Below are 60,948 nucleotides of genomic sequence, written 5' to 3'. Positions count from 1 at the left end.
TGTATTTAATATACTATGAGAACTGAGAAATTCTGAGAAAAACTGAAATGTGTTTTAATTATTTGAACCTTGCCAAACAATGACAGTTTCCCGTTTTTCAAACTTGAAGAATTGAATATATTTTTCACATTATTGTTTGCTTTACTTATATTTGTTGTCTTGGTTTCCTCAATACCATAAGGTAAATATATGCTTACTATCCTGGCTGTGGGCCACCTGACCCCGAACGTTTGCTCTCTTCTCTCTCTCCACACATCTAGCCAAATTCTCTTCGTTTTTTTCCCCCCATATTTTGTCCAGAGCACCTAATAAAGAATAATTAACAAATCAAATAGCACACCGGCAGACTCCTCATTGGACAAGCAGGTCATGTCGTCTGCAAATAATGCAGCCGTTATAATTGCTTCCCCCTAGAATGGTAAATTCAGAAATATCCTTATTATCTTTGACGGATACTGGTTATGTTTCCAACACCAGGATGAAGAGCATATGCGACAACGTGTCACCCTTTGACAGTACACTTTGTATTTGTGAAAAGTGTAAAAAAAAAAAAAAAAAATTTTGGGAAAAGCAATATTCTTTTCATAAAACGGGATCTTAATTTAGATAAAGTATCAACAATCTTATTGTGACAACATATTTAAATAAGCTACATCTTGAGTAGTCTGACTTGTAGACTTAGTAGCGCCCTTGCCGGCCGAACGGCATCAGACCTCACTGTGATAGGCTCGGAGCAACTCACGCAGGCTACATATTGAATTTGCGAAATTAAACGTTAGCTACAATTCCTAAAATAACAAGCTTGTTAGAAAGACACGTTTTACAGTGTATAAAAAAGGTAACATACATCCGGGCATTTTCTGTGGTTTATTTTTCCTATATCTATATATATGTTTTTAATTCTGCTGGTGCATATAGTAACAATATAGGGATTATTCAGCGGCATCGACAAACCATCTCCAATATCACAGACGACCACTCTCTAGATCCAGGGTCACCTGTAAGTTATCTATCTCATTGTATATGTTATCATGATAGTTTAGAGCAATGTATTCGTCAAAGAGCCGTTGGGGGGTATTTTTCTATAGCATTGCAGTTGTATTACGCTGTCATACATCTTTTGCAACGGATTTGGGTCTTTTAGAATATAGAGGATCGATCGGCAAATGGTATTTTCGTAAGCTGTAATCAATTGTAATTTAAATAAATAAAAAAACGTAAATTCGGACAAGGTGTAAAATGTAATCAGCTATTTTATTCATCCGTAATTTGTACAAAGATCTTAATTTTTTGTAAGCATATAGCATTTTCCACATTAAATATTAAATTCGTATGCAATTTCCAATTGTGATTCTTAAACACAAATCAAATCAAATCAAATATAATTTAAAAAGTAAAATGTAATTAGGAATTTGCTTTATCATTTTCTGTAAAAAACGTAAAATGACGATTTTATTTTTATTATTTATATTGTTTTATTTTAGATCTGCAAATTTATTGAATTATATTCTATATATTATAGTAAACACGTCATATCCGTTAACCATCATGCATCTGTGACAATATGTGCATCTCATGAAAACCATTCGGAGAAACAGATGAATATGTTTAGAATGTCCATCTCGTTTTTAATTCTTTTCCAATAATTTCTAATTTGCTTTTTTTTCTAATGATGGCTTTTGGTCATCGAAAATAAATGAAACAAACCTCAGATTGGAAAACTTGAGTACAAAATATTTGTTATTCTGATGGACGTTGACGATAATCTTTAACCATGATGCGTGTTATTCGCGTTTGGGCCTACTTCTAAACACAAACGAATACAAAACGCGTTATATCGTATATTTAACCACGGCTTGCATAATTGAAAGCGCGTTCTCTACTCTAATCAGAACGACGATATGCTGGTATAATACATTTGATGTTAAACATACTATGTAATTTTGTTGGGTGGGTAAATTGAACATGATGGGTACGAGGCGACTTTATTTTCATTTTATTAGGGCTCAAAAACGAACAGAACTGTGTTCATGAACTGTGTTCAAACATCCAGAATTCCGAGTCGAATAGAGAGTGATGGTAATACCATATGCCCGTGTTTTCTGTTGATATACTGTAAAACATGTTGAAAAAGCGGCATGCAATTTTAGCGAATTGTGGTAAAATGACGTAATAGCGAAATGTTGATTTAGCGAATCTCTCTTGTCATTGTTGATTTCTTTGTTTGGCGGCCATTTTGAATGTATAATAAAGTCATTAGCGACATCTTGAATTAGCGAATCAGTTCTCTCGCTAAATTCGCGAAAAAGACATGCTCACGAAAAAGACATGTTTTACAGTAATTCATTTTAAATGAACCATTTATTGTTTAGCGTTTTGTTAACGAAATATGCTCTATTAAAATCTTGTTAGTGTTAGCTATTCTGTATTTCAGTTGAATATAGTCAAAGGAAAATGTTCCTCGTTCACTGTAAATGGCTAATTTGGGGGTATTTTTGGAGGTATTTCAGTAGGAATCGATAATATGCAAGATGCATGTAATATATCCAAAATCTGAGGACATTTTTTTCGGTCTCCTTAATAAAAAATAACCGTTCACGATTTTCAACTAACATACACCAACAATTGGTTATACATGTAGATGTTAAAATTGACATGAATTTTTAAACATTATGAATTTATGCAGTTAACTGTTATATGAATCAAGTTACAAAACATGTAGACATTAAACAAATGCAAAATTTGCGTTGCCCGTAATTCGAAGTTCGGTTAACATTTGGGCGTACTTTGGTAAAAGTAGGCGTGGTTTCTAAAATATGTTTCGATGATTTCGTAACTTGACAACTTCAAACAATCTCGCGGTAATCCACAAAGTGAACGCCCCACAATGCAGGCAGGTACCTTCCATGGTGTGTCGAACGAACTTGTTTCGTAAATCAGTGAACTGGTTATCAGCAAGTTCATCAATCGTCTCCTGGCAACTGTTCGCGATTTCCCTACATCGGTGAGTAGAACTAATGAAAGTCTCCGTGAATGTCCATGAGCAGAAATCTACACTAACTGAATGGATGTACATTACGTGTTGTAAGTTTCCTAGGTTCTTCTAGTAACTGTGATTCTGACCTTTGTGTAAACTGATAATACAAGCATAAGTGTATTCTCGAGGGCGGAAGTACGTCACAGAACTTATAAATAAGCTAATAAGACGCGCACCACTGTACCATGTATTTATAAGGGCTCTTTGCGGGCTGCTGCGGAAAGCCAGTCGAAAAACCGTTAAAGGGGAACCTTCCAAGCCCAGGGATTGCACCAAAGAACCATGGGCACTATTGTTTATGTTGTTTACAAAGTTAATCTATCTTTTGTTATCCATTGTAGTTTTAATCCAGAAAGTAAATTTGTTGTGAGATTAGGCTTAACTGGAAGTGTCTCTTCAAAAACGGCTAAAGTAAAGGATATAGACACAGTCCCTCTATCCCCGGTCTGGAAACGCTTCGCAGTCTATTGTCCCAGGGCTGGTTGCGGGTAAATAAACCGGTCACACACAAAGCTGAGCGTACACTGCAACACAGTCCCTCAACAGTCCCAGTGTTGAAGGCAAACACCAACTTAAAAAGAACTGAAAATATTACCGTGATTTATCAAAATACGAACATCCGAGAGAAAAAAATCCACATCACCAAAAAGTAAATGTACATATCTATTTAGATTAAAACAATATTATGGTCGAATGCAGTTTTCTTACTATGAATAAATCGATCGTTTCAACGGAATGCTCTGCTATCAAGAGACTATGCTTCGCGGAAAGCCATACCCAGCGCAGTCCGAGCACAACGGGTACGCGGGTGATTCACACCGTAGACCGGGTGTTGAGGGACGGTGGCTAGAACCATGGAAGATACTAACGTTAGGACCTTCCATGCTAGAACCAACCACAGTTCCTCTATAGACTATAGAGGGACTGTGAGCCAACTAAGAATTAAGTTTTTTTGTTTTTATTTCACAGCATCCAATTTGGTGAGAACATGAACACACGTGAAATTTACACTTTATATAGTAGACTTGAAGGCCGCCACATAGTGGTAACATCTCATTAATTTATTCCCATACACTTTTAATTTGTCCGATTAATATACAATTAGATCCTATATATAAGGTAAGTATACAATATGTGTCGACCACCGCACATGTATAGGAACTATGTAACGCGTGAAAGCGAGTAATAAAAAGGACGTTGTGATATACCTCCAAGGATATACTGAGAAAAATACCACATACATATATTTCACAGAAATTCTGCATCAAGTCTCGGTGAAATGAATTGATAGGACAGTTATTTACAGCATTGAAGCCTATATATATATACATGAGCCTGTAATTCATCACGTCAAGATGTCTCACATAGATATTAATAATTTTGCCACTGCGTCCTTTGCTGAAGCGTACCAAAAATTCAGACCGACGTTCCCCCGGGAGGTACCTGAGAAGATTATAGCTTTCATGGATGCAAAGGTATGTTTGTTAGACGTCTGTGTATTCTCGGGCATTTTCACTGTCGGGCAACTATCGCGGTGAAAACAAAAGCCGAAAACTCACAGAAAACCGTGCTTTGATATACTAGTAGCTTCTGAGACTCCCCTGAACAGTGTAAATTACCACCTACATGTATATGCAACCACAGTCCCTCTAGAGGGACTGTGCATTGACCTTAGAAAGAGATAAGGTCTATGGTGGTTCATACAGCGGTAGTACTTCCATGCATAACATTACCCAGGGTAAAAAGAACATAATTCGCTAGAATATAGAATAATTAATGTGCGCATGTTCTCGGAGTACTAATGAGAATCCTTTAATTCAAAGTAAAATGGCATTGGAATCATTTTGTTGGTTAAAAATATCCAACCGCCATAATTAATCGTATTAAAAACACATGAAGAATCTTCACTCTGCTGTAATTTAAATGTTATAATTTACAGAAAACTGGACCATACACACTAGCTGTGGACATTGGGTGCGGAAATGGACATAGCACCACCCACTTTGCTCAATACTTTGAACACATAATTGGATTTGACGCGAGTCAAGAACAAGTTAAAGCAGCCAATGACAGCAATGAGTTTTCAAATATTCAGTATAAGTACGTACCTGAAATTTGTAAGGTGGAACAGAACATGACTGACATATGTTATTTGTAATTAAAGGGCGGTGGTCGTCGCGCAGCGCGTGTTCGAATTTCATGTAAATAAACAATGTATTTTACACGCGTTGTATACGTCGCTATGAGTCCCATATCGAACAGGACGCGGCGCGACGACTACCGCCCTTTAATGCATGTGTATGCATATATTTGTTTCGTTTCACACAGATTTGGAAGAGCGGAAAACATTCCGATTGAAAGCCAGACGGTTGATCTAGTGAGTGTGGCAAATTGTGCTCATTGGTTCGAGAATATCGATATTTTCTACAAAGAAGTTGAGAGAGTGTTGAAACCTGGAGGATGTCTTGCTATATATGGGTATGGTGATCTGAAATTACACCACGAGACAAAGAGTGAAGCATTACAGGCGATTTACGATGAGGTAAAATACACACACCGATACCATGGTCCACTGAAAAACAGCTCCTCCAATATGGCTACAGAAACAGCATTTTCTTTGGCAGATACTATGGGTCTTTTATCAATAAGCTAGGTAGTCGCCAGGGAACCTCCCACTAGTCCCTGTCACAGGCTAATATAATATAAGGTCTAGGTCTATGGTATAACTAGTTGCGGCTCTCTGCGGCTCCTTAGGCCAGGTCATAAGCTCGAAGACTCTGCAAAGGAAGTCGAAAATATCACTTCTTACCAAAAAAGACAACAATATTCACCAATATTAGAGAATTGAAGATATCATCGCAAAATGAAGAAATCTGAGAGAGGTCCACATGTAGTTCCTATATATGTAATATCAAAGTAATCGGACTTGCAGTTTTCTACAAGAATTCGAAAATATCACTTTTTACCAAACAAGCAGCCTGTCGGCTGAGATAACTCCGCTGTTAGCAATGCACATTTCAATTAAAGAACAGAAGACATCATTAGAAAATGAACAATATGTATAGTATCAAAGCAATCGGACTTACAGTTTTTAAGTCGAAAATATCACTTTCTACCAAAAATGACAAAAATATTCACCAAAATTAGAGAATTGAAGATATCATCACGAAATGAACAAATCTGAGAAAGGTCTACATGTAGTATCTATATATGTAATATCAAAGCAATTGAACTTTTGGTTTTAAACAAGAAGTCGAAAATATCACTTTTTACCAAAAATTACAAAAATATTCACCAAAATTAGACAATTGAAGATATCATCACAAAATGAACAAATCTGAGAGAGGTCCACATGTAGTACCTATATATGTAATATCAAAGCAATCGGACTTACAGTTTTTAACAAGAAGTCGAAAATATCACTTTTTACCAAAAATGACAAAAATATTCACCAAAATTAGAGAATTGAAGATATCATCACAAAATGAACAAATCTGAGAAAGGTCTACATGTAGTATCTATATATGTAATATCAAAGCAATCGGACTTGCGGTTTTTAACAAGAAGTCGAAAATATCACTTTTTACCAAAAATTATAAAAATATTCACCAAAATTAGAGAATTGAAGATATCATCAAAAAATGAACAAATCTGAGGGAGGTTCACATGTAGTACCTATATATGTTATATCAAAGCAATCGGACTTGCGGTTTTTAAGAAGAAGTCGAAAATATCACTTTTACCAAAAATATTCACCAAAATTAGAGAATTGAAGATATCATCACGAAATGAACAAATCTGAGAGAGGTCCACATGTAGTACCTATATATGTGATATCAAAGCAATTGGACTTGCGGTTTTTAACAAGTAGTCAAAAATATCACTTTTTACCAAAAATGACAAAAATATTCACCAAAATTAGAGAATTGAAGATATCAACATGAAATGAACAAACCTAAGAGAGCTCTACCCAAGGTACATATACACCAAGTATCAAAGCATTCAGGCTTGTAGTTTTCAAGAAGAAGTCGAAAAAGTAAAACATTGACACGGACGACGACGGACAATCACTCATATGATAAGCTCCGCTCGACAAAGTCGACAGCGGAGCTAAAAAGACAAAAATATTCACCAAAATTAGAGAATTGAAGATATCATCACAAAATTTACAATTCTGAGAGAGGTCCACATGTAGTACCTACATGTATAATATCAGAATATGCACATATTAGATGTGTAATTAATTAATATATGTGTATTGTTTTCAGTTCAGATACGTGACGTTGAAAGAACATTGGTTTGAAGGGCATAAACATGTGAAGAGAAACCCATATGAATTTTACAACCCGCCTTTTGCTGAGATTGAAACGTAAGAAATACCTGCCGCAATAGGGTACTTTTATTAAGTGCATATTGTTTATAATTATTTAATAAATATATAAATTTGTTGTTGCAAGTCATTGGAAACCTTTTTTTTTCAGGTATGGCTACATAACAATGGAGAGACTGAATACAACAACCGTGTCTGATTTCATTGGTCTTCTTCGTTCATTCTCAGCATACAATAGATACGTACATGTTCACCCTGAGAAACAGGATCTACTGCAGAAGATAGAAGCCATGTGAGCATTTTCTTTCTTTTACATTTCCGCTACGAAAGTTATGCCTGCCTATGCATGGTGGGAGTTTGCATATAGGTAGGGCTTGCATAACAGATGTTGTGAGCATCTTTTGTTCTTTTCGTCTAAAACTTTTTATCATTGTAATATTAAACGTCTTATTCTCTTCAGTTTATCGTGAATCTGTGAGTTCAATAACACATGCATGGTTTAAACTGAATTTCTGTCTCTGTATAGGATAATGCAAGTTCTTGATTTGGAATCCCCACCAGAGAAAACATCCTTGGAATTCAACTATCAACATGTCTTCCTGATCACAGCAAGAAAGAAATAATTCTGGAACGTTGATATAATTTCTGTTCAGAATCTCATTAAAAACCTCAATTCATTGTAGTATTAACCTACGTTACCAATACGAGTCATAGACAGATTACTCATCGCAGTTTGGATTTAGAATAGAATAGAATAGAATAGAATAGAATAGAATAGAATGGATAGGATAGCTTTATTACATCCTTAAAGAAAATTGATATTTCTTCTCTATTTAGCGTAATAAAGCTAATTTATGATATATGCCATTATTACCATGCACATTATAATTATGGCAAGCATAGAGTGCAGATGTTCACAGTAAAGGTGAATTTATAACCAATACTAGTATTGCATGTGGCAGATATGAATTGAATCGCCCTAGATGTATAGTAATTACTGATGATGGTAAAATTGTAGTCACTGGAGGCAAACATGTTAAAATCGTTTCATAATTAAACATCACCATTGACCTTAGAATACCGAGAACTAAAGCTTGGTATGACAGAGATGTACATTTAACTTAGTTTGTCTTTTCTGCATCTGAATTCAAAACGCCATGTTCAGTATAGATGACTGGTGATATATAAAATACATTTGAATATGCACTTAGTGCTCAAGTCAGATTGACATCAACTCTGTTGAGAGCAGCAGGTACAAAAGGAAAGGCAAATTTACATTGCAGTACAAAGTGTTATAGCGAGTGAATATTGATTGAAATAAGAGTCAGAACAAAGACGGGTTTAGAATTATCTTAATTATTTATTTATTAATAATATATTTGCTTGCACTATTTTGTACAATAGCTGTAAATACTGTCATGAAGAAAAAAATAAGATCACATATTTAAAAATAAACATTCCATTGTTCTGCACCAGGACTCAGACTAGTAATACAATTGTATTACTAGTCTGAGACCAGGACAATGTTTTTTGTGTTACTGTAGAATACTTAAAGCGTGGTGGTCGTCGCGCAGCGTGTGTTCGAATTTCATGTAAATAAACAGTGTATTTTACATGCATTGTATACGTTGATATGAGTCCCATATCGAACAAGACGCGGCACTACGACTGCCACGCTTTAATATTAGCTGGAATTAATTTTTGCTGAAAAGACTTTTTGGGTGTTTTAAATGGGATTTATTTTCACAAGTTGAATGTAAAATATATGAAACAAGCAGCCTGTCGGCTGAGATAGCTCCGCTGTTAGGAATGCACATGGCAATTAAAGAACAGAAGATATTAGAAAATGAACAAATCTGAGAGAAGTCCACATGTAGTACCTATATGTATAATATATCAAAGCAATTGGACTTTCGGTTTTCAACAAGAAGTCGAAAATATCACTTTTTATCAAAAATTACAAAAATATTCATCAAAATTAGAGAATTAAAGATATCATTACAAAATGAACAAATCTGAGAGAGGTCCACATGTAGTATTTATATATGTAATATCAACACAATTGGACATTGCGGTTTTTAACAAGAAGTTGAAAATATCACTTTTTACCAAAAATATTCACTAAAATTAGAGAATTGAAGATATCCTCATGAAATGAACAAATCTGAGAGAGGTCTACCCAAGGTACATATACACCAAGTATCAAAGCATTCAGGCTTGCAGTTTTCAAGAAGAAGTCGAAAAAATAAAACATTGACACGGACGACGGACAATGACAGACGACAACGGACAATCACTCATATGATAAGCTCCGCTTGACAAAGTCGACAGCGGAGCTAAAAAGGTATAATCGCTGGATTATATTTTCACCGAATCATCAGCGAAAATAGCAAAAATTAATTCCAAGTAGAAATCAAGTTTTTAACAGTATTTTTATTTGAATAAGGCAAACAAAAAAATGAATTTGTTTTTCATCAGTTTAAAAGGTGTATTGCATTGTTTTTTTTTTTCTCTCAAAATATTAAATTAAAAAAAAAATGATTTATATATGGTATTGCGTACACAATGATCTTTTAATAATCAATAAAAAAATAAGCAAAACATTCCACAAAAAAATTAAATCGTGATTGTTCTTTTTTGGAGACAGTGATTTCAATATGATGTGGTTTTTCTCACTATAATAAGCTGTTATTTTTCCCACATTTCAAATATGCAGAATTTATAGTTCTGATCAATATCCGATCAATATCATTAAAAAAAAAAAAAAGTCTTTAGAAGTTGACATGATGATGTGGAAAAATGAATTTTTGTTATCATGGACATTGTCACATACTGTATACCGGGTTCACTCACCACACATATGTTTAGGAGTCAATACAAACACACACATAAGATTGGACCTGATTGGCTACCAAACCCTTACATCTAACATTCAGACCAATCAGAGAAAAGGTTGTTTGTGGGCAGATCTGCCTTTATAAATGCCCCTTACTGGAGTTTAACACCATTCAATATGATAGTTGCATTCCCACCTTGCAAAACTGTTAGGTTTTTTTATTTTCTCCTGACATATATACCATCAAATTTTAAGATTGCGAATGGGCAATGAAAAATTAGCAGCAAATTGTGACTTGAAATGAGCCTTTTGAAAAATTTAGACGAGAAAGTTTGTTGGTCAAAAGTTAAGCTATAGATTTGTAAACAACAGACACTCATTGAGATAGGAGTTTTGTCAATTGTATTGTAGATATGTTTATCCGTGGGATAGGACCCTCTAGATTTTTTAAAATTAATGGACAGGATTTCTACTTTTAATATATTGTTGAGCTAGAACAGCTTGATTTAAACACACTTATGTTTTTAGATTGCTTTGAGTGATGACTTATTTACAAAGTGCGAAACGAACATTAATACACTAATTAGAATTATTAGAGTATGTTAAAAATAATCTCCATCCCTGCACAAGTTCATACAATGAGTAACTGCCATTTCGGGTTACCTAAGTTTATAAATAGTTTTTTTACGTACATGCTTTTGCTTACTTCAGAGTTCAATGTTGAATTTCAAATTAACCAATTCAGAAATGATATTGTGACATTGTGAGTTCTAATCAACATCATCTGATCAGCAAGTCCTTCATTGTGAATAAGTGGACAGATACAATGTCACTTGAAACATGTAGATATAGACAATGTTGAGTTCTTAAGCCAATCACAATCAAGTATTTGGATTTGAATGAAAGCTGATGATGGGTATTTATTTTTTTCTTAAATACGTTTATAAACCAGGGTGCAGCTTTCTGAATTACAAAGGTATGATCAGTGTGTAGAATACACATCTCAGTATGATCAGTGTGTAGAATACACATCTCAGTATGATCAGTGTGTAGAATACACATCTCAGTATGATCAGTGTGTAGAATACACATCTCAGTATGATCAGTGTGTAGAATACACATCTCAGTATGATCAGTGTGTAGAATACACATCTCAGTATGATCAGTGTGTAGAATACACATCTCAGTATGATCAGTGTGTAGAATACACATCTCTGTGACGTAAATAAGTTAAAAATCAAGATTTGCAGAATTTTTTTATACATATTACATAATAAACACTATTATTATACATCTGTCACCGTAATGCCATAAGTTACAGCGTGTCGTAATTTTGCGGTATTGCACTGGGTATTTTCATCCTACCATATTAGAAAATGCAAATTCCAAATATTGAATGATTTCGCGCATAATAAAAACAAACATGGCAGCCCCAGGGTATGACTGGGCCCTATACAAAGAAGTTCGCTCAATCTGTTCTAAACAATTTCGGATTTCGGCATTCCCATGATGTATCCTTGGCAGGAAAAGATAATAATAGGGTTATTACGAGAATACCGAAAAGTATGCACTCAAACATTCAGACTGCTGCGTGTCAGTCAATACTTCCGCTGTGCAGTCTTCATGCATACTTTTCGGTATCCTCGTAATAACCTTATATTCATTTGAGATTTTCAGCAACACTTAAAAATTGTCAATTAAAAAAACAATAAAAAAAAAAAAACATCATCCACAACACATACAAGCAATTAAATCCATGTGTCCACCAATCAGCTCCTGTCTTGTGATACGGCAACGGTTTTACCGAAATATCTGATGTACCTCAAATAGAAGCCAGACCCATTTTTTGAGCAATTGAGAACAAAATATTCACTATTTCTTATATGTGTAGATGCTCGCTTCCGTTGCATTGTACCATTTTAACAGAAACCACAGCTTCTAATACAAATTTCACAGTACTTAAATCTCCTCCACCGGGTATATAGTTCTGTATGTCAGGTTTACTCGAGGACCCTTGCTATGATATGACTTTGGAATGCTGTGCTGTGAAAAGAAAGATTTATTTGATGATGAATCAACTACAGCAACTAAGATTTTGTCATGGTACCGGTAGATTTTTCCATGGGAATGCAACATAACTGCTTAAAAAGTATAAAAATAATAATTTCACAATTAAACAAACTGAAATCTCATAAAATGCCAGTTTTTAACAAGATCACTGTAGTTTAAATATGGTTTCTATATTGTTTACTGATATTCTCATGAAAAAAACATTTGGAAGAATTTTCCCATCAGCAAAAAAATAGGTTATGATACTTAAACAGGTAACATGTATTTTATTTTTGTATTTTATATTTATTTTCATGGTTCTCCCAGGGGTTTTTCTCGAAAAAAACTGCAACTGCAAAAGGGATCACTGCAATTCAGCTGCGCCACCAAGTGGTGGAGATAGGGTTCTCCCTACCAGGGTGTAGAGTTATTGATAATTCTAGGTTAAAATGAAGCATTCTATGGCTTCCTTGGGGCCAAAATTACTATCAGACAGGTCACAGTTGAAGACTGGCCACATGTGATCCCTGGTCAATCAGAATTTTATGGTTACCAGAGGATCTGCTCCCCAGGGTAAGGGGCGCATGGCCATGGCATGAGGGTGCTGCACCCCTGTTCCCTGGTTGTCCCAATGTTTTCACAACAGGTTGTCCCACGATAAATATGGCTGTCCAGGACAACTTTTGAGCCATGTACCAAGTGCCCACTCAGGAGTATATGTATATGCATTCAGGCTGTAGTAAAATACATAGACCACAAAAATGAGGTAAAGCTGACAGATATTTTTGGTTGTTGTATAGCTGAGTAACAAATACACAAATGCATACATACAAACACTACAAAGTACAGCTATCATTCAATGACAGCTGTGAGTACTGACAATTCTGTGACTGACCTGCCAGTCGGCTTGAGTTGCCCCTTCCATTATCAGTAAACTGCCACTAGGCAGTGGCACCTCGATATGCTGTTGATATGTGTAGTCCCCTTTCTCTTCCTAAAGCAAATAAAAACAAAAGTAAGCTGGACAAGAGTGTGTGAGGGCACTCTCATAAGTGCAAGGAAACGATGCTAGGTTCAGTCCCGCTATTTACGGGTCTGGCAATGGTTTGAAATTCTTTCCAATATTGTCATAGATAAGACATAGATACAAGTCATAGATAAATATTGCTTCACACCTTTTAGACAAAGGTATACCACAGTTTGAATTCCACAGAAGGCCCTGAAAATGGGTGTACATAATAAAAAATGTAATGCTAAATTACACACTAAGAAATTGTATTATATACGTTTATACGGGTCTTGTCTTTTAAAAATGTCATTAGAGCTGAAAATGACTCTTTAAGTAATGTGGATAATTAGAGGTGCTGCGCTATTAAATCTTAAAACTGTATGATTTGAGAGGGTAATAACTAGATTTTATGGGTCTTGGGCTAATAATATGCAAGTGGACTGATAACTCGCCTTAGAAAGTAAGATCTGATTTCTCATATACTTGATGTACAGCTAAAATACAAATCATATGACGTCATATTTCCAGATGTTATTTCTTACCAATGGCGGTTTTTTCCTCATTTTGAATATTCTCATGTCGCCGAACGTAAGAGATGCAATGATTGGGAAGTCACGAAGTCCAGCTTCATCATCACTGTGCCAGTCCACGCTGTCATATTCATTACGATACAAATTTCCTAAGACTGAATTGAAGGTGTACTTGGGTTTTTTTTCTATCCTTTCGCGTAGTTGAAGCACTAATGGATGCCACTAGGAACAAAGATGTATATAAAAAAAGTCATTGTCGATGACATAGTCCCTGTTTGTATTATACATTTGAGATATATATATGTATGATGTATGTGTGAAGTTTAAATATGATTGGTCCAGGCATGTATGAGATATGGCACCATGGAAATGCATTTATTCAACATGTAGATCAGTCAGCCATTTTGGGTTTGATACATGTATGTTTGTTGTATATGACGTCTGATGTATGTGTGAAGTTTAAACTTGATTGGTCCAGGCATGTATGAGATAAGGCGCCATGGAAATGCATTTATTCAACATGTAGATCAGTCAGCCATTTTGGGTTTGATACATGTATGTTTGTTGTATATGACGTCTGATGTATGTGTGAAGTTTAAACTTGATTGGTCCAGGCATGTATGAGATATGGCACCATGGAAATGCATTTATTCAACATGTAGATCAGTCAGCCATTTTGGGTTTGATACATGTATGTTTGTTGTATATGACGTCTGATGTATGTGTGAAGTTTAAACTTGATTGGTCCAGGCATGTAGAAGATATGGCGCCGTGGAAATGTGCATTTGCTTAAACAAGATGACTGCTAGTTAGACATTTTGAATATAATGTCTCATGTATGTGGTATGTTTGTAATTGATTGGCCCAAGCATGTGTGAGATATGACTGGATACGGACGAGTAAATGCATACATGTTTGAATGCATGTACCGTGGTCAATAAGTCCCTCTATCCGGACTTTGTTTTAACAGAGACTAAAAAGAAGGTCTGATAGAGAAGTTTATGTTTCACGCATACATTTTTAGAAAATTAATGATATTCATGAAAATTATGATATGCCTGATTTAAATTTTAAATATGTTATTAAAAATTCAATGACACAAAAATGTATCAATTAAATTTAAATTGATTTCTGGATTGATTGTTTTTTGCTAGTTGGCTAGAATTAAAATAAATGATTAGATTAGATTTTATGTTAGTTTTCACAATCACCAAATTAGAGAAACCACTATTGGCACAGTAAAAAATGGCAGCCATATTGAACCAAATCAGAACTAAATTAAAACAAATCATTACCAATAACATATTTCCTGTTATTCCAATGCATTTGGATTTGAGGACGATAATATCATAGAGAATTCATTTAAAAGAAAAACAAAATTGGCATGTTTATGTTTTGTCGTTGTACCATAAGTGTATCAAAGAAGAAACAAAAGGCTGGTAAGTAAGCGGTTGAAAAGTGTCTTTTCGAGTAAAACTGGCCACCAAATATTGTCCACCACTATCTCTTTTAGTAACCGTGTATTTTCAAAAGCAGAAAATTTCGCGCACCTGTTATGTCTAAGTAGAAAAAGAAGAAAATGAAAATATTTTGAAACCATGAAAGAAAGTGAAGAGTAATATTAAATCCAGAATGACTGAAATTAGTCCAAGCTGTCTGTGAAACCGCTGATGTTTAAAATGTTCTGTTGTTTTATGCAAATCACAAGTGGGTCACATGTGAACAAATATATGTCATGTTACAGTGTTAATGTATTCCATTATGAATTCTCTCCATACCAACTTTGAATAAAATTGGACTAAGCATACTTGAAAATTAGCTGCCAGTCGGTCAAATTTCAATAAAAATGAAACAAAAATCAAACTGCATATGGTACCTAACTCAGAACAAAATCAGTCTTGGAAAACACCATCAGACAGATGGAATCCAAAACATAAACTTTATTTCAGGAAATGCCTAACAAGAACAAATAACACACAGCTAAAACTCAACATGTACCGTCATCAATGAAATTTTAGTGTCTAGAAGAAGATCTTGATTTCTTGAAAACGAAAAAATCATTTTCCTCATAAATAAATCAATACTTATACTCACAGATTCACTCGGTGGTAACACAACGCCAGAGTATGCATACGGCAGATCCCCATACCAAGCTGTCATTCTGGGCTGTTTGTAAGATGTACCTATCAATAAGTATAGGGATAAAACAAAAATCAGTATTTACAGTAATTTGTATTTTCTCGATCATATCATAAAACATCAAAGAATCAATGATTCCATGTGATGATCAGACCTAGTATCAAAGAATCAATGATCTCATGTTATGATCAGACCCAGTATCAAAGAATCAATGATCTCATGTAATGACCAGACCCAGTATCAGAGACTCAATGATCTCATGTAATGATCAGACCCAGTATCAGAGACTCAATGATCTCATGTAATGACCAGACCCAGTTCCAAAGACTCAATGATCTCATGTAATGACAAGACCCAGTATCAAAGAATCAATGATCTCATGTAATGACCAGACCCAGTATCAGAGACTCAATGATCTCATGTAATGACCAGACCCAGTATCAAAGAATCAATTATATCATGTAATGACCAGACCCAGTATCAGAGACTCAATGATCTCATGCAATGATCAGACCCAGTATCAAAGAATCAATGATCTCATGTAATGACCAGACCCAGTATCAAAGAATCAATGATATCATGTAATGACCAGACCCAGTATCAGAGACTCAATGATCTCATGTAATGACCAGACCCAGTATCAAAGACTCAATGATCTCATGTAATGACCAGACCCAGTTCCAAAGAATCAATATCATGTAACGACAAGACCCAGTATCAGAGACTCAATTATCTCATGCAATGATCAGACCCAGTATCAAAGAATCAATGATCTCATGTAATGACCAGACCCAATATCAAAGACTCAATGATCTCATGAAATGACCAGACCCAGTATCAAAGACTCAATGATCTCATGTAATGATCAGACCCAATATCAAAGACTCAATGATCTCATGAAATGATCAGACCCAATATCAAAGACTAAATGATCTCATGTAATGATCAGAAAGTGTAACCCAGATTCAATGATCTTATGTAATGATCAGAAAGTGTAACCCAGAATTCAATGAGCTCATGAAATGATCAGACCCAATATCAAAGACTAAATGATATCATGTAATGATCAGACCCAATATCAAAGACAAAATGATCTCATGTAATGATCAGAAAGTGTAACCCAGACTCAATGATCTCATGTTATGATCAGACCCAGTATCAAAGATTTAATGAGCTCATGTAATGATCAGAAAGAGTAACCCAGACTCAATGATCTCATGTAATGATCAGACCCAGTATCAGAGACTCAATGATCTCATGTTATGATCAGACCCAGTATCGAAGACTTAATGAGCTTATGAAATGATCAGACCCAGTATCAAGGACTCAATGATCTCATGCAATGATCAGACCCAATATCAAAAACTTGATGATCTCATGAAATGATCAGAAAGAGTAACCCAGATTCAATGATCTAATGTAATGATCAGACCCAGTATCAGAGACTCAATGATCTCATGTAATGATCTGACCCAGTATCAGAGATTCAATGATCTCATGTAATGATCAGACCCAGTATCAAACACTCAATGTTCTCATGTACTGACCAGACCCAGTATCAGAGATTCAATGATCTCATGTAATGACCAGACCCAGTATCAAGGACTCAATGATCTCATGCAATGACCAGACCCAGTATCAAAGAATCAATGATCTCATGTAATGACCAGACCCAGTATCAGAGACTCAATGATCACATGTAATGACCAGACCCAGTATCAAGGACTCAATGATCTCATGCAATGACCAGACCCAGTATCAGAGACTCAATGATCTCATGTAATGATCAGATCCAGTATCAAAAACTCAATGATCTCATGTAATGATCAGACCCAGTATGCAAGACCCGAAGATATCATGTAATGACCAGACCCAGTATCAGAGACTCAATGATCTCATGTAATGACCAGACCCAGTTCCAAAGACTCAATGATCTCATGTTTTGACCAGACCCAGTATCAAGGACTCAATGATCTCATGTAATGATCAGACCCAGTTCCAACGACTCAATGATCTCATGTAATGATCAGACCCAATATCAAAGACTCAATGATCTCATGTAATGATCAGAAAGTGTAACCAAGATTCAATGATCTCATGTAATGATCAGAAAGTGTAACCCAGATTCAATGAGCTCATGAAATGATCAGACCCAATATCAAAGACTAAATAATGTCATGCAATGATCAGACCCAATATCAAAGACTAAATGATCTCATGTAATGACCAGAAAGTGTAACCCAGACTCAATGATCTCATGTTATGATCAGATCCAGTATCAAAGACTTAATGAGCTCATGTAATGACCGGACCCAGTATCAGAGACTCAATGATCTCATGCAATGATCATACCCAGTATCAAAGAATCAATGATCTCATGTAATGACCAGACCCAGTATCAGAGACTCAATGATCTCATGTAATGACCAGACCCAGTATCAAGGACTCAATGATCTCATGCAATGACCAGACCCAGTATCAGAGACTCAATGATCTCATGCAATGATCAGATCCAGTATCAAAGAATCAATGATCTCATGTAATGACCAGACCCAGTATCAAGGACTCAATGATCTCATGTAATGATCAGACCCAGTTCCAAAGACTCAATGATCTCATGCAATGACCAGACCCAGTATCAGAGACTCAATGATCTCATGTAATGACCAGACCCAGTATCAAGGACTCAATGATCTCATGTAATGATCAGATCCAGTATCAGAGACTCAATGATCTCATGCAATGATCAGACCCAGTATCAAAGAATCAATGATTTCATGTAATGACCAGACCCAGTATCATAGACTCAATGATCTCATGTTATGATCAGACCCAGTATCGAAGACTTAATGAGCTTATGAAATGATCAGACCCAGTATCAAGGACTCAATGATCTCATGCAATGATCAGACCCAATATCAAAAACTTGATGATCTCATGTAATGATCAGAAAGAGTAACCCAGATTCAATGATCTAATGTAATGATCAGACCCAGTATCAGAGACTCGATGATCTCATGTAATGATCTGACCCAGTATCAGAGATTCAATGATCTCATGTAATGATCAGACTCAATATCAAAAACTCAATGATTTAATGTAATGATCAGACCCAGTATCAAACACTCAATGTTCTCATGTACTGACCAGACCCAGTATCAGAGATTCAATGATCTCATGTAATGACCAGACCCAGTATCAAGGACTCAATGATCTCATGCAATGACCAGACCCAGTATCAAAGAATCAATGATCTCATGTAATGACCAGACCCAGTATCAGAGACTCAATGATCTCATGTAATGACCAGACCCAGTATCAAGGACTCAATGATCTCATGCAATGACCAGACCCAGTATCAGAGACTCAATGATCTCATGTAATGATCAGATCCAGTATCAAAAACTCAATGATCTCATGTAATGATCAGACCCAGTATGCAAGACCCGAAGATATCATGTAATGACCAGACCCAGTATCAGAGACTCAATGATCTCATGTAATGACCAGACCCAGTTCCAAAGACTCAATGATCTCATGTAATGACCAGACCCAGTATCAAGGACTCAATGATCTCATGTAATAATCAGACCCAGTTCCAACGACTCAATGATCTCATGTAATGATCAGACCCAATATCAAAGACTCAATGATCTCATGTAATGATCAGAAAGTGTAACCAAGATTCAATGATCTCATGTAATGATCAGAAAGTGTAACCCAGATTCAATGAGCTCATGAAATGATCAGACCCAATATCAAAGACTAAATAATGTCATGCAATGATCAGACCCATTATCAAAGACTAAATGATCTCATGTAATGACCAGAAAGTGTAACCCAGACTCAATGATCTCATGTTATGATCAGATCCAGTATCAAAGACTTAATGAGCTCATGTAATGACCGGACCCAGTATCAGAGACTCAATGATCTCATGCAATGATCATACCCAGTATCAAAGAATCAATGATCTCATGTAATGACCAGACCCAGTATCAGAGACTCAATGATCTCATGTAATGACCAGACCCAGTATCAAGGACTCAATGATCTCATGCAATGACCAGACCCAGTATCAGATACTCAATGATCTCATGCAATGATCAGATCCAGTATCAAAAACTCAATGATCTCATGTAATGATCAGACCCAGTATCAGAGACTCATTGATCTCACGCAATGATCAGACCCAGTATCAAAGAATCAATGATCTCATGTAATGACCAGACCCAGTATCAAGGACTCAATGATCTCATGTAATGATCAGACCCAGTTCCAAAGACTCAATGATCTCATGCAATGACCAGACCCAGTATCAGAGACTCAATGATCTCATGCAATGATCAGACCCAGTATCAAAGAATCAATGATTTCATGTAATGACCAGACCCAGTATCATAGACTCAATGATCTCATGTAATGACCAGACCCAGTATCAAGGACTCAATGATCTCATGCAATGACCAGACCCAGTATCAGAGACTCAATGATCTCATGTAATGATCGGATCCAGTATCAAAAACTCAATGATCCCATGTAATGATCAGACCCAGTATGCAAGACCCAATGATATCATGTAATGACCGGACCCAGTATCAGAGACTCAATGATCTCATGTAATGACCAGACCCAGTTCCAAAGACTCAATGATCTCATGTAATGACCAGACCCAGTATCAAGGACTCAATGATCTCATGTAATGATCAGACCCAGTTCCAAAGACTCAATGATCTCATGTAATGATCAGACCCAATATCAAAGACTCAATGATCTCATGTAATGACCAGACCCAGTATCAAGGACTCAATGATCTCATGTAATGATCAGACCCAATATCAAAGACTAAATGATCTCATGTAATGATCAGAAAGTGTAATCCAGATTCAATGATCTCATGTAATGATCAGAAAGTGTAACCCAGATTCAATGATCTCATGTAATGATCAGAAAGTGTAACCCAGATTCAACGAGCTCATGAAATGATCAGACCCAATATCAAAGACTAAATAATCTCATGCAATGATCATACCCAATATCAAAGACTAAATGATCTCATGTAATGATCAGAAAGTGTAACCCAGACTCAATGATCTCATGTTATGATCAGATCCAGTATCAAAAACTCAATGATCTCATGTAATGATCAGACTCAATATCAAAAACTCAAGATCTCATGTAATGATCAGACCCAGTATCAAACACTCAATGTTCTCATGTACTGACCAGACCCAGTATCAGAGACTCAATGATCTCATGTAATGACCAGACCCAGTATCAAGGACTCAATGATCTCATGTAATGATCAGACCCAGTATCAGAGACTCAATGATCTCATGTAATGATCAGACCCAGTATCAGAGATTCAATGATCTCATGTAATGATCAGACCCAATATCAGAGACTAAATGATCTCATGAAATGATCAGACCCAGTATCAGAGACTCAATGATCTCATGTAATGACCAGACCCAGTATCAGAGACTTAATGATATCATGTAATGATCAGACCCAGTATTAGAGACTCAATGATCTCATTTAATGACCAGACCCAGTATCAGAGACTCAATGATCTCATGTAATGACCACCCCAGTATAAGAGACTCAATGATCTCATGCAATGATCAGACCCAGTATCAGAGACTCAATGATCTGATGTAATGACCAGACCGAGTACCCAAGACTCAATGATCTCATGCACTGATCAGACAGAGTATCAAAAACTCAATGATCTCATGTAATGACCAGACCCAGTATCAGAGACACTCAATGATCTCATGTAATGACCAGACCCAGTATCAGAGACTCAATGATCTCATGTAAGGACCAGACCCAGTATCAGAGACTCAATGATCTCATGTAATGACCAGACCCAGTATCAGAGACTCAATGATCTCATGTAATGATCAGATCCAGTATCAAAAACTCAATGATCTCATGTAATGACCAGACCCAGTATCAGAGACTCAATGATCTCATGTAATGATCAGATCCAGTATCAAAAACTCAATGATCTCATGTAATGACCAGACCCAGTATCAGACTCAATGATCTCATGTAATGACCAGACCCAGTATCAGAGACTCAATGATCTCATGTAAATTACCAGACCCAGTATCAGAGACTCAATGATCTCATGTAATGACCAGACCCAGTATCAAAGACACAAAGATCTCATGTAATGATCAGACCCAGTATCAGAGACTCGATGATCTCATGTAATGATCAGACCCAGTATCAGAGACTCGATGATCTCATGTAACGATCAGACCCAGTTAGCTTGGCTTGATGATCTTGTGTAATGAAAAAAACTCATTTTGTTCCACAACATATCCTATCCTAGATTTCAAACAACACCACTTATCCTAGGGATTGGCATACCTCATCTTTCCCACCCAAGAGAATCCCTTTCTTCTAATCTCTTACTCGCCTAGCTGTAAACATTTTCATCCTACACACCCTATTCCTCACCCTAACCTTTTAGCAACTTGTCACTAACTCCACCCACCTTCTCTTTTCCCACTCAAGAAGTAACCATACCCATCCAGATGTATTTTCTCATACCACCGATATAATACCATTCCCAGCCAAGATGACATTATCCTTAACCACCAAGATGTCACCACTCCCAGCCAAGATGTTTTTAACCCCACACCACCAAGATGTTATTATTTCCAGCAGAGGTGTCTTTATCCCCACACCGCCAGGATGTCACCATTCCCAGCTGAGATGTCTCAATCCCCCACACCACCAAGATGTCACCATTCCCAGCTGAGATGTCATTATCCACAAGCCACCCAGAATGTCACCTTCTTCACTTCACCAAATTTCTTCTCTACCGAGAATGTCATCATACCCACCCCGCTCTATATGTAATAATCACCAACTGACCAATGCGTCACAATTCCAAGTCACATTCTTCTCACACTTTCTTTCCCACCTCAACCATTATGTTGCCAATCAAAAGTGCCACTATTATCACACCAACAAAATAATCACGCCCCACTCAAGATGTCAGAATGCACACACCATCACGCTTGACATCAAATCTTTGTTTCCATGGCAACTCTTTACATAATGTTTGGAATATTCTTTGTAGTTCTTTCTCTTCAATAAACTGTGGGTAGTACCTCAGTCTAATATTAAAAAGAATGGAAAAAAATCATATATCTACACAAAACAGTAGCACAGAAAAGTGCAGTACATACCATCTTCTTCAGCCATGGTTCATTTATTCAACCGTTACCTATGCTATATCGATTTACATACTTTTTTCGTCATTAGCAAGTATTATTTCTTATGACTACGTTCATTACTTTGTAGTCAAAACAAAGTGTGTAACAGGTTCAACTGTATCCAGGCTCAGACTACGGTACTACACTGTATAGTAAATCAAAATGGCAATGTCAATGGAAAATTAGATGGGTGCACCCTCTGCATAAATTAAAACAATGGCTTTGTTTTTTTGGCAGATATCAAGGAGCAAAAAATTTCCCAGTACTCGCTTCCTTTATTGATGTATCAGTGTCATCATCGGTTACGTAGTTGAAAATCTTTCGTGTAGATGTGGATCGTCCAACCCTATCGTCCTTTTTGAACAATTCGCGAGGTTGGTCATAATATGACCTAGTGTCACTGTGTCAAAGATTTGTCTGTCATTGACGTCTCTCAACTTTTTTTCTTGTCATTGCAAAATGGTATTAGTAAAATAGAATATTGACTTGGAAAGTAAAATGATTTAAAAGAAAGTTGTACAAATTATTACCATGTTTCTCCGACGAAGTCTTGACTGACAATAAATCTGACAATGAACGTTAAACAAACACGCATTGTTTATCACGCGTTATATCAGAATCATCAGCAACAGAGTATACAGATAAGATGTTATCATTTAAACCATCCAAAAGATAAATATTATGCAAATATCCAGAAACGGCAGTTGTAGTTATTTGTGTTAGCGTTATTTATTTTTTAAAAAGCTGGGATAATTAATGTATCAAGGTCTAAAATAACCGTTCAATAATTTTTTTAAGAATCAAGAAAAAAAATCTAAATTTCCCTCTCACTACTTTAACCCCTACCAAAATTTAGGCCTTCACGCAAAGCATTGTTGCCACGTTGCAGACACTTTGTCCACAGATTAGTGCAAAGGTTTCCTGCAAAGAAGCGTAACTTTGCTGCTAAGTAGCAGACATCTGGTTATTTTGCATGTAAATCAGTTATGTGACACTGGTGTCGTATCAAAACACAGAACAAAAGATCCATGCATTCATAGATTGTTATAAATTTTGGCAGCAAACAACAGGGAACAAAATAGGTGAGAGCTGACTCACTTCAGTAACCTAACTTTTTTTTTAGTTTCATTCCTGCACAAAACTGTACATTTTTAAAACACAAAAAACATATCACATACAAAATAATGACTTCATTAAAAAAAATTAATAACTTTGCGGATAGGAAAATTTGTCTGTCAAGAATGGATCACAAGTGTATCAAAGCCCTAACGAAAATCATATGAAATTAAGTTTTTTATCATTGCGAGCAGAATCAAATTACACTTGACAGTTTTTCTTTGTTTTTATGGAGATGATAACTGTGCATTTGTTTTGGCACGCGACAGACAAGTATTGTGAAAACAGGAAATCATCAATGACAAGAGCGATTCGCTAAATCAACATTTCGCTATTACGTCATTTCACCATAATTCGCTAAAATTGCATGTCGCTTTTTCAACACGTTTTACAGTGCTTGGGTTGGCGGATCGTCCACTATTGTGTTATAGAACCATGAAAAAGATGATATATAATCCCCAATTAGACCCAACCTCTTTAGGTTATCGAATTGGGGACATATTTGACAGCAGAAAATTTAGAGTTTACTAACATACATAGATTTGCCAGTAGGTCCATCACTGATAATAGTTTCATCAGATGCACTCCTGAAAATGAAAAAAAGAATAATTAAGGAAACTATATAAACATTAAACAATGAAAATACAATATTTAGTTTTGTTCATATTAAATAATTTGTAATGTTTCTACTATCATAGTGATTAAAATGACCAAATTATAGTGCACAGTCGTCACACCATGATGTGTTCAAATTGGGACTTGTGTAATGTGTGTAAAGGCTATATGGTTATATCTTATTAACAAAAATCAAACCAAATCATCAGAAACAGTTGGAAGACAAAATTAATTCTCCTACGTGATAAATATGATAAATTCCTGAAATTCAAGTACAATTCATGGATTCAAATTACTTGACAGTCTCAATTGAAGTACAGTAAAGCTATTTTGCATTATTGTGACAAATTTATAAAAATTTATTTTTAAATCAATCAATCGGACAGAGAAATATAATAGATAGAAAAAGAGAGTAGGTAATTTCTGTACTTTTTTAATACATCTGCCAGATCTGAATAGATTTCTGTACCCATTTGAGCACTATAATGTTACCCTTTGAAACATTTTGCACATTTATTGTTATATTTTTTTTTTTACTTACTTTACTCGTGCCCCTATATTTCATCTCCTCTTTATTTTTTTGGTAGCTACTGACTTGTTTTGTTATATATTGTATTGTAACCATTTCTGTCCCTTTAGTGGTTGTGTGATTGTTATCATGTTATTACAGGTAACCCTGAATTCTATAATATTTGCCTCCAAAATATTTTGCACATTTATATGTATATTTTTTATAGTTTTTTTTTTGGATAATTTTGGATCAAATTGGCATAATTCATGATCAAAATTTTTGAAAATCCTGAACTTGTGCACTTGTACAATTAAAAATGGAGTTCTTATGACAGGACTATTATGCACCCTAAAACTACTTTGATGCCAGTTATAGCAGTCACAAATAATAACACAGCAATTATGTTGATTGATGTGTTGCTAAGTTCTGAAGTAGTTTAAAATGTGACACTTTTCTACAGGCTGTGAGTCTTAAAAATACTAAAGTAGATAGCTACAGTTAAATACTTAATTTTTGCTTGGAAGCTACATTGTACTTCTACTATTTTTGCTGAAAGCATAATTTAGTGAAAATAAAATCCACCGAATATAACTTTTTTTACAATTTTTTACATTCATCTCATCAAAAATCAGTAGAAATAAACTCCGAACAAAACTTCCAAAATGTCTTATGTCTTTACAGCAAAAATTATTCCAGCTAAAATAAAGTATTTCACAGTATTTAGTCAACAGCTGCTTGTTACATAACAAAACCCGTCAGTACCCTCGGTATGTCATGGTGATAATATTTTTCTGAGTTATCCGCCTTCTACGGTAGCAATACTTACTCAATCCTTATAACTGGTGGTGGTGTTCGAATAGCTTGTCCACTTTCAACGTAAGCAAACTGTGGAGGTTGAGGTTTTCTGACTGGCGATGATACACCCACTTCTGGCATGGCTCTACTTGCTTCTTTCTTTTCTTGTGGTTTGCGTGGCGGTGGTGCCCAGGACCCCTGAACACGGGCCCTACGTCTCTTCTCAGAACTCATCTATTATACAATGGAAGCCTACAATAAATGAAAAAAAATCCAGATTTCATCAACATTTTTTATGTTTTATGCTGAGTATTTTTGGATAATTTTTTAAAAAGAAGATGCTCATAAGTTAGAAATTTAGAATTTTGAAAATATTTAAATATTTATTTAAATAGAGTTCCTTGGCTTCATATGGTTGTGCTGGTAAGAATTGAAAATTACATGCCGCTGATCCGATAAAAAAATTTAAAAACCAAGCCTCAATGCAATACTCAAAATTTGAAGACCTTTCAACAAATTGTTGTCAACAATGTAACTTTCAAGTTGCTAATGAGATTTCAAGAGAATATGTTTTTTTTTTTGTTGGGGAATATTTGGCTACTGAACAGCCGCGTTACCACATTTAGGGGTTACTCATGTCAAAACTAGGGGGGCTGGAGTTTATTATTTTTTTAGCAAATATTTTACTCATTTGATTTTTTCCGTCGACAAAATTTCTTTCTCCGTAAATTATTTCACATTACGCAAACACCCTGACTGCTTTTCTCTCATCACGACAGCTTGTTGCCCCTCACTCAAAATTATCAGATGGACCTCAAACTCAGGAAAAGTCGAAAAGTACGAAAATAATTTGATATTAAAATCTCAAACCTTCCATCAACAATACTTTCCTCTGCATAAGTATTTACCTCGATCTTATGGATATTGCAAACAAGCTCAAATTCGCGTAACAGGAATAATCAACTTCGATAAAAACAACAACAATAACACTTTACGCTAAATTGTTAGGGCGCAGACATATTTATTTGAGCTGCATTGTGGGTAATTTATAACAGCTTCCTGTCAGGTGCGCTCTCGCCATCCCGGAAGAAGTGTTGACCATCATCAGTATGATTCGACGAAAGCAAGAGTACGATTTATTCCCAATATTATACAGACAGTGAGTTTTTTGTCTTTTATTGGGTTCGTCGTGTTCCGTTGCTGACGAAACATTCGCCATGGGCACTGAACAAAGTACTGACAACAATTCTCAAAGCAATCGTGACAAGGATCAAGAAACACCTCCGCCCTACACTTCGTATTCTGTTGACAGACAACAGTCACAACAAGGTGCGTACCACTGTAAGATTAGGCTGGGTTGAGTACTGTAGTTCAGTTTTCATGCCAGTAACGTATTATTGACCTTTTGGCGACCTTACGCCATGATCACGGCATTGAATAATGTATATTTTAACACTGTATCATCAAGGGCAGATAATAGAAAAGGGCGTGATCCAATCATTCATGATGTCACGAAACAAACACAAATGTGACAAATTATAGTACCTAATATCAAAGTTATATTGAGTGAGATTGTGAAAAAAACAAACTGTTGAGTTTCTTGGGGGTCCCCTCCAATCATAACCCCGCCCCTTCAGTGCCCCTCTCATATTTTTATTCTATATGCTCTTCTTCAGTACAAGTAGGGAGGGAGTGTCAGGTTAGGGATGGAGTGTTCATATATGTCCCTTTGAGAGCCATAAGGACCCTTCATTTGTATGAGAATATTTGAATTGTATTCAGTTCAGAATTCCCTTATCTCTACTCTCTTCACACACCTCAAACAATCCTGAAACAGATGCATTGTGGTTGTATGTCTGATAATGTCAGCTTATATGTATTGTGTATGTTGTAAGAACTGTGGTTGGGACATGGCAATTTTTGTAAAGATTATTACAAAACTAGATTATTTGAAACTAATTTTAAGGCCAAAAGACTACACAAATGTTTTCTATTTATAATTATTCTTGCTTTTGTCCCTGCTTCCAGATGCACCAAAGGAGAAGTTGTCTCAAGACCCGGCAAATGCTGGTGTCAATTCTAAATCATTACCACAAGCCAAACTAGAAGATATCGTGGTTGTACGAATGGCGCAGAAAGACAATGTGTCAATGAACTCAGAATTGGAAAAACTTCACGATATTCCCACGTTCTTACCAATCATGCGAGGTGCTTTGAACATACCAAATATGGAAGACCCGAACGTGTTGGACAAAATAGATTCCAAGCAAGCTTTACTGCTGTGTGTGCGTTACCAGGAACATATGAAACAGTGTGCAGAGGCTGTGTCGTTTGATCAAAACGCCCTGGCTCACAGGATAAAAGAGGTAGGTTTGACATCAAGGGTTCATTAGCAAGGGCTTGTAACATTCATATTTCTTTTAGTGAAAAAATATGTAACCATATGCAAATCAGTGTCATAATGAGGCTCAGAGCACTAAAGTTGTTTATAAAACGATATATACACACGATTGTATTGATTTAATAGACAAACCTGTGTAAATTCATGCATCATATCATCACATGTGTTTATGTATACATGTATATTGTTCTCTGTATCAACACATATAGAAATCACATTCACATTAAATCAATTAAGAAAATAAATTGAAATTTGCATACTAAACTGTATGCACAGAATTATATAGTTTCTCTCTCTGATTGGTTGATGATGTGCCAGTAATTATCAGAGTTTCTCAAATCTGTAAGACTGCTTTTGATTGGTTGTTGAATATTTTAGTAATTATCTAGTTTTTGTAAGACTCATTCTGATTGGTTGGTGAATGTGCCAAAATCAGAATCAAATTCTATTCGCAATATTCCAGATGTAGTTAGAAATGATCCGTTATAGTAAAAAAAATCCCAGAGGTCATTTCTGGTTAGGTGATTAAATTGCTTGAGGAAAAATAATAAGATTATTGTTTTAGAAGGGTTCAACTAATAGAAAGATCATTGTATATGTTCAATATATGCAATCAGTGACAATCTCTGTTATTACGTGTCTGGTAGGTAGATGTGGCGATTCACTCCATAATGCACAGCATGGTGGAACGACAGAAGAAGTTTGCAAAATATGCGGAACACATACAGAAAATAGAGGAGATGTCAGCAGTGTTGAAACGGGTGCAAATGAGTGTAGATCAGTTAGTTCCTTTGATGGACAGACTCAATAGTGTGTTACCTGATGAAGATAGACTAGAACCCTTCAGTATGAGACCAGAGAAAAAAATTAACTAGCTTACCGGATACATGTTTTGTATGTACCGGTAAATGCTATTTGCCGCTTACCGGTAGATGATATTTTGTTGAGCTGAAGTAAATTTGTACCTTGTCGAAATGTACATTACCGGTACTTGCTATTTATCTGTTGACTGTAAACTGCAATCTGATTAAAATAAGATCCTAGTTTTGGCTTTTTTTTTTGTATATTTATTTTATTTTATTTTGATCTAGTATTTATTTTTGAAGTTTTGGTAATTGCGAAAGCCCGAATTATAATAAATCACAAAATCAAAGTAAAATAACAGAATAAAAAGGCATTAATAACAAAAGTAATGAAATATAAAATAAAAATAAGTTTATTGCCACAATAATTAAAGCCTGTACACTACATCAGATTTTAATCAGATTGCGTAAACTGCTTTCATTTCCTGTGAGACAAACTTTTATTTGCGGAAGTGAATATTTCACTATACTCGTAAGGTAAGGTCACAGTGACTTTTACGAAATGTTGTGCTCATGATTGCTTTTACCGTATCAAATAAAAAAACTGAAATATTTTACTGCATTTTTAAGATGGATTGTGGAGTGATTTTTTGTTTTTGCCACTGTAAATATATATGAAACGAAACAAGACTGTATTTTGTGAAATCACAAAATCCATTGAATTGCAATTTAAGAAAATTAAATTGTATGATATTCAAAACAACAACAAATTAGTGGAAATGACAAAACCAGCCGATCGATCTTTTTAAGTTTCTGGTCAGGTGAAAGATTTTAACTTGTTTAACACAGAAACCATTGCTGACTAATTTGCGTTCCAAGCTTCGGGATCCCCTGCAGTGATAGGATATGTATGATTTGCCGCTGCTACATTCTGTCAATGTGAGAATGAGAGGTTTGTAAAGCAAATAGTCAGCAATGTTCACTGCATGATAACGTGAATTATATGTTTTCAGTCACAATAGGACTATGTATTGTACATGCTGCTATGTAATTGTGAAGTGATGATACCACTAAAGTTAAAGAATACATGCTGTCTAAGATCATGAGCTTTTTAATAATCTACAATATTTACAAATAATAGACTCGTGAACCAGTCTGAAATGGTTTGTTAAGTCTGTGAATGCATATTTCCATGGTAACGTGCTAATTGATTGATTGATTGCAGTCAATCAGGGATGAAACAGATTTCTGTGCCGACTACGTAGTTACATAACGATTCAACAGGCCAATCCTGAATAGCTGGATTTCTAGGCAACTGAGTTGAAATAGAAGTCTCAGATTTGTTGCATCAGTGGTTTAACATAAAAATATGTTACTTGTGTCCTATTTCTTGTAATGTAAGTACAATTTGGTGCTAAACAATAATTTCCTGACGTTTGGGTGTGAAAAACAATTTTATTTATGAATGGCTGTATTTCAGAGTGACAGAAAAAAAGTTATTGATGTCTGCGCCGAATAGCTCAACAATTGAGCTGAAAACTACCGATACCCTCTGTAAAATTTGTGTAACTCCTGACGATTTTTTTTATTAATTTTAAAATAAATTAGCAAACAAATTGAAACTTTTTTGTACAACCATGTAACGGCTCTTCATGGAAATCTTCTTATTCAAACAACAAATTTCAGTGTTTGATTACAATATACTGGAATAAATTGAAAGCTGTTCAAAGTTCAGGTTAATACCCAATTGTATTGCTGTAATTCACAGTTTCTTTTTATTTTAATTTGCACAATATCTACTAGGTGTGAGAGAGCCACGCAATTGTACAATATTTTTTGTCATGTTTAATTTATTGAAATAAATGTTTACATCTTCAATGTGAAATGTATGTTGGCTGTTTATACACTTTGACACCCCCCCCCCCTGTTGATTTGGGAGGGGTGACGGAATTTTATATGCTAATTGCCAGATGGAAATGCAAGTATTTAAAAAGAACTTCCTCCAAACTATTTTAGTCACAAAACTGTGAAGAGATCCAAATTCAAATTTGTATTCCAAAAAAGTGTGTGGTTACAGCCACGCCCCCTTCTGAAGTACTAACATTACATCTCTAACAAAATCCCTAGTGACTATACAAATCAATCTTCTGTGCCAAACAACTCCATCTGAAACAGGATATAATTTTCGGCTGTACCCACTCAGTCAGACCTATTTCTCTTCACTCATGGGTTCAAAATACTGTTTTAGGCGACCTCTCTCCTTTCTCATGTTAAATAATGTTGCTTTTCCTTGACAAAAAATTAGATGTTGGTTGTGCGTACGCTCTTCCAAGTGTATACGAAAAGTGTTGACACTGGCAATTTAACGGAAACTGATAAGATAGGCTTTCATTTACAATAGCACACATCCAAGCTGTGGAGACAACAGATTACTTGAAGCAACGCAATAATTGTTCACAATTTGTCAATCATTTGAATTGTGTTAAATAGATAAGTGGTTGTTTGCATTTTAAATGGCAAATGGAAGTTTTTTCCCCAATTTACGTCTAAAATAACATTAGTACTATTTTTTATCAGTTGTACTGAAAGAATACACTAAAAGAAAATGATATACTGATTATTAAAAAAAAAACATGAAAATTTTACCAGATTTCCCCTGTTGCTACCTTAAATCCCAGTAACATGATATAACTCAGCATTACATTCATACATTAACAGTTCATTGCACAAACTAGTCTTTTATTCAACTGCAGGTTACACCAGTCTTAAAAAAGGTGTCAGCCAACATTTATAAATGAAGCCTAAATTGTGAAGTCCTCCATTGTTTTAATTCTGGACACTGATTTAAAATCAATCAAAACTTTTTAGTAGACAATATAGATGCATGTTTTCTTCCGCTGTGATAATGAAAATAATAAAACATTAATTGAAATGAATGAATGAGTAAAAATCAGACACATTTCTATGTGTCTATCTCTATGGCTCCTACAGTTAGACAGCTTGCAGCCAAAAACAGTAAAACAATCTTCAAACAATCTTCCAAGGGAATTAACTAGAAATAAAAAAAATAAAAAAAACACGAACGCTTACTTGAAAACGAGAGGTTGACAGTTGATGTGTGGAAAAGATACAAGTCCTCCAAACACCCTCTATAGTTCGATTTTCTATCCCACAATCCTTTGCAAAATCCAATATGGAGTTAGAACAGTAACTGATGAATCCAAACAACTTGATAAGGAAACTTAGTTATACATGACTGATGATACTTGAATGGTAAATCATTAATACAAGATAACATCCGGGTTTACAAAGGTGGGCACAGAAATCATAGGTAGCCCTCTCAATTCCCGCAGAAGATATTACTAAACTCATAATCTGAGTGGACACACTTGTCTAGTTTTCATAGTGATGCATATAAGATAATTATTATTATACATATTACCCATGATTCAAGTACGCCACATGAAGTATGTATTTCTACCTCTCAGTGATGTGCTGACTGTTTCCTGCAAAAATCTCGTTTGAATGAGTAAATATTTGTTTATAACCAGAAAAATACTCGAATACACTCATTATTAAAAGGTGCATAATTAACTCAATGCAAACAAAATAAACCTGTTATACCCACACAGTCCCTCTATCCCTCTATTAGAGGGACTGTCAATGTGTTATAAACATAACAATTATAATGTAACGAGAGAAAACAAACCTAGAGTAATAAAATCGCTGCAATAAGAAATAAACTCATTGTGAAGAGAAAAATAAACTTTATATAAATTAAAGATCTAGATATCTTTGTTATAACAAAAAAATAATTCCGTAATAAGAAGACAAATAAATCCATTTAGTTGCACAATAATGTCGTCACGGTGAGAAATCAACTCGTTATCAAGAGAAATCAACGTGTTCTAAAGTGAACAACACACTCGCTACAACGATAAATAAACTTGTTATAAATATAAATTTAAGCTTGCTGAAAAGTAAAAGGTAAACTCGTTATATCGAGAAAAAAACAACAACAAAAGAATCAGTGAAGCAAGCTCACTCATTGGTTATAAGTGAACACACCTCATTAAACATTCAAGTGGCGTACCGTGCGTAACGCGGCGGATGTTTATGTTGCTACGTTACTATTGTTTAATGCACGGCTGACTATTTTGTAGGTAAAACAATAGTGCACGTGACAATAGTGGATGTTCCGCTCATTGCGAGATCCCGTGAGATATCCTGACAAAGGTTGCCAGCCACGTGACACAGGTCAAGCTTTGGTTCAAAATTGCGCCCTAAGTTGCATAACGTTGTGCATTGTTTTCTTACATTTATATGTAAACTATTTACTACTTTGTAAAAGACTTTTTTTAACAGTTATTTTTTTCTTTTTCCGTTATACTTTTATTTTTTGTTGTTGTATTTTTTGTATTTTGAATATATATTTTCTGTATCTTTTAATCTTTATTGTATGTTAGTCCAGATCTCAATGGAGATAGGTTGACAATAAAGTTATTATTATTATTATGCCAGATGACGTAAAACCATGCCAGAGGTAAACGCACATCTCACCTGATATTTTCTATTATTACATGCCTTCATCCGCCCGCCAATCAAACACACACATTAGAACAGGAACATCAGGGGATGTTTGCGGTCCAGTGAGCCATGTACGGACCGTCGTCAATAGCAACAGATCAAAGAAATTCCCGGAACTACTCGGTACAGCGACGGACATCAGGTTCGGTGGTTTTAACGGTACTTTGCTTCTGGTGTGATTTTATAAAACCGTCCACTTCGTCTGGTACTTCATTTTCTGGTGCTGGTCCAAGAATTTCATCAAGATGACCCTGTCCTATCGACCGCAACCACTGCATAATATCCATTTCGTCTGCTGCAGCCATTACCGTCTGCAGGTTGTCAAGGGAGCCTTCTAACGTCGGGCAAATTATCACCTGCGCTCGGGCACAAACGCCCATATTCAGGCAGTAATATATATTATTGCCCCCAAAATAGAAGAAATATAAAATGACAAATCGTGGGCAGAGTAAATATTTCTAATCGTTAAATCGCCGTAAGTGCAGAAATTCCTCGTATTCAGGACAACAATAACACAGTCTGGCGTGTTACCAAATTGGCCACTCTATTTTAGGCGACATTTAACCCCGCTACATGCACTATTGTGTTCATACAAACCACTAACACAGTAGTGAAGTGGCTGTCGTTCTAGAAACACCCCGAAGCTATTTGTGCATTTTAACAAAAATTCCACCCACCTCCGTCACCGACATGACCGCGAATTCAGCTGGTTTCGAGTGATTGAATGCATTGGATCGATTCTATTGGTTGTTGCACAGTTACTTTTTTTTAGTAACAGTTGTTGATGCAATAACACCGAATTAGAACAAAATAGTCTCGTATCTAAGAGACAGTGTATATCGTCCACAAATTCAACTTCACATGCACATACAGGTACGTACAAGTTACAGTTCGAAATACTTCGAAGGCTGTTTCTAGGGGGGGGGGGCTGTATCTATGGGCCCCTAAACCACTGAATCCGGGTCATTAGTATCCGGGTCATCAGTATCCGGGTCATCAGTATACGCATTTGTGAGTTCAACTCCTATATAAAAACACATAATATTGGACCTAGTTTTTCTTTCGAGGCAAATGCCATGTTGGTTGTCCGCTTCTTTCAGTGCTTTCTCGTGTCGTATTTATACCACGACACTCCGGGACTTAAAGCGCGGTAGTCGTCGCGCTGCGCATGTGCGAGATATATGGGTCTCATATAAACAAAGATGGCGACTTTGACTGTTGCGCAGATCAACGAGTACGAACTGATACGTTTCCAAGCTTTAATTAGGTAATTTTCATGTGATTGGAAGGTATCGAAGGAGTCACCGGCGGTAATCAGTGCAAGTCGCGCCCAGGTCAAATCTCATACTTGTGATTTTCTTTTGGAGAGCGCAATGGATTTTGGGATATTCAATGTTTATCAACACAAATGTCGAACATGCGCAGCGCGACGACTACCACGCTTTAAAAAGCGGGAGGGTCGTCACCTGCGCACGCGCGGGAATTGAGTCCAAAGCGACTATAACTACAGACGCTAAAAACTCAAAGGCTCATGGGTAGACGCTTTTTTGTAAACAATGACACACTATGGCCATCTGACGCATGCGCAGGTGACGACTCTCCCGGTTCAAATAACGTTTTCCAGTGCCCTACAGTGTGCGACTTGTGTCTATTAGAAACTACAATAACTGAATTATTTGGTGACATCAGTTAGGTAACCCGTTGCCAACCATCATCCTGCAAATAGTAGACTTCATGTATGTAAACTCAGACATTCGTGTTAAATGCTGATCGTCGAACACGAGCTTTAAATCATTATGATCATACTTCTCACAGATGGACTTCAATCCACAGGGCACAGTACGATGACGATCTTAAAATAGGTATCTGTATAAGTAATACAACCCAAATAAAAATATCACGTATATTGTGTCGCTAAACAGGCCATGAACATCCGGGTTGAGTGGTTTGGTTCTTGTAGTTTTGCTAAAAAACGTATTATAAAGTAAAAATTTGGAGGATTGAAGTAAAAACTTCATTATGCGGAGTAGAACATTTTAAATACAGGTTTCAACATAGATGGCGTTTTTCACATATTAACTGCTTCATACTAGTATTCACGGGCTGAGTAAACCTACGCGTAGACAGTTCCGAAGACATGTTCCAAGGTATCTATAAAAATCGGTTCAACAAATCGTACATTATCATGAAAAAGCTGTTGGGTTTCACAATTGTGACAACATGCTGAACGGGATTTTTTACCGTGATGCATAAAACAATGATACACGGGGGCAATTTGTTGTGGGGTGTCGAGAAGGCCATGCGAAGTTACCATGTTAACAAAATCACGGTATCTATTTTTGGCTTCACAGGCAGAAATTGGATTAAAAAAATACGTTCATACATACAAATGCTCAAGAAAATATGGGAACCCCGGTATCAAGAGAATCAAGCGCAGAAAGAATGGTACTCGAGGAAAGCCAGCCCTCTATGTCCAGTGGAGCACCTACGTTAACAGGTATTCAGATACTCGCTAAACTTAAAGCGCGGTAGTCGTCGCGCTGCGCGTGTGCGAGATATATGGGTCTCATATAAACAAAGATGGCGACTTTGACTATTGCGCAGATCAACGAGTACGAACTGAGACGTTTCCAAGCTTTAATTAAGTAATATTTATGTTATTGGAAGGCATCGAATGAGTCACCGGCGGTAATCAGTGCAAGTCGCGCCCAGGTCTAACCTCATACTTTTGATTTCGATTTGAAGAGCGCGTTGGATTGTGGGAAACACAATTGTGGCACATGCGCAGCACGACGACTACCGCGCTTTAATAAAGGCACATACTTTGAGGGTGTCCTATGCACGTTGTAGTCTTAGACTACTATTTTGGCTTCATTTCCGGAAAATACATGTATTCTGATCATATGAAAACTAAACCGGAGAAAGACAAGAGAAATGAAATGTATTACCCCCTTTACGATAGAAATACAAATAAAAAACGTGACCGAGTGGTGGCGTACGTGCATTAAAGACGCAATATCGAATAAAACACATGATTTAATATTGTTGTTCGATACTCCGTACTGTTAAACAATCGGACTATGATTTTTTTAAACTAAGAATATTGGATTTGTTGAACATTATTCTTTCGATGAAAATAAAAACCACTAATACGCATGTGCAGTGATTGTTATTTTATGCAGCAAAACAACTAGTGCGCATGCGTATTAGAGAATTTCTTTGTTTGATCGAACAAATACTCCGACATGTGCTATAAGAATAGCGTTTTTAGATGATACATCATAGTACAATATATTAACAAATATATATTGTCAGACAACAATATTAAAAATGTTAATTCCTACACCCGCTATATATCTGAACAAAATGCACTCACACTAGTATTTCTTTTCACGAGAGGGCGACATTGGGCTAAATACCCCAGACAGTTTTCAGACAAACTGTGGATAGTTAACACCCCTTTCCAGACAGTAAGCATAATTGGTACCAAGGGAAAAGCAAGGTGGGCTTGAAAGAAAACATGCAAAATGCAGTCATCAAGTCTTAGATAGATTCCCGGGGATGGACTTTGACGATCGAAATGAAGTTACAGAAAGAAAAAAAAATCAGCTTCATTCTCCTGATTGCTGGATCACTCAAGCTCTAGAGACAGTCTTTGGAAAATATGAACCCCTTTTTCAGACAGAAATAATGAAAAAAAGGATATCCTTTTCAGAAGACATGTGGCGAATTTGGGACCCCTTTTGGCGGCACATATACATATAGCACTTCAATGTGAGTATCCGCTCATATGACACGCACCTTATGTACGGCAACAAATAACGTGATACGCATTACCCCAATCTCCCCAGGCAGAGTTCTATTACGAATATATCTCTGCCACCACGCGATCTTATGCTTGTTGTTGATTGGTCGATGCGTCACAGTGGTACTACTTTCAAAGACGCGTACCAAATACATTGCAATGCAAGTGTTCGATTTTCGAACCTAACTAAAGTGTGCGCGTTGTTTGTAGATTCTGGCTGTTTTCATAGTGAGAAGCTCATACTTTTACTTTCCTTGGCACAAACGGAGTGGCAATAGAACGTGTTCGCTGTCAATACCACGAAGTGCTTTCCTTTCTTCATATGTCTTCGCCTAGCGATCGACAGGGCCATCAGCTTGATGAACCGAGTAACACCTTAGCAACCGTTATTCCGCGATGAAATTATTTTCTTTTGTAAATTATAACTATTTCACCGTTTTCAGTGTGTTTACGAAAAAATCATTATCAGCTATCGACGAAATATTTTAAAACTTGTTTTCCAGTAGGAATAAATCAACACGAAAGCCATCCAATAACAAAAATACGCAAATGATACGCGTAGTAAAAGTCTTGTGGTGTTTCACCACAAAATGGCGGTGTGTGGTGGCAGAGATACTTTCGGTGATCTAACCGCAAGGAACTCTGGGAAGGAGAATGGCATTACCCCCCCCCCCCATCAGGTATCGCGAGACCACGTGAACTACGCGTCACTAGGGGCACGTGTGAAGAGTTGTCCATCCAATGGGAGACGAGATAAAAAAAAAACCGACTATCACGAAATATACATCCCAAGTCAATCTGATAACAAGAGAACATTTGCAGGTATTGTTGCTGCAGATGAAAATACATTAACTATCAACAATCTCACACGAGCCACTGATTATGAAATTGAGGTGACGTCTGTAGCAGCGAAGAAGTCATCGGGGGAGATTAGAAAGAGTAAACCAACCAGGTTAAAAACATCGACCGGTAAATTGCTAACTCATCCATAGTGGTGTTCCGCCGACTGGCACGACACCAATGCACGCGCTGGGGGCGCTCTGCCGCGTTACGTAGACTTGGCGCAGTCGGGCGATTAATTTGTTTTTTGTAGTTTAAATAAAATAAAAAAAATCGCGAAATGGAGGTGTCACCTCGACTGGTTTATTCTGCAGAAAATTCATTGCTATTAAATATTCATGAATGCCCACAGGTGGGCGCGGAAAAACCTGCAAAATGAGGTGAACATGGTAAAGGTCACAATGCAGACATAACATGGCGGCACGTTGAAATTCGAGTTTGTCGTAGTCGTCGTTTCTAATTCATCACAATTTGTAAAAAAGTAACTCTTACTAGTCGTAGAATAAAAAAAAATCGGCTGCTACAACCAGCCGACGTCTTCTCGGTCAGAGATCAGTTGAAGAGACGTTGTGATTGGCTTAGATGATTGTCAATTAGAATATCATTAACATAATTACCCGTTGAAAAATCGAAGGGTTCCTGCAGTGTCGATAGAGGGCCATGCAGAATAAACCAGTCGGGGTGATTTCACAGTTACAGGGGATTTCGCGCTAACTCCTCCATTTTGCGATTTTTTGTATTTTATTTGAACTACAAAAACAAATTAATCGCCCGACTGTGCCAGTTTAGCGTCTACCTTGACTGGCAAGTTACCAAACCTTTATAGGGGGCGCTCTGTCATTACGTCAAATACATCGACTGGTAAGTCACCAACTCTTTATAGGGGGCGCTCTGTTATCATGTCAAATACATCGACTGGTAAGTCATCAACTCTTTATAGGGGCGCTCTTTTATCACGTCAAATACATCGACTGGTAAGTCACCAACTCACTTGTTACTCAAGTCATGTAAAACCAAAAATATATGTAGTTGTCGGTCAGTGGCCACATATCCTTAAATTTCAAGACAATATAGTCATGACGTGCAAAGTACGCAAATGCAATATTACTGGCTAAATAGTGAGGCAAATGTTAACTATATGTTGCAGGGCCGTATGTCGCAGGGCCGGAAAACGTACAAGCAAAAACAGTCACTGACAGTACCGTTGAACTATTGTGGGACAAGGCGATTGGTGAATTCGATAACTACACTGTGACACATAAAGGACCAGATAAAATGGAAGTTGAGGATGGCTATCCGGATGTAGATACGACAGAATGGACGATAGATGGTTTGGCGCCAGGAGTGACGTACGCCATCACAGTCACACCCATGGTATGGGAGGAAGCTATTGTTGGGGTTGGGAAAACAATTAGTGTGACCACTGGTAAGTACTATTGTCAATCAATCAATCAATCAATCAATCAATCAATCAATCAATCAATCAATCAATCAATCAATCAATCAATCAATCAATCAATCAATCGATCAATCAATCGATCGATCAATCGATCGATCAATGTCCTAAACGCGTTTTTTTAGATACCAGATCACATGAATTATGTGGGGATATTTATGATGACCTTAGTGATAATACGGAAAAATTTAATTTTCGCTCAAATTCTCCAAGCTCTAAGATTCGTAATACAGACTGTCCACAATGCGAACGACACAGCAAAATAAGAACAGTTCTTGATACGAAATGACATCCGTCCTTCAGCAGTTATACACACAAATCACAAGGTACGTTATCTAATGGATATAAAAGTAAATCACAAGGAACTAATTGTAGGGTTTTTTATGTTTTCGTTGTTTCAAATGTTTTGAGACTCTGTGACGTCACATGCATTCAAACAATTGTTGCCGAGAATACAATACTCTAACAACCATTAATACAACACTGGGCTATGAATATTAATAATATGTCATTTAAACTTTAAAAGCTTTATTTATGACTTCATGATCACCGTCCATACATTTTATCTTGCAGAACGCCATCCAGAACAGAGGCTAGGCTTATGGTCTGGGGTATCGAACACGAGTGACACATCACAACTCAAAGTAAAGACACGTAATGCATCGCCAACTAAGTATATCGGCGAGCAACATACGACTGGGGAAACACTTACAGCCATTGAAGAAGTATATCCTTCAACATCCAGTGGCTATACACCACAAATATCAGGTATATACATAGCACCCTCTGACAAAGAGTAATGTCTCATGCATCTATACTGCTATAGGCTGAATAGTAGAATATGATCAGTTCGATATTCTGGTGATGTTTATTTCTAATATCGCAAAGATGGAGATTGATTACTATATTTGGTGAGGTTCAAATGGCAGCGTAGAGGGCGTAGTCATGATACAATACAATGCTGTATGTCATACAGAGATGTGGATTTGGAGATGCGAACACCAGACGTATTCCAAAACTGTGCCGTGCAAAAATAAAAAAATACGACCAGAATTGCAAAGACATGTGTTATTTGTCTATTACTGTCATGGATGGCATACATGAGATCACATTATGCATTCAGAAAGTATATTCTATCGATAAACAATGAAGAACTTTTTGATAAGTGAAGCCCATAGAGAAATATAGAGTATTGTAACATGTATATTTCACCCACTTGTTAGGAATACAGAGACCACGTGACCTACGCGTCACTGGAGGCACTTGCAGAGAGTTGTCAATCCAATGGGAGATAGGATCAAGAACAGTTGACTATCACGAAATATACATCACAAGTCAATCTGATGACCAGCGTAAGTTTGGTGGTATTGTTACCGGGAAGGACAATACGCTGACAATTAGGGATTTATTACCAGCCACTGGATATGAAATCGAAGTGACGTCTGTCATTGGGAAGAAGTCATCGGGAGAGATAAAAAAGAGTGAACCAGTGACTATAAAAACAGCAACAGGTGAGTAGGACCTGCTATCAGTATCAGTGGCACACACTGGAAGGTGTGTCGTATCTGGTGGGTACGCTGAAAATGGTATACAATAATATTTGATAATTTTAGTCAATAGCTTACCTTAGTCGATATTCTGAAGATTACACTATTTATTCATTTTCTTTTTTACAGGACCATACCTGGACAACTTAGGTACAAGACAAATCACTAATAGCTCCGTTGACATAAATTGGAGCCTCGCAGCTGGTGAAGTGGACAACTACATTGTGACTCATACTGGGCCTAATAATGTAGAAGTAGTGGATGACTACCTTGATAAGAGCTTTACTTCATATAAGATAGGGGGTCTTAGACCAGACACAAAATACCTGATAACAGTCACGCCAAAGGTATGGGAACCAGACGTCGGCGGAAAGGGCCAGTCAGTCTACGTAACCACTGCCACTGGTACGTGAAAGATTGCCTGTAATTAATTCTTGAATATTTGAAATTGCGATGGTGTAGACATGATCAGGTGTAAAGACACTTTCGCGGCCGTGATGCTATATTAGCCTTCATCTAACCTCCACCATTGCAGATTGTAAAAATGAATATTTTGTGTTTGAATGATTGTTGACGATAGTCATGTGAGATCTGAGTTTGGGTGATGCTGTATTATGTATACCTTACAAACGGAAATACCTTTTATGTGTATGATTTCTCATCTGTTTTTTTTTTTTTTTAAATCATGTTTTTTTCTTGTTTAGCATGAAGTAATTTAGCCACAGTAATATCTACAGTTTCTTATTCAAACCATACAAATGTTCTTTGCTCTTCACACTTCATATAAAATCAATCACTGCCCTTAGAATTTCCCTGTTATATATACATTGTTCAATGTATCTTTGACAAAATGAGCTGTCAGTGATCGCATTTGATCTGTATTCTTGTTTACGTACAACAAATGAATGCTACTTGATTGTTTCGGTTAAAGGGGTGAATCGTCATCAGCGCATGCGTCAGATGGCCACAACGTGTCTTTGTTTACAAACAAGCGTCTACCCATACTAAGCTATATATGGCAAATGTTTTCAGTAAGCATGTTACCCTCTAGGTCCTGGTACACACCACATAATCTTACACCTAATAACATCTACTTCTGTAGAGTACATGTGTACATGTACATATCGACTTTCTGATTTGTTAACAGATGCGAATGAAACTTTTGAAGAAAGTAAAGCATTGCAAGACTATATTGACACTATCATCGCTGATGACCACCATGACTATATTGCCATAAACGTAGACACAACTAGACATTTATGGGGACAATGTAAAGACCTTTACTCTGGAAACAACACCAACGTTTATAAACAAACTCCAGATGTCAAGTTTAAACACAGCAAGAGAACGTGTGATCTGGGAGGACCGACGCGTGAATTTCTGACTTTAATTGTCGACAGTATTATGACAGGATATAAGAAGGACGACGATGACGAGTTGGACGTTCCAATGTTAATATTTGAAGGAGAAGAAGATTATAAAGTACTTACACACGATGAAGTTCTTCTTGAGAAAGGGACGTATGGAATGGCTGGCAGAATGTTGCAACATTCTATAATCTGGGGAGGGCCGGGTTTAGCTGGACTTGCGCAGTCTGTGAAGGAGTTTATACAAACTGGTACTGAGTATGTTACGTTACACGTCGATGACGTGCCTGATACCGATTCCAGGAGTCATATTCAAGAGGTGAGAAAGTTATTAAATGCATTCCAGTATATTGCCTCTTTTATCGCTGGGCTATTTATTGTTTTGCTCTTAGTTAACCCAAATGAGTCGATTTGGGGGAAAATATAGCAATACCAATTGGCAATACAGTTCTAGCTTTGAACTATAGATAGGCACACTTATATGCTTTCTTCATACAAGGTAGTTTCGGTCTAATGTATCTCACACATCAATATAACTGTACTATTATATCAAAGTATGATGTATTCATAAACCACCTGTTTCCCCAATTCCATTTTTTGCGTGCATACATGGATAACCAAAATGTATTACCTAAGCTTCTAAATATGTTAAAAAGAAATGTAATTTTTGTTTGTTTTTTGGTAGATCATCGACAGCAGTGAGGAGAGACTTCCTGCCATAGGCACGGACGCTACCACATTGGATTTGCTAGCCAATGCCGGGGTTAATAGAACGTCAATAACTAAAAACAACAGAGATGCAATGGTACAAGAAATACTGCTACACCTAATTGTACGATGCCGGCTTAGAGAACTGAAACAATTCAGAGATGGTTTTGACTGTCTGTCATTAGCTAAGGTATCATTATGATTATAATTCAGAACAGACTAGGAAGTATATATAAACAATCATTGGAAAATTTATTTCATCCCATATATCATGGTAGTTCAGTGTAATAGAGCCATGTACATTTTTTCTATCACTATATTATTCAGTAAAAATTTCGGCAATCTGATTGGGTCATGTAAGCAGATTGAACTTTGGCATCGTGGCTGACTATCACAGAATACACCAATATCTCCATGTGTTGGTGGTTTTACACAATGTTTCCTGAATTATTATTAGGGATTATATAAAATTGAATATTCCTGTTAGTGACACATGTCAGCAACACGTGTGTGGTATAAAGCGGTATTATTATTGAGAAGGCATTTCAAATTCTTCAAACCGCAACTTCTCCGCGCACAAAAATGTTTTTCACCTATGTCTAGTGGCGACTTTTTATGCATTGTGAAGTCACTGTTAGATTTGATGTCAAAATTAGTAATTATGTTACCAATTCATCCCGAAACCGTATATATGAATGGTTTCAAAATGACTATATTTCGTAATCGCAATAGTTACGTAATCGTAATCGTAACATTAATCGGTATTCATATACACTAATAGTGTATTCAAATGTGCATGGGAGCAGGTTATAATAATCTGTTCCTTTTGTTCATTTCCAACTAATTTATATCTTTTGTCAGTTTTTACAGAGTCATCCACGATCATTGAACATAGTATTCCCCAAACAAAAAGATACAGTCTTGACATTCTCTCTAGTGTGGCCATTAATTGAATTCAGACCAAGGGATTCACCAGAGAAAGAAGAAACAGCTCAATATTTCATGGCCTACTTACAAGACTGTGAACAGAGACAATCAACTGGTAAGTGTGTCACAAGATGGAAATGCACATAACCAGCTGTGCATATGATTACTTCTGTTTGAATAATATTGAAATAGTACAAACGATGATCGGTGAACACATGTATATCCCGAAATATCAGCTGAACACTCATTCAATTCAGTAATCTTTTAGTGCCCTTTCAAAGTATATCCTTTCTACAATATCTTGGCAATTCGTAGATTGTCAGATTCAAACAAAGCAGGAATGCGCTTTTCTTTGTATTAATGGAATTATAGATAGAATCACGCTTACACACACGTGAGAATATAATCCAATTGTTTATTTATTTGAATGAAAAGAAATAGATTAAAAATACATACAACACTACGATAAAGTCTTTTCGTTTTCAACTTTGTGATTTTTTTCTTTTGAAATCATATTTATACATGAACACACTACATAGTTTCATTCAGATTCTGTCAGTCATAATTCAAGATAAATAAAATGAAAAAATATAGTGATGCAGTAATTATTGTTTTTCTGTAGCGTGAAAAATATCATTTTTCTTGTGAATTATTCTTAATTTATTTCTGATTTTCTTGTCAAAATCAGTCATTTTCAGGGTTTTATCCCATAACTAAGAAATTTTACAATGTCGAAAACGGAAAGTCTTTATCTCAAATAGTGAATATTATTGAAATGATCATATTAATGTTGAAAAACGATGCATCCACTAAAAAAATGTACGTCTCTGAACGCTTTTGATTCATACATTATCGGTATCATAGTAGATAAGCTAAAGAATATTATGCTATTATTAATACCTACGAAAATTACTTACATTTTGTATGTAATTATAATGATAATTTGTTTGCCCACTTTTGGTCCAGATTTTTCCCAATCATAGATATTCTGCGAAAAATGCTTGAATATAACATTGCATTCTTTCAGGATGTTTATACTCACTTCTAATGTAATATATCGTCATTTTGTGTACACTCATCCATATGTTATGTAATCTAGATTCTCCATGAGCAAGCTTTTAATAGTTACGCTATGTTAAAATCGGGAGCTGTGACATACCTTTAATACCCTTTATGGGTTTTCCAAGGAACAAATTTATAATAATGTGTAATTACTGTTTCAGGGACAGAAGTAACACCTGTCACATTATCCAAATTTCTTGCATTCGTAACCGGTTGCCCTGTTCTACCACCGAAGTCATATGGCAACATCACAGTGTGGTTTCACGAGAATTCGCTACCTTTTGCCGAGACATGCTTTCAGTACATTTACCTTCCGATAGAATATCCAAGTTACCGTTTATTCAGAGAAGCTATGGACAAAGCTCTGGAATGCTATGAGGGATTTGGTCGTATCTAAATCCGCTCTCATTGAACACGTACACATAGTTGCTGATTGCAAAACGGGTTCACCGTAGTTCATTATTATCATGTGCACACATGGTGAATGGCGCCCTCAGTGACACTTGTTGGGTTGTGATTTGGTAAACCAACTTAGATATGACGTCATACATTTTACCACCAAATAATTTACTGAGATGAAACTATATACCAGACATATGTCATGATTAACATATCATAAATCATTATCATATCTAATCATATCATTTTTTTTCACAGAATCTGGAATTCTCTTTATATTATGTATATATGTAGTACATTCTGGGGTTGATATTCACTTTGTAGTTGAAGTCAATGAAACAGTCAAACAAAATGAACCTGGTATTACCATCGACTTGCAATAATGAGAGATCGGGTTAATGAAATGCTAATATTTCATTTTACATCGAATATTACCCTGGGTAATCAGGGAGTTCGTTTATATTTTTATTTATATATGGCGATTTATCTGGATATACGGATAACATATCTGATAATTCTACATTATTATACATCTGTCACCGTAACGCCATAAGTTACAGCGTGCCGTAATTTTGTGGTATTTTACGGGGTATTTTCATCCTAACATACTAGGAAATGCAAATTTCAAATATGGAATGATTACGCGCGTAAGCGGCCTCTAATAATAAAAACAAACATGGCTGCCATCGGGGTTTGACCGGACTCCACACAAAGAAGTTTGCTGATTCTGTTATTAAAGGGCGGCAGTCGTCGCGCCACGTCCTTTTCGATATGGGACTCGTAGCGACGTATACAACGCGTGTAAAATACATTGTTTATTTACATAAAATTCGAACACGCGCTGCGCGACGACCACCGCGCTTAAACTTTTTGGATTTTGGATTTTGGATTCCAATGATGTACCCTTGAAAGAAAAAGATGTATAATAATAAAGTTATTACGAGAATACCTCAAAGTATGCATTCAGACAGTACGCTGCGCGTCGGTCGATACTTCAGCTGTACTGTCTTCGTGCATACTTTTAGGTATCCTCGTTACGTAATAATCTTATATTATATGCTCTATTACATGTAATAATGTTTGACACAAATTATTCGTATATAAGTTTTTAATTATTACTAAATTATATAAAATATAACAATTTTCCCATTATATATACATGTTTTAGTCATTATATTATATATGAATAAAGTGTTATGTCAATGTTCTCTTGCTGACTTTGAACTTGGCGTTATGTCTAATAGGGGTGGTTGTTTCTGCGTCAATAATAGGAAAGAAAAACATGACTTATAACAATTGAATTTTGTGCTGCACATAATATTGATTTATAAATAATTAGGCGGGATGTTCAAGAACATATCCACATATAATTATTCTTAATTGTATCAATACTTTATATATTTGTAGACTTTAATCGCTGAAATAAGTGTTTTATATTGTATTAACACTTAAATAAAACAAACACGAAATGCTATATACAAATATATGAAAATGACACACCCAATGAGTGTACTAAACAATCACTAACAATGTAGTGCAAGGTCTTTAATTTCTCCCTATTATACGACAAAACACTCGTCAACCATTTTTAATCGAGTCTAAATATATGTGTTTTGGCCAAAACGTAAATATAAGATGGAATGAATTTTAGAAACGAAAATAGATAGTGATGCATCATATATTGCAGCGATGTGTCTCCAATGCATTCTGTACTTGATTCTACCACTTAAAAATAAGGGAAAACTAGTGAAATTTATCAGTAATTCAGACGTACTCTAAAAGTCACCAAGCATGTTACTATGACAACCTACGTATCACCTGGAAGCTTAGATATAAGTGATTATGGTAGCAATGCTTGTCTAAGAGATTACATGATGATCTTAAAGCGGGAGGGTCGTCACCTACGCACGCGCGGGAATTGAGTCTCAAGTGACGATAACAACACACGCTAAAAACGGAAAAGTGCATGGGCAGACGCTTGTTTGTAAACAATGACACGCTATGGCCATCTGACGCATGCGCAGGCGACGACGCCCCCGCTTTAAACAGTAACACTTTGAAGATATATGTCGTGTGACACACAATAACAACCGTCCATTGACATGCTATTGTTTTGTATCCAAGCTGATAAACACAATGAACAACAATATCTGCCGAACTTTCACCCTGTGTTCACAGTCCATATACAACCCATTAAGCATGCGTGGAGGTCCGTGCGTGAAGTGGTAGGCGAATTCCTACAATTAAGACAATACACATGTGATTGCAATATACACGAAAAAATGTCAATACTTCCTACTTGGCAGTCTAAGAACGTGGTGATATGGGGTGATCGTAATTATATGCAATATTCTTTCAGGTGTCACGCGGTATGCTGATGTTTTTTTGTTTTTTTTGAGGGTGGTCATCGTTGAAAAGTTGTTTTCGTTTACATCGCGAGATCAAGACTCAGCTAGTGCGCTTACCTTTTTTGGTCTTCGTTGTTTTACCCAGCAATTATTCAAATTATTTAGTATACATGCAATGGGACTATCGTCGTGCGAAATTAATTTTTTAACTACATCAAAATAACGACTCCGATCATGTAAAAAAAAACGCTTTGCTATATTTCAAATATTTAAATATCTAATCCAGAATTTAAGGGTAATATTTACTGGGAGCGAGACTATTACATATAAATAGATCGGGTACAAAACGAGCAATTGGGCTATGCAAGCTCGTTAATGCGTGACCTTTGCCCATCACCTACGTCATTCCGTACGAGACGATTGTTTGCGCAGTAATTCGACCAATTCCCTATTACGGTGTTACCTTTGTGCAGTTGATTTGTGGTGAAGTAGGGCTGTGCAGTTGATCACCAATCATTTGCGCAGAGATTAGTGCGCATTCTGGACCAAAGTTAAAATTTATGACGATTTCAAGTGTGTAAACGATCTCCACTCGAGTATATTAACTTACGATTCGGACAGAAAAAAAAAACAGAACTTGGATTAACAAAAATGGTGCCTTCCTTCGTTGGAGTTTGATTTAGTTCCGGCTCCAGGTAAGTTTTAACCTAACCGTGATTTTACGACACATGGTTCAGTGTGACCGTCATTACCGGGAACATTATTTTAGACAATATGTGGGTTTAATACTTGCCGGATTTTTTGACATTAAACTACCGACGGACAAGTCGGTCATCGATTACCTGTGTTGCGAGTGTTCAAACAGACACCGACATCGGCTTGTAAGGCCGGTCTAAATTTAAAAGAATCCTTACAATAATACAAAAAAACTAGCTTTGATTGTGTTCGGGTAATCAAGTGAACAACGCAAACACACAAGGACACGCTATTAACGGGAACACGACTGTGTCAGCCTGTCTTCGAGCCATCCATGAATGTGTAATTAACGACACCGATATGCCGAGGACAGAAATACGCTCGGAGTTGAAAGTTCATCAGAACACTTCACCCGACGATGGAAATACTACTACGTCAATAAGTATCTTTGATAGAAGTTCCTGCAATATTATCCGAAATCATTGACAGTAATATAGGACTGGTCGGGGCTGTTTATATATTTAATTCAGTATTACCTAGACACAGCGAATAATCGTTTCCATGGTAATAACAATAACTTAGCGATAACGTATCGCTAATCAGGGTGATATGACGAAAGAACTAAAGTGTTTTATCTATACTATTCATTTTGCTGTCACAATTGTTTTACGGGTTATTTGTGCGAATCTGTGGAATAAAACGCAAAGCAAACTCGCTTCGGGTATAGCGTATTTGGTGTTGAGCTCACGAACCGGCTTTACCTAAAATAACTTCCCGACCGAGTTTTGTTATTATTGAGGTCATGGCCTGAACCGGGCACTATGACAACTAATTCACGCTCGTTGTTACTGTGGACAAAAAAATGACAAACGTTGGAACCATGCCAAGCCCATCTCGTTACGTTGATGTTAATAACGCCGCCTTGTTCCGTGTCACGATTCTTACGAGTTAGTGTTGCTATATACGTACGCGAAATAATGTCCATATTGTTACGTATTGTATCATTTAGTACAGCTTTTTTTTATACATTATATTTTATTTTGACTATACTTATTATTTAATTTTATTTTGATTATAAAACATCAAAAACAATTTAAAAGATGTATACATGCATATGAGGCAATACACAAAAAAGTAAAACAAGTATGATCTAATATAATTTTCAATAGATTTATCCAATTCACCGAATCTTATTTCGTATAAAAGGCGAGTGTCGTGTTGTTCGACCTTCCTAAATAATTTATTAAAATCACAATTTATAAAGCCAGCTTTATTCGTCATTTTTATTCTTTGCAATTATAGGTCCAATTTTTATTACTGATTCGTCGCTCTTTGAAGATGGGATGCGGCCCATCACACTCACCGTCCATCGCCAAAGACGATATATATGTTAAAGACATTGACACACGTAAGTTATGAATAATTACCTCTACGGTACATCATGCACCTTACCAGGGATGTACGCCACCTCCTAGCGTTCCCGTGTTTAGAGAAGCAATTTTGATTATTTGAGCGTATATATATATATATATATACATTGCATGTTACAATGCTAACACATAATTACATTATATATTTATTTTAATGAGGACGCCGTCATTTTTGAAACTCATAAAAGAAAATCGTTTGATGAAATCTTACGCAACTGCGCGTTACGTCAGTTATTTTTTTCGAAAGATATCACCATCGTGACAACTGCTAATTATAAATAACACCTGATAAGTTTAAAATCCGACACAAACATTTTTCACGCAGATCTCGGAGTAAATCGACAACACGCAAAAGGAAGCATTACACTCCATCCAGAAAAGCCTCCAGGAAGCACTTCCTCTCCGCGCAACAAAGCAATTTCTAGTCGTAGCACAACTCCTGCGAAGTATATCGACGAATGCCTAGAATTAGAACAGGGCAGTAGAGCGACGTCAGCAGCTCCTAAAATAACACGACCTTCGACCTCAAGTGAGGATCCAGGTATGTGAGTACTGTTATGCTTATGTAATATCAAACGTGTATCATGTTGTATCTTCATTCTTACCGCATTGACTGCCGGGAAATATGTAGTTTGTTGACCTTGACTTAATAATCGAGATATTGGAACGACTTATGACTGGATATGTGTGTATTTGAACACGTTCTTTATGAATTTCAAAATATTAGGAACACGATTTAATGCGGTTATCATATAATGAGAAATTCTGATAAAAATGTGACATTTGTACAATATACTTTTTACGCGAATGGCCGTCAAGATCTCGCCGTGAGCGAGAGTGCCATGTGACATATTTTGCCCTTCAAATACTAGTAGTATTCGCGCCCACTGTTCCAAATACCATAATCTCACAAATCAGTAAAACAGCGGGCGGGGAGAATTTTACACAATTTGAGAGGGCGGGGGATCAATTTTCGGGACTTTCTTGCTCTCAATGACATCTCGGCGGCCATTTATACGTCTGTGTGTCCAGGAATATTATCATTTCAATTATCATTTGTTATTCTGATAACGTTGTGGTCACGTGTATAGTTTTAAAATGAAAAACAAAGCAGATGTTTAAAGCATGATCTAGTCGCGGTTAAAACGTTTATTTCAACTGTGTAATGCTTACCCTTCATAGGAATATCGAGACCACGTGACCTACGAGTCACTGGAGGTACTTGTAGAGAGTTGTCCATCCAATGGGAAGGAGAATCGAGCAATGTTGATTATCATGAAATATACATCACAAGTCAATCCGATGACCAGCGGAAGTTTGGTGGTATTGTTACCGGGAAGGACAATACGCTGACAATTAGGGATTTATTACCAGCCACTGAATATGAAATCGAAGTGACGTCTGTCATTGGGAAGAAGTCATCGGGAGAGATAAAAAAGAGCGAACCGACGACGCTAAAAACGTCAACAGGTGGGTAGCTACATGCTTCGTACCATACCCATTTTCAGATACCATATTTGGAGCTGTCTATACAAACTTGTCACAATTATTCATACATCATATCAGAAATATTTCAAAAATATTTCGGCCTATCGATTTTTTATAAACAGAAACTTATCATATCGTTTAAAACGATGCTGCTCTCGTTTTATATATATATATATATATATATATATATATATATATATATATATATATATATATATATATATATATATATATATATATATATATTAAATACAATTAATTTTTCAAAAAGCATCTGGCCACTGTCTAGATACATTTGATTTATATTAAACACTTTCATTTCCAGGATACATATTCTCATGCATATCTATCCTCTTAACTTAAATAGAACAGTGTTTCTTCTCACAATTTGTATTTTGCAGGGCCATACATAGAAAACCTACGAACAAAGAAAATCACCGACAGATCCTTGGAAGTCCGGTGGTATCCTGCTATTGGCGAGGTGGACCACTACGCAGTGACTCATTCAGGACCGGACAATGTGGAAATAGAAGATGCGTACCTGGACGAAGACACAACCACCTATAAACTAGAAAGTCTGGACCCAGGTGTAATGTACACAGTATCTGTGACGCCACAGAAATGGGACCCACGCATTATTGGAGATGCACAAACAATTCGCGTGAAAACAGGTAAGGCACTCACGATTCGGTAAATTTAGTAGGAAGGCATCAGTGATATGTTCAATGCATTATTTTTCAAAGATATCTGAGGATTACAGATGGTGAGATGCTCCATGAACAAAGTATGTTGTTGATATACAAACTTGAAACGAGACATGCACAGTTTGGTGTACATTTACATTTCACTTTTTGTACATTCAGAGAATACATAAATAACGCGTTTAACTGTATCACTTGAATGAAATATTACAAAGATTTTCCAGAAAAAAACAAACTAGACAAATCCATCAGTTACATTCAGGGTCACTTTTCAATGCATGAAGAGGAAAGGATTCCGTGCACCTCACCTCAATAAGGGCTGTAGTTTTCCTCCAAAGTACGTAGCGACGTGAGCGTGACATACGCGTAATTCTGTTTTCAAGACCAAGTCTCCAATTCTTAAAATATCTAGGCAGAGAAGGCGCAACATATTAAAGGGCGATAGTCGTCGCGCTGCGTGTGTGCGACATTTGTGTTAATAAACATTGAGATTCCCACAATTCAATGCGCTCTTCTAATGGAAATCACAAGTATGAGGTTTGACCTGGGTGCTACTTGCACTGATTATTGCCGGTGACTCCTTCGATACCTTTCAATCACCTAAAAAATACCTAATTAAAGCCCAACAGTCGCCATCTTTGTTTATATGAGAACCATATATCTCGGGCATGCGTGGCGCGACGACCATCCCCTTTAATGTTTTCAAACTCAACCGTGGATACACCGAATCATTTGCTCGCTCATCTGCGTATCGAAAGTTGTATTTTCAGTGATGAAAATACGAAAACATGTTATAAACGTTACTATTAGTTACTAATCAAGTACTTTGTGATAGATGATAAGTTCGAAGAAAGAAGAGCACTGAAAGAACACATACGAACAATTGTGGACGGGGAAACTATACAGATTCAAGTCGATCGAACAATTCCTGTATGGGGACAGTGTAAAGAGTTTTACCGTAACAAAGAAGATCTGAGACTTACCCCAGAGGTGTCATTCAAAGACAGCCATAGGACTTATGACTTGGGAGGACCCAGGCGTGAATTTCTGACTTTAATTATCGACAGTATTATGACAGGATATAAGAAGGACGACGATGACGAGTTGGACGTTCCAATGTTATTATTTGAAGGAGAAGAAGATCATAAAGTACTTACACACGATGAAGTTCTTCTTGAGAAAGGAACATATGGAATGGCTGGCAGGATGTTGCAACATTCTATAATCTGGGGAGGGCCGGGATTAGCTGGACTTGCGCAATCTGTGAAGGAGTTTGTACAAACTGGTACTGAGTATGTTACGTTACATGTCGATGACGTGCCTGATACCGATTGTAGGCTTCATTTGCAAACGGTAAGTTGACGCTATATATGTCCAAGACTATTGTTGAACCACAGATAAAGATTTGTTTCTAGTTATTGCAGGTTATGCACTAAACTACGATTCTACTTAAACTTAGCCCATCGCCTTGGTCGCTCTCATTGTGTGTGACAAATTCAAAATGTTTTCTCTATTAAACGGGAATTCTCCTAGCAAATCTAGCGCTGTACATGGATGTTTGGTATCCCATGGGCCCGCAGGTGAAATTTGGACAATATTATTAATAACATGTTATTAATCAATGTAATAACAATTATATGTTGTTTAACATCTCACAGAATAGTATCAAGTTAAATATAATGACCAAAAATACAAAACCAATTAGACTAACTCAGCATTCCATTAAACATTTTGTTTTCGAAAATAATTTTTAGTCTAAAAAAAATCATAATCTAGTGGTACTAGATGAAAAATATACCAAACACATCTCAGTTAATGGCCGAAATAGTGTTGGTGTTAGGTATAATACTAAATTATTCGACATTCCATTATGTTTTATATATATTTTATTTTGTGCGAACTTATTATAGATCATCGACTGTAGCGCAACTGAGCTATCAACCTTAGGTAATGATGTCACTACAATAAACTTATTAGTTGATGCAGGCATCAACGGAACACCGATGAACATAAACAACAAAGACGTTTTGCTGCAAGAAATCCTACTACACCAGATTGTTAGATGTCGTCTACGCGAGCTGGAACAATTTAGAGAAGGATTTGACTGTCTGTCTCTGATCCAGGTAAACACAGTAAGAACATTTTATTGAATTTATTGAAAATGAGACAAACAGCTGGCAAAAGTAAGGAGTACAATAAGCGTAGCTTAGATAATGAATTCTGTCGATAATATGTGAATTCTACTATAGATCGCGTCACTGATACTGTTTTTATAAGTATCAGTGTTTATTCTGATGGCAAGATTGACACATAATAAACGCACATTCAAGCTCCAGGCAGTTTAAGTATTCCATGCTCCAAATGACAATCTTCACATTCTCTATGGAGGATAGAAATATCGATTCCGTCACTCGATTGGGGGAAACGGCCCAGCTATGTTGAATCTTGCGTTTAGAACATCTCTACTCAGGATAGAGATTTTGAATTCTGTTTACTGATTGGCGGAAACGGTCCAATCATGATATAGTGTATATCACAGGATCTTACCTAAAATATAACTGATGCAATCGGCAACACTGTACAGCGCAGGAATCGCATCAAATGTGGGCAACGTGCACAGCCAATAACTGTTCTACTTGATGTGGCGTGCTGGTGATTTGTTTATCATCTTACCAAGGTGTTTGAAAAATAACTTCAATGTCACAGTAGTTTGTGTTTATTAATTTATTTGTCTGTTGCGAACGTTTTCATAAATAATTAATTGCATAACGTGACGTCAACAAACGCTAAACCAAATTATAGCATAAGGAGGAAAATAATTACAATAAAGACGCTGTATGGGTGTTGTAGTAGATGTATTACATGTATCATGAATCTTCCAAGACAATAACCATAATCTCGTAGATTATGTACCTAACCTACAGTTGTATACATCGCAGATTACTTAAGGTAATTTTGTAGTATACAGTGTAAGGCACAAATGAGATTGATTGGCTGAACATTGTTTTCATTCATTATGCACTTTCGCGTGACATAGCTACTGTGACCACCCACATATTCAAAATGAGACGTTTACTGTTTGGATACATTTGTAAAAGCCGATTATCACCTGTCATTCAAATTCAAATATTCAGTAGTCATGGCTTACAATCGTCGTCCATGATAATTGACAACATATTCAAAATGAAGTGTTTACTGCTTAGATAATAAATAATAAACCGTTTTTGCCCGTAATAATTCATGATTAATAATTTACGGACATTTGTTTCCAGTTTTTGAAGCACAATCCAGGAGCATTGGAGATAATATTTCCCAAACATAAAGACAGTATAACAACATACTGTCAGATGTGCCCGTTGATAAAATTCAAACCAAGAGATTCAGCAGACAAGAAACAAGCAGCTCAGAACTTCATGAAGTACTTGCAAGAATGTGAGCATAGACAAACAACAGGTAGGTCAGTTTCCCAATAAACTTATAATACGAGCATTAATCTGGTATACATTGAGTTTGAGGTTTTTTGAAGTGGGCCACTACATTTATTGATATGAATCAACGCTCAACTGATTGTATAGCTTTGACTTATGTACGTGGAGAGATGATATAAATCCAAATTCGACTGATAGATGTCTATCGAATCCCCTGAGACATTCTTTGATGTGAACGTCTGGAAAATGAGTCTACGACCATTATAACATGTTGATACTATTGATCAGGTGTTTACAGCACAAACAACTGCTGTTATATGAGATATTAAAGTTTTTGATGTTTTTTTTTCTTCTAGGAGTGGAGGAGTCATCTATCACATTATCCAAGGTTCTTCAGTTCATCACTGGTTGCCCTGTTCTTCCACCAAAGTCGTATGGTAACATCACAGTCTGGTTTCACGAAAATCCACTACCAATTGCTGAGACTTGTTTCCAAGATGTCTACATTCCAATAAAATTTCACGATTATGCTGATTTCAGAAGTGCGATGGACGAAGCCTTAAACAGTTATGAAGGCTTTGGTCTCAGCTAACCTCGGTCAACAGTTGTGCTTGTTAAAATAGTGGATTCCTGTTCACTCTTACGCATTCGACAGTGTTATTGTGATTCCACCCATTTGTTACACAGCATTCAATTAAAATCACTTGTGGGGAAAGTTTTACAGAAAACACCAATGTTTGCACTTATAACATCCCTAATACATTGGTCACGGAGGAACCATAACTGATTTATGACCTCCAATCATCGACGTATCCCACTTCGTAAATATAAGGGATTCTGCTTTTAAACATCTTCACCAGATGATACTTCAGTATCATTTGGTTGTTATCTGTATATAAAACAACGTTGAACCTGAGGGCAGATACTACAGAGTTTTATAATTTACTAAATGTTCCTTTATTCGCTGCTGGCGTCACATTTACCATTTAATGTAAGAATTCCCCCTGTCCACTTTATCTTTAATAATCTAGATAGATATTCAACCATTCAGACAAAATCACGAGCAAGCATTTCTGTGATGCACCATGTTGATAACTTTGGAATGCATGTTCTTTGCTGTATACATGTCATCACCACACATCATGGATATACTTAGAATAAACAATAAAGCATATCCGGACACTGGCATAATCGTGCATCCAGAATATATATGAACCTACACTAACCTTGTAGAATATGTACTTAATGGCATCGAAACATACGATATAAATAATTTATGATATAAGAATTAATCAAACTAATATTGCTGTTCTGTCTAATTTATTATGGAATACATCAATATGGCTGACATTATCAGGCACACCAAGGCGTCCGATTTTAACCATTCTACTTTGGGTTAGGAGACATTTTTGTGGCAGAAAATAATCGGGAATCATATTCACCATATTATATTTTATATTTATACGCAACTTTTGCGGTTCATGTCGTACTTTGGCGTGAACTTTGGAGTTCCAGTCATTCTAGCTTAACGGACGCGTACCACTCGTAAGTTTACATTTCTAAATCTCGCGGATGTGGGTAGAATGTTATGAACCTCACTCGGCGCTGACTTATACTACAAAAAACATTAACAATTACAAGTTTAAGATAAATATTGTTTTTTTGCGAACACTATAATTTGCATATGAACATACACCATTTGTGTTTAAACTATTTTATGTATGATTGTCTGACGTCTTGTGTAGTACACTCATTGGCCGATCTGGACACTGACAGGTTCATTGATTTCCCACATGCTGCTAAGACGCGGACGAGTTATTTTAGTTCTGTTCACCTGCGAACAAGAACTTTTCATCATAAATTTCTGAAACAGATCATACACATTTTGCAATGTTGAATATATTATACCACTACTTTTGGAAAGTACTAAGCATTTTGATCTATATTTATGTGTCATACTTGCAATTTGCACATACCAAAAAAAGTCAGGAGAGACAACAGTGACATTCAATGTCCGTAGCTGTCGCCTGGCACAAAACAAGTCGGATCAACAAGGTGTGTTGCTATGTGTCTAATGAGCTGTCATTTATTTTAGCCCAGCACATCTGTTGTGTTGAATAACTCCATGCAAAGAGGTTTGCCCTGCCTATAACGCTATGTAGATCGGGTAAATTAAATGACAATATGTGGTATCACATGTCCATATGATACTAACCCCAGATACACAGTTCATGTACGTAGGGTTACCAAGTGCAATTTTAAATATCTTAAGACTGTACACGTGCTGCGTACCCTTCAAATCGAAGAAAATTACGTGTGAAATGCATTCATGATTTGTATACACTTTTCATCTATTAATCAATGTATACAAACGTTCCGTATTTCTATTGTTTTGTTCAGATTGATTAAGCTAGTACTCTGCATGGATCTGGCGAACAACTGATAAAAGAGAGGTACTGGCAGTGAACCTATGCGGACAGGACGTACAAGAGCCACCCTACAGACAGTAGTATGTGATGCTCTCCAACCACTAAATGGTTTTGGGTTAGGAGATTGAACCTGAGTTAACATCACGCACGTGGATTTTGGAGAGTTTTACAACCTCGTATACAAGACCTAATAATCGTGCATGCATTTGTCTTGACAATATAAAATAAACATTGTTCATTATGAATTGTATTTAGTGGGAGCCTTTGTACCTGCAGAGATAATATGACAGAATAATATGGGTCATATTTAGATTTACCTGGAATTTAGTATCATTAATTATTATCCCGATAGTGTTAATTCCTGGTTTTGGTTCTATTTTATCATTTCTAACTAATATGGCTGTTTCAATTTTTTTGAGGTGGTCTCTATCACACAAGCGTCTTTCTGCAACCATATAATGTTGTATATAGTTCTTATATAGAATGTTAAGCCAATTAGTGACATCTCTGGACACGTTTATTTTATCTGGGTAACACTGAAGAGATGTATATTCTTATTTAGGCAGCCATACACGTGTGTATTGAGGACCCATTATCAATATTATTTTAACCAACATGAATTACCGCATGTTCTATATCCGTATACTTGACAAATGAAAAAATATATACCTCATGTGTTATACTACCTGTCAGAGTTTTAACCTGAGTGTTCCTATACACTTTTGAAGGTTTCTTGTCCTTTAATATTGAGTCTCCAATATTCAGAGTTTGGGATTTATGCCATTTTTTTTCTGTACAAGATCTGTTTGTACTGGTATTCTTGTTCAATATTATGATGTTCTATTGGTAGCGGAGTATTTGCATCAGTAAGATTAACTATTGGTGCAAATGAGTTTGTTGACGTGTGTTGTTGCTTTTCACCTTAATCGTCTCCTATAGGCTCAGGTTTGTTGTTCCACAGGTGCATCAATTCGCGTTTCTTTTTGCAATAATAAATGTATTGATTTTCCTTCATTTTGCAGGGCGTCAATCTTTCCTTTGTATTGTTGAGGACCGATTATAATTATAAACGAGCTAGACTTAAAAGATCCACAGGACCAACTCCGGACTGAATGAGTCAGTGGTCAGAGAGATGAAGGAAGGGATGCTTCTCAGACGAGTCCAACGATGTTACAGACCAAACCGACTGCAGTGCTAAGTCTCATGGGAAATATGCAAATGAACCCTAAGGGGTTAACAATAGTCGAAAATGTTGCCATGGTGATTAGAGGTGCATTGGGCACGATCCATACCCACCATGTATTTTATAAAAAGGGGAGGTCTTCATTCTTTTCCTTCCTCACTGTCCATACATCTCACTTTCAAATATGACAATATAATTGCTCTAATAACTGCATTTTGTTTTTTCATGGTCTTGCTGTAAGTTAAGTCAATTATTTTACATTTCTCAGTTAATTTATATTGTCTTTTTTACAGGACTGTACATTTAAAGACATTCCTTTTACATAAGTATTCTGTTTATCCAAGTTCTTTACTTTATCATATACTGTAAATTGTCTAATTTTCACTGGGATTAAATTTCACTGATTTACCATTTCAGGCATATTCTTTGGGTTTTAAATTCACGGTTTTATCATTTAGATAATGTGTTCTATGCTAAATTTTACATATTCACTGGGTTTTAATTTAGCGCATTTTCCAGTCAGCGAAATAAGCCAAATTAAAACCCAGTGAATAATTATCTCCTTTACAGTAAATCAAATCTAACATTTCTGAATTTTCCTCTATTTATTTACAATTTTGTAGATTTCTGTCTATTTGTATGTCTCACATTGTTAATTTTTTCTCGCTTTAATGACTTAGTTAAAGTTTTGTATTTGGCCAATGGGGCTCCAATAGTCTCTCATTTTTAAGTACAGAATTTGTATTTCCAGTGTTCAGATCATGAATAGCACTATGAATTCTACCACAAGTAATACCCCTTGGATTTGTTTTTGAATAACTATGTCTCAGTTTTGTTGTGTGCTTGTCTTGAATTTTGTTCTGTCTACTGCACTTGAACCCAATATCATCCAAAATTATTCCCCTTAATAGTTCTGCATCTGTTGCAAACATATTCAGTTCAGTGTCAGGCTGTCAAAATTATTTGTTCCATTTATTGCGTTTCCTATCAGTGCAAATAAATGAATGTTCTCTGCACATTTCTCTACAGTTCCCACAATAACATTCGATGATGGCATCAACAGTAAGTGATAGTTCATTTTTTTTTATAATTTCCAAATATCTACAATACTGCCTGAAAGCTTTTGTGTGTTCTGTATTGT

The 60,948-nt window shown here is 36.2% G+C and overlaps 4 protein-coding genes across 5 annotated transcripts; 3 read left to right on the top strand and 1 right to left on the bottom strand.

The window, feature by feature from the left end:
- The first annotated feature begins 931 nt into the window (after window positions 1-931).
- Window positions 932-9,988, top strand: LOC144349964 (putative methyltransferase DDB_G0268948). Its single transcript, XM_085506385.1, has 7 exons — window positions 932-1,000; window positions 4,292-4,512; window positions 4,977-5,137; window positions 5,366-5,579; window positions 7,306-7,406; window positions 7,519-7,659; window positions 7,894-9,988. Exons 2-7 carry the CDS (start codon window positions 4,393-4,395, stop codon window positions 7,988-7,990), a joined length of 834 nt encoding a protein of 277 aa, XP_085362511.1. The 5' UTR covers window positions 932-1,000; window positions 4,292-4,392; the 3' UTR covers window positions 7,991-9,988.
- Window positions 9,989-11,875: 1,887 nt separating this feature from the next.
- On the bottom strand, window positions 11,876-27,270 carry LOC102804926 (alpha-ketoglutarate-dependent dioxygenase alkB homolog 3-like). 2 transcript variants are annotated; one of them, XM_085506383.1, is made up of 8 exons: window positions 27,073-27,270; window positions 26,234-26,454; window positions 24,818-24,868; window positions 22,960-23,066; window positions 15,886-15,974; window positions 13,804-14,013; window positions 13,148-13,246; window positions 11,876-12,246 (listed from the first exon to the last, which is right to left on the bottom strand). In XM_085506383.1, the coding sequence occupies exons 2-8, from the start codon at window positions 26,434-26,436 to the stop codon at window positions 12,163-12,165; spliced, it is 843 nt and encodes a 280-aa protein (XP_085362509.1). In that variant the 5' UTR covers window positions 26,437-26,454; window positions 27,073-27,270; the 3' UTR covers window positions 11,876-12,162. The 2 variants fall into 2 exon arrangements, with proteins under 2 accessions (XP_085362509.1, XP_006815184.2); XM_006815121.3 differs by having other exon boundaries at window positions 11,879-12,246; window positions 27,111-27,263.
- LOC100369026 (BLOC-1-related complex subunit 5-like) lies at window positions 27,243-31,291 on the top strand. Its single transcript, XM_085506384.1, has 3 exons — window positions 27,243-27,531; window positions 28,231-28,572; window positions 29,255-31,291. Exons 1-3 carry the CDS (start codon window positions 27,420-27,422, stop codon window positions 29,476-29,478), a joined length of 678 nt encoding a protein of 225 aa, XP_085362510.1. The 5' UTR covers window positions 27,243-27,419; the 3' UTR covers window positions 29,479-31,291.
- Window positions 31,292-48,863: 17,572 nt separating this feature from the next.
- On the top strand, window positions 48,864-56,787 carry LOC100369173 (G2/M phase-specific E3 ubiquitin-protein ligase-like). The gene is made up of 9 exons (XM_085505867.1): window positions 48,864-49,147; window positions 50,451-50,556; window positions 50,904-51,119; window positions 51,761-52,048; window positions 52,468-52,737; window positions 53,603-54,120; window positions 54,678-54,890; window positions 56,040-56,220; window positions 56,552-56,787. Exons 2-9 carry the CDS (start codon window positions 50,487-50,489, stop codon window positions 56,785-56,787), a joined length of 1,992 nt encoding a protein of 663 aa, XP_085361993.1. The 5' UTR covers window positions 48,864-49,147; window positions 50,451-50,486.
- Window positions 56,788-60,948: the final 4,161 nt, after the last annotated feature.

The sequence above is a fragment of the Saccoglossus kowalevskii genome, chromosome 12 (assembly GCF_978046115.1).
Source record: "Saccoglossus kowalevskii chromosome 12, keSacKowa6.1, whole genome shotgun sequence".
Lineage (NCBI taxonomy): Eukaryota > Metazoa > Hemichordata > Enteropneusta > Harrimaniidae > Saccoglossus > Saccoglossus kowalevskii.
Note: the sequence above shows the minus strand (reverse complement) of the source record. Positions and strands in the feature narration are given on the sequence as shown.

Bases quoted from the DNA above. Each gene is read 5' to 3' on its own strand.
- LOC144349964 (XM_085506385.1), top strand. From the start codon at position 4,393: ATGTCTCACATAGATATTAATAATTTTGCCACTGCGTCCTTTGCTGAA. The intron at 4,513-4,976 runs GTATGTTTGTTA...TATAATTTACAG, and splicing joins TAGCTTTCATGGATGCAAAG to AAAACTGGACCATACACACT. The intron at 5,580-7,305 runs GTAAAATACACA...TATTGTTTTCAG, and splicing joins TACAGGCGATTTACGATGAG to TTCAGATACGTGACGTTGAA.
- LOC102804926 (XM_085506383.1), bottom strand. From the start codon at position 26,436: ATGAGTTCTGAGAAGAGACGTAGGGCCCGTGTTCAGGGGTCCTGGGCA. The intron at 24,869-26,233 runs GTAAGTATTGCT...TTTCATTTTCAG, and splicing joins CCACCAGTTATAAGGATTGA to GAGTGCATCTGATGAAACTA. The intron at 15,975-22,959 runs GTGTGTGCATTC...ACTTATTGATAG, and splicing joins ATTTGATGTCAAGCGTGATG to GTACATCTTACAAACAGCCC.
- LOC100369026 (XM_085506384.1), top strand. From the start codon at position 27,420: ATGGGCACTGAACAAAGTACTGACAACAATTCTCAAAGCAATCGTGAC. The intron at 27,532-28,230 runs GTGCGTACCACT...CCCTGCTTCCAG, and splicing joins CAGACAACAGTCACAACAAG to ATGCACCAAAGGAGAAGTTG. The intron at 28,573-29,254 runs GTTTGACATCAA...TCTGGTAGGTAG, and splicing joins TCACAGGATAAAAGAGGTAG to ATGTGGCGATTCACTCCATA.
- LOC100369173 (XM_085505867.1), top strand. From the start codon at position 50,487: ATGGGATGCGGCCCATCACACTCACCGTCCATCGCCAAAGACGATATA. The intron at 54,891-56,039 runs GTAAACACAGTA...ATTTGTTTCCAG, and splicing joins ACTGTCTGTCTCTGATCCAG to TTTTTGAAGCACAATCCAGG. The intron at 56,221-56,551 runs GTAGGTCAGTTT...TTTTTCTTCTAG, and splicing joins TGAGCATAGACAAACAACAG to GAGTGGAGGAGTCATCTATC.